The sequence below is a fragment of the Eleutherodactylus coqui genome, unplaced genomic scaffold (assembly GCF_035609145.1).
Source record: "Eleutherodactylus coqui strain aEleCoq1 unplaced genomic scaffold, aEleCoq1.hap1 HAP1_SCAFFOLD_206, whole genome shotgun sequence".
Taxonomy (NCBI): Eukaryota; Metazoa; Chordata; class Amphibia; order Anura; family Eleutherodactylidae; genus Eleutherodactylus; species Eleutherodactylus coqui.
The window spans coordinates 9,311-81,399 of record NW_027101779.1 but is presented as its reverse complement, the minus strand read 5'-3'; the positions used below and the strand labels follow the sequence as shown (position 1 = coordinate 81,399).

The 72,089-nt window shown below is 46.1% G+C and overlaps 1 long non-coding RNA gene across 2 annotated transcripts; it reads right to left on the bottom strand.

Annotated features, from left to right (window-relative positions):
- Positions 1-50,013: 50,013 nt before the first annotated feature.
- On the bottom strand, positions 50,014-64,440 carry LOC136591273 (uncharacterized). 2 transcript variants are annotated; one of them, XR_010787952.1, is made up of 5 exons: positions 64,191-64,440; positions 51,653-51,742; positions 51,512-51,577; positions 50,504-50,865; positions 50,014-50,284 (listed from the first exon to the last, which is right to left on the bottom strand). It is a non-coding gene; the product is annotated as an uncharacterized lncRNA (long non-coding RNA). The 2 variants fall into 2 exon arrangements; XR_010787951.1 differs by lacking the exon at positions 64,191-64,440 and having other exon boundaries at positions 51,653-52,122.
- Positions 64,441-72,089: the final 7,649 nt, after the last annotated feature.

Here is a 72,089-nt window from a genome sequence, read left to right as displayed (position 1 = left end):
CTTTTTGCCACACACAGCCAATCGCACTGCGGGCATATTTATTTTTTGCCACACACAGCCAATCGCACTGCAGGCATCTTTTTTTTTTTTTGCTTTTTGCCACACACAGTCAATCGCATCACAGACACCATTTCTTTTCCACACACTGCCAATCGCAATGCGGGCATCTTTTTTTTTTCCTTTTTGCCACACACAGCCAATCGCACTGCGGGCATCTTTTTTGTTTTTTCTGTTTGCCACACACAGCCAATCGCACTGCGGGCATGTTTTTTTTTCTTTTTGCCACACACAGCCAATCACACCACAGACATCCTTTTTTTCCACACACAGCCAATCGCACTGCGGGCATATTTATTTTTTGCCACACACAGCCAATCGCACTGCGGGCATATTTATTTTTTGCCACACACAGCCAATCGCACTGCGGGCATCTTTTTTTTTTTTTGCTTTTTGCCACACACAGTCAATCGCATCACAGACACCATTTCTTTTCCACACACTGCCAATCGCACTGCGGGCATCTTTTTTTCTTTTTTTCCTTTTTGCCACACACAGCCAATCGCACTGCGGGCATATTCTTTTTTTTCTTTTTGCCACACACAGCAAATCGCACTGCGGGCATCTTTTTTTTCATTTTGCCACACACACACAATCGCACTGCGTGCATGTTTTTTTTTTCCTTTTTGCCACACACAGCCAATCGCACTGCGGGCATCTTTTATTTTTTTGCTTTTTGCCACACACACACACAGTCAATCGCATCACAGACAGCATTTCTTTTCCACACAACGCCAGTCGCACTGCGGGCATCTTTTTTTTTTTTCTTTTTGCCACACACAGCCAATCGCACCATAGACACCCTTTCTTTTGCCACACACAACCAATCGCACTGCGGGCGTCTTTCTTTTTTCTTTTTGCCACACACAGCCAATCGCACTGTGGGCATGTATTTTTTTTCTTTTTGCCACACACAGCCAATCGCACTGCGGGCATCTTTTTTGTTTTTTCTTTTTGCCACACACAGCCAATCGCACTGCGGGCATGTTTTTTTTCTTTTTGCCACACACAGCCAATCGCACCACAGACATCCTTTTTTTTCCACACACAGCCAATCGCACTGCGGGCATATTTATTTTTTGCCACACACAGGCAATTGCACTGCAGGCATCTTTTTTTTTTTTGCTTTTTGCCACACACAGTCAATCGCATCACAGACACCATTTCTTTTCCACACACTGCCAATCGCAATGCGGGCATCTTTTTTTTTTCCTTTTTGCCACACACAGCCAATCGCACTGCGGGCATCTTTTTTGTTTTTTCTTTTTGCCACACACAGCCAATCGCACTGCGGGCATGTTTTTTTTCTTTTTGCCACACACAGCCAATCACACCACAGACATCCTTTTTTTTCCACACACAGCCAATCGCACTGCGGGCATCTTTTTTTTTCTTTTTGCCACACACAGCCAATCGCACTGCGGGCATATTTATTTTTTGCCACACACAGCCAATCGCACTGCAGGCATCTTTTTTTTTTTTTGCTTTTTGCCACACACAGTCAATCGCATCACAGACACCATTTCTTTTCCACACACTGCCAATCGCAATGCGGGCATCTTTTTTTTTTCCTTTTTGCCACACACAGCCAATCGCACTGCGGGCATCTTTTTTGTTTTTTCTGTTTGCCACACACAGCCAATCGCACTGCGGGCATGTTTTTTTTTCTTTTTGCCACACACAGCCAATCACACCACAGACATCCTTTTTTTCCACACACAGCCAATCGCACTGCGGGCATATTTATTTTTTGCCACACACAGCCAATCGCACTGCGGGCATATTTATTTTTTGCCACACACAGCCAATCGCACTGCGGGCATCTTTTTTTTTTTTTGCTTTTTGCCACACACAGTCAATCGCATCACAGACACCATTTCTTTTCCACACACTGCCAATCGCACTGCGGGCATCTTTTTTTCTTTTTTTCCTTTTTGCCACACACAGCCAATCGCACTGCGGGCATATTCTTTTTTTTCTTTTTGCCACACACAGCAAATCGCACTGCGGGCATCTTTTTTTTCATTTTGCCACACACACACAATCGCACTGCGTGCATGTTTTTTTTTTCCTTTTTGCCACACACAGCCAATCGCACTGCGGGCATCTTTTATTTTTTTGCTTTTTGCCACACACACACACAGTCAATCGCATCACAGACAGCATTTCTTTTCCACACAACGCCAGTCGCACTGCGGGCATCTTTTTTTCTTTTTTTCCTTTTTGCCACACACAGCCAATCACACTGCGGGCATGGTTTTTTTTTCTTTTTGCTACACACAGCCAATCGCACTGCGGGCATCTTTTTTTTTTTTGCTTTTTGCCACACACAGTCAATCCCATCACAGACACCATTTCTTTTCCACACACTGCCAATCGCACTGCGGGCATCTGTTTTTCTTTTTTTCCTTTTTGCCACACACAGCCAATCGCACTGCTGGCATCTTTTTTTTCTTTTTGCCACACAGCCAATCGCACTGTGGGCATCTTTTTTTCTTTTTTTCCTTTTTGCCACACACAGCCAATCACACTGCGGGCATGTTTTTTTTTTCTTTTTGCCACACACAGCCAATCGCACTGCGGGCATCTTATTTTTTTTTGCTTTTTGCCACACACAGTCAATCCCATCACAGACACCATTTCTTTTCCACACACTGCCAATCGCACTGCGGGCATCTTTTTTTCTTTTTTTCCTTTTTGCCACACACAGCCAATCGCACTGCGGGCATATTCTTTGTTTTCTTTTTGCCACACACAGCAAATCGCACTGCGGGCATCTTTTTTTTCTTTTTGCCACACACACAGAATCGCACTGCGTGCATGTTTTTTTTTTCCTTTTTGCCACACACAGCCAATCGCACTGCGGGCATCTTTTTTTTTTTTGCTTTTTGCCACACACACACACACACAGTCAATCGCATCACAGACAGCATTTCTTTTCCACACAACGCCAATCGCACTGCGGGCATCTTTTTTTCCTTTTTGCCACACACAGCCAATCACACTGCGGGCATGTTTTTTTTTTCTTTTTGCCACACACAGCCAATCGCACTGCGGGCATCTTTTTTTTTTTTGCTTTTTGCCACACACAGTCAATCCCATCACAGACACCATTTCCTTTCCACACACTGCCAATCGCACTGCGGGCATCTGTTTTTCTTTTTTTCCTTTTTGCCACACACAGCCAATCGCACTGCGGGCATCTTTTTTGTTTTTTCTGTTTGCCACACACAGCCAATCGCACTGCGGGCATGTTTTTTTTTCTTTTTGCCACACACAGCCAATCACACCACAGACATCCTTTTTTTCCACACACAGCCAATCGCACTGCGGGCATATTTATTTTTTGCCACACACAGCCAATCGCACTGCGGGCATATTTATTTTTTGCAACACACAGCCAATCGCACTGCGGGCATCTTTTTTTTTTTTTGCTTTTTGCCACACACAGTCAATCGCATCACAGACACCATTTCTTTTCCACACACTGCCAATCGCACTGCGGGCATCTTTTTTTCTTTTTTTCCTTTTTGCCACACACAGCCAATCGCACTGCGGGCATGTTCTTTTTTTTCTTTTTGCCACACACAGCAAATCGCACTGCGGGCATCTTTTTTTTCATTTTGCCACACACACACAATCGCACTGCGTGCATGTATTTTTTTTCCTTTTTGCCACACACAGCCAATCGCACTGCGGGCATCTTTTATTTTTTTGCTTTTTGCCACACACACACACAGTCAATCGCATCACAGACAGCATTTCTTTTCCACACAACGCCAGTCGCACTGCGGGCATCTTTTTTTCTTTTTTTCCTTTTTGCCACACACAGCCAATCACACTGCGGGCATGGTTTTTTTTTCTTTTTGCCACACACAGCCAATCGCACTGCGGGCATCTTTTTTTTTTTTGCTTTTTGCCACACACAGTCAATCCCATCACAGACACCATTTCTTTTCCACACACTGCCAATCGCACTGCGGGCATCTGTTTTTCTTTTTTTCCTTTTTGCCACACACAGCCAATCGCACTGCTGGCATCTTTTTTTTCTTTTTGCCACACAGCCAATCGCACTGTGGGCATCTTTTTTTCTTTTTTTCCTTTTTGCCACACACAGCCAATCACACTGCGGGCATGTTTTTTTTTTCTTTTTGCCACACACAGCCAATCGCACTGCGGGCATCTTATTTTTTTTTGCTTTTTGCCACACACAGTCAATCCCATCACAGACACCATTTCTTTTCCACACACTGCCAATCGCACTGCGGGCATCTTTTTTTCTTTTTTTCCTTTTTGCCACACACAGCCAATCGCACTGCGGGCATATTCTTTTTTTTCTTTTTGCCACACACAGCAAATCGCACTGCGGGCATCTTTTTTTTCTTTTTGCCACACACACAGAATCGCACTGCGTGCATGTTTTTTTTTTCCTTTTTGCCACACACAGCCAATCGCACTGCGGGCATCTTTTTTTTTTTTGCTTTTTGCCACACACAGTCAATCCCATCACAGACACCATTTCCTTTCCACACACTGCCAATCGCACTGCGGGCATCTGTTTTTCTTTTTTTCCTTTTTGCCACACACAGCCAATCGCACTGCTGGCATCTTTTTTTTCTTTTTGCCACACAGCCAATCGCACTTTGGGCATCTTTTTTTCTTTTTTTCCTTTTTGCCACACACAGCCAATCACACTGCGGGCATGTTTTTTTTTTCTTTTTGCCACACACAGCCAATCGCACTGCGGGCATCTTTTTTTTTTTTGCTTTTTGCCACACACAGTCAATCCCATCACAGACACCATTTCTTTTCCACACACTGCCAATCGCACTGCGGGCATCTGTTTTTCTTTTTTTCCTTTTTGCCACACACAGCCAATCGCACTGCTGGCATCTTTTTTTTCTTTTTGCCACACAGCCAATCGCACTGTGGGCATCTTTTTTTCTTTTTTTCCTTTTTGCCACACACAGCCAATCACACTGCGGGCATGTTTTTTTTTTCTTTTTGCCACACACAGCCAATCGCACTGCGGGCATCTTTTTTTTTTTTGCTTTTTGCCACACACAGTCAATCCCATCACAGACACCATTTCTTTTCCACACACTGCCAATCGCACTGCGGGCATCTGTTTTTCTTTTTTTCCTTTTTGCCACACACAGCCAATCGCACTGCTGGCATCTTTTTTTTCTTTTTGCCACACAGCCAATCGCACTGTGGGCATCTTTTTTTTGTTTCCTTTTTGCCACACACAGCCAATCGCATCACAGACACCCTTTCTTTTCCACACACTGCCAATCGCACTGCGGGCATCTTTTTTTTTTCCTTTTTGCCACACACAGCCAATCGCACTGCGGGCAGGTTTTTTGTTCTTTTTGCCACACACAGCCAATCGCACCACAGTCATCCTTTTTTTCCCCACAAACAGCCAATCGCACTGCGGGCATCTTTTTTTTCTTTTTGCCACACACAGCGAATCGCACCATAGACCCTTTTTTTTTCACACACAGCCAATCGCACTGCGGGCATTTTTTTTTTCTTTTTGCCACACACAGCCAATCGCACTGCGGGTATCTTTTTTTTTTGCTTTTTGCCACACACAGTCAAACGCATCACAGACACCGTTTCTTTTCCACACACTGCCAATCGCACTGCGGGCATCTTTTATTTTTCTTTTCTTTTTGCCACACACAGCCAATTGCATAACATACACCCTTTCTTTTCCACACACTGCCAATCGCACTGCGGGCATCTTTTGAATTTTTTTTTTCTTTTGCTTTTTGCAACACACAGCCAATTGCACCATAGACACACTTTTTTTTTGCCACACACAAGCAATCGCACTGCGGGCATGGTTTTTTTCTTGCCACACACAGCCAATCGCACCATAGACACTTTTTTTCCACGCATAGCCAATCGCACTGCGGGCATCTTTATTTTTTCTTTTTGCCATACACAGCTATTTGCACCATAGGCACCCTTTTTTTGCCACACACAGCCAATCGCACTGCGGGTATGTTTTTCTTTTCTTTTTGCCACAAACAGCCAATCGCACTGCGGGCATCTTTTTTTTGCCACACACAGCCAATTGTTCTGCGGGCATGTTATTTTATTTTTCTTTTTGCTACACAGCCAATCGCACCACAGACACGCTTTTTTGCCACACACAGCCAATCGCACTGCGGGAATCTTTTTTTTTTTCTTTTTGCTACACACAGCCAATCGCACCACAGGCACCCTTTTTTTTTTCACACACAGCCAATCGCAGTGCGGGCATCTTTTTTTTTAATTCCTTTTTGCCACACACAGCCCATCGCACTGCGGGCATCTTTTTTTTTTCTTTTTCCCCACACACAGCCAATCGTACTGCGGGCATCTTTTTTTTTTCTTTTTGCCACACACAGCCAATTGCAGTGCGGGCATGTTTTTTTTTTTTTTGCCACACACAGCCAATCGCACTGCGGGCATCTTTTAATTTTTTTATTTTTGCCACACACAGCCAATCGCACTGCGGGCATCTTTTATTTTTTCTTTTTGCCACACACAGCCAATCGCACTGCGGGCATCTTTATTTTCTTTTTGCCACACACAGCCAATCTCACCATAGACAGACTTTTTTCGCCACACACAGCCAATCGCACTGCGGGCATGTTTTTTTTTTCTTTTTGCCACACACAGCCAATCGCACTGCGGGCATGTTTTTTTTTTTCTTTTTGCCACCCACAGCCAATCGCACTGCGGGCATGTTTTTTTTTTTTTCTTTTTGCCACACACAGCCAATCGCACTGCGGGCATCTTTTTTTTTTCCTTTTTGCCACACACAGCCAATCGCACTGCGGGCATCTTTTTTTTTTTTCTTTTTGCCACACACAGCCAATCGCACCATAGACACCCTTTCTTTTGCCACACACAACCAATCGCACTGCGGGCGTCTTTCTTTTTTCTTTTTGCCACACACAGCCAATCGCACTGTGGGCATGTATTTTTTTTCTTTTTGCCAGACACAGCCAATTGCACTGCGGGCGTCCTTTTTTTCTTTGCTTTTTGCCACACACAGCCAATCGCACTGCGGGCATCTTTTTTTTTTCCTTTTTGCCACACACAGCCAATCGCACTGCGGGCATCTTTTTTTTTTTTCTTTTTGCCACACACAGCCAATCGCACCATAGACACCCTTTCTTTTGCCACACACAACCAATCGCACTGCGGGCGTCTTTCTTTTTTCTTTTTGCCACACACAGCCAATCGCACTGTGGGCATGTATTTTTTTTCTTTTTGCCACACACAGCCAATCACACTGCGGGCATGTTTTTTTTTTCTTTTTGCCACACACAGCCAATCGCACTGCGGGCATCTTTTTTTTTTTTGCTTTTTGCCACACACAGTCAATCCCATCACAGACACCATTTCTTTTCCACACACTGCCAATCGCACTGCGGGCATCTGTTTTTCTTTTTTTCCTTTTTGCCACACACAGCCAATCGCACTGCTGGCATCTTTTTTTTCTTTTTGCCACACAGCCAATCGCACTGTGGGCATCTTTTTTTTTTTTCCTTTTTGCCACACACAGCCAATCGCATCACAGACACCCTTTCTTTTCCACACACTGCCAATCGCACTGCGGGCATCTTTTTTTTTTCCTTTTTGCCACACACAGCCAATCGCACTGCGGGCAGGTTTTTTGTTCTTTTTGCCACACACAGCCAATCGCACCACAGTCATCCTTTTTTTCCCCACAAACAGCCAATCGCACTGCGGGCATCTTTTTTTTCTTTTTGCCACACACAGCGAATCGCACCATAGACCCTTTTTTTTTCACACACAGCCAATCGCACTGCGGGCATTTTTTTTTTCTTTTTGCCACACACAGCCAATCGCACTGCGGGTATCTTTTTTTTTTGCTTTTTGCCACACACAGTCAAACGCATCACAGACACCGTTTCTTTTCCACACACTGCCAATCGCACTGCGGGCATCTTTTTTTCTTTTTTTTTCTCCTTTGTGCCACACACGGCTAATCGCACTGCGGGCATCTTTTTTTTTTCTTTTCTTTTTGCCACACACAGCCAATTGCATAACATACACCCTTTCTTTTCCACACACTGCCAATCGCACTGCGGGCATCTTTTGAATTTTTTTTTTCTTTTGCTTTTTGCCACACATAGCCAATTGCACCATAGACACACTTTTTTTTGGCCACACACAAGCAATTGCACTGCGGGCATGTTTTTTTTCTTGCCACACACAGCCAATCGCACCATAGACACACTTTTTTTCCACGCATAGCCAATCGCACTGCGGGCATCTTTATTTTTTCTTTTTGCCATACACAGCTATTTGCACCATAGGCACACTTTTTTTGCTACACACAGCCAATCGCACTGCGGGTATGTTTTTCTTTTCTTTTTGCCACAAACAGCCAATCGCACTGCGGGCATCTTTTTTTTGCCACACACAGCCAATTGTTCTGCGGGCATGTTATTTTATTTTTCTTTTTGCTACACAGCCAATCGCACCACAGACACGCTTTTTTGCCACACACAGCCAATCGCACTGCGGGAATCTTTTTTTTTTTCTTTTTGCTACACACAGCCAATCGCACCACAGGCACCCTTTTTTTTTTTCACACACAGCCAATCGCAGTGCGGGCATCTTTTTTGTTTTTTTCCTTTTTGCCACACACAGCCAATCGCACTGCGGGCATCTTTTTTTTTTCTTTTTCCCCACACACAGCCAATCGCACTGCGGGCATCTTTTTTTTTTCTTTTTCCCCACACACAGCCAATCGCACTGTGGGCCTTGATTTTATTTTATTTTCGTCACACACAGCAAATTGCACTGCGGGCATCTTTTAAGATCTATTTCATGGAAAAACGTCTTCCAAATTATATATATTTTTAGGGTTCCGGCAGAGGAGCGTTTTTTTCCCGCATCCATAGATGCAAAAAAAAAAACGGGTCTATTAGAACAAATGCTTTCCAATGAATGTGGTCACATGTCTGTTTTTTACTAGTGAACAATTCGCCCCTGCAAAAAAAATAGGACAGCGTTTTTTTGATTCGCACAAAAATGACGTTTTCATGCAAATGGATGCAACTTTGACAATATGAAATCTTAGTCAAAGCCCTTAAATGAACCTTAGATGCAGAAAAAAAATTAAAAATATATATATTATAGCTGTGATTGGTCAAAGCGCTCAACCAATCAGGAAGAGCTGTGGCAGAGGAATTCTTCAGCCTATATATGTATATATTATTTTTTTTTCCTTAAAGAGAAACCATGGCTGATTTTAAGGGGAGGGCTTATATTTAAAACCCTTCTCTGAAAATCACTGCAGGGGTTGCCGGCATCCTATCGTGTTCCATTGAAAGCAATGCTGCACGGACCTGCATTCACGCGTGTTTGTGCATGTACGTGGGTGCGTGGTTTTGTGAGCACCTATGTATGGCACACGCACACACTCGTCTGAATGCGCCCTTATAAAGCAAAAAATACGGTATATACAGTTAGTTATATAGTCTTTTAAATGTACATTTTCTTTTGCCCTATAGCTGCCATACAGGGACTAACATTATGCCAAGACTCATTTTATTTGATAGTCTCTATTGCCATTATCGCTACTATTGGTTTTATTACTATGAGGGTTCTTTCACACGGCCGTTGGTGTTTTGACGTGTGCCCACCGGCGCCATAAAAACGTGTGAACGGGCACAGAAATCTAACGTTTGTGCGCCCGTTCAGACGGCCTGAGCCCAGTGCATATACGCCGAAGCCGCAATGCCGTTGGGCAGGGGAAGACAGTTTAGCTCTGCTAAGCTGTTCTCCCCCTTCCCCTCACCGACTCTCTGCAAAGGGAGGAGGCGGGACGGGGCAGGAGCTAGTGTGCCAAGCTCCCGCCCCCTCTCCGTCCCTTGTTGGCCGCCAGCAATAGGAGGGGTGGTGCTTAGCTCCGTCCCCGCCCCGCTCCCTCCCATTGCAAACAACTGGCGAGGGGCAAAGAGGAGGAGAGAAGGGGGAGAGAGTTCAGCAGTCACGCTGCTAAACTCCCTCCCACCCCCCCTCTCCGGCAGCTGTCATTGGCTCCCATAGGAATCTATGGCAGTGGCTATATTCTGGCCGGGAAAGATAGTTCCAGGACTATCTTTCCTGCGTGGCGTAAAAGCGCCTGGTATATCACACTACCAACTACTGTCCACGTCACCTTTTACTCCACTGTGACTCTACACCATATATGAATGTGTTGTATCGTGTAACCCCAGCAAGTACTGAGGAAGACGTTCCCAAACCCCCAGACGCGGATACAAGCTGGTTTTAAATGAACCTTAATGACAAAACACCCGAGATCAAGCAGTCCCACTTCCATTTTTATCCCATTTCCTCTTCCCCGGGGGCGCTCCATCCATTTTTCTTCCCCTCCTCCACACTATTGTCACTATAGGGGGATGTCTCCCCTTTAAGGGCTCATGTCCACGGGTATATATATAAAATACTCCGGGTCTCCCGCAGTGTTGTACACATATATAGCCAATACACTCCTCCGGCAGAGACCGTTTATGGGCTGTGCATGGCACTGCGCATGCCTGGGAATCTGTCGTCACGCACATGCGCAGTCTGATTTTCTCTTTTTAATTCCCCGCTCTGAACAGCGCAGGGATGCGTATGGAAACACTGCCTGTATCAATGTATTGTGTATGGACAGCGTATTGATACACAGCCCAAACAAGGGCTGCATATGACACACAGAGAGATAGTGCATGCTGCAATTTATTTCTCTTGCGTATCGATAGGCAGTGCCCACACACAGGTGGGTATGGAGCAATGGAAGCCCATATACTTTCATTGCCTCCATTCTCTGCATATCACTCATGCGTGCAATGCATGCGGAATTCGTGGTGGGAAAACGCCCGTGGACATGAGCCCGAACTGGGGCTCATATGGACGCTTCAGCTATAGTGGGAAAGTGTGAAATAGAAAAGAGGCAATATAAATGACCCCCTAGGAGGTGTTTGATGTAAAAATAAATAAATACAGAATTAAATATATATTAAATAAAACGACTCAACACCGACGCCAGCCAAAATCAGCGCTATTTGCGCCCTGTAATCTAAAACTATACAAATTATATATCTATACAGCGAAACCGAAATGAGGAACCCATTCCCTACTTTATTTTAGTGTAAATATTCTAATTTTACAAATAAACAACTATTATTAAAAAAAAACATTTTTTAGCTTATTACTAGATATTTAAAATAAATAAATAAATAAAAAATGGCCCTATATGTCATAGAAAGAAAAATGCTGCAAAAATCATTTTGGGAGCAAAAGAAAACAAAAAAAAAAATAGGGGAGTAAAATCACCATACGGGTAAAATCCCCCAAAAGTGGTCCTTTAGGGGTTTTAAAAAAATGATTTTTGCTGCAGTTTACCAGCAAAGCGCATCAAAAAGACACACAAAAAAATGTGACTGCAGTATAAAGGAAGGACTTGTCTATTAGATGTTCTCTAGCGAGCGGCTGAGAATACAATCCCCTCATATAAAAGGGTTCCCCATGATATCTAACAATCACCAGCTCAGTATATAAACATGGAAACCCAGAGAGATGTGACACTTATCTGTGAGCGGCCAGAAGCTCCTCCGGACAGGGATGATGAAGGCTGCTAACAGCGAGCAGCAGCGGTTAAATCCACGTAACGTCCACCTGCAGCGTCCAGAAGCTCTTCCCAGACAGGGATGATGTAGGCTGCTAACAGCAAGCAGCAGCGGTTATATCCATGTAACGTCCACCTAGAGCGTCCAGAAGCTCCTCTCGGACAGAGATGATGTAGGCTGCTAACAGCAAGCAGCAGCAGTTATATCCACGTGACGTCTATCTAGAGCATCCAGAAACTCCTCTCAGTCAGAAATGATGTAGGCTGATAACAGCGAACAGCAGCGGTTATATCCATGTAACGTCCACCTAAAGCGTCCAGAAGCTCCTCTCAGACAGGGATGATGAAGGCTGCCAACAGTGAACAGCAGCGGTTACATCCACGTAACGTCCATCTGGAGCGCCCAGAAGCTCCTCCCGGACAGGGATGATGTAGGCTGATAACAGCGAACAGCAGCGGTTATATCCATGTAACGTCCACCTGGAGCGCCCAGAAGCTCCTCCCGTACAGAGATGATGTAGGCTGCTAACAGCGAGCAGCAGTGGGTATATCCACGTAACGTCCACCTGCAGCGTCCAGAAGCTCCTCTCGGACAGTGATGATGTAGGCTGCTAACAGCAAGCAGCAGCGGTTACATCCACGTAACGTCCACCTGGAGCGCCCAGAAGCTCCTCTCGGACAGGGATGATGTACGCAGCCAACGGTTGAGGAGAAGTTATGGGGTGTAGCAGAGGCAGCAGAGCTCCGGTGACTGTTGTAGTGCCGCTGCTGCAGGAACTGCCTGTGCGGACGGGTTCTATCTGCTTCTAGAACTGCAGACCGCTCTGACCTCACAAGATTCCATTGAAACCCCTGTGACCTCACTCGACCGCACATACACACACCCTCACAGGTGGGCAGGACCGGCCACAGGCCTCTCTAACCAGGGATCTTCTAGACACATTTTAGGCTCATTTCTCACATATTGCGTAAATCCACACTGGAATTCAGCAGAATAATCCACAACAAATTCTGAGGATTTTGGCGCAGATTTCACTCATATTAAAATGAATAAAATCCGCCTTGAAATATCCACAACCTGCAGAGCATGCTGGGAAGGTGAAAATCCGCAGCGAGACTCCAATCCACGGCAGATTGTTTTCTGCTGTGAGTGAAATCCCCATTCACCGGTATTTGACTCTAATTGGAATTTCGGTGCTAAATCAGCAAGCAAACCGGACTATGACTCTTTCACCAATATTTGGCTATATGTTCTGATGAAGCGCCCCATATTTAGACCAGCGTTACGCAGCTTATGCCGCCATACTGCAATGTGTGAGCCGCGTTTGTTGCTACTTGGGGAGGGCTCTGTAATACGATTTCTGTCAAAAACCTAAAAAATACGACAATGCGGGATTTTCACCATCACAAGATCAGATCTGCATGACATTGCAGGTACAGATTCAGTGTAATGCGTTCCTGTAGGCGAATGGTGCACGGAATATCGCAGTGCAATCTAGCATAAACCTGTGATAATCACTCACATTAACACCCTGCAGAGACCTGAACTTAATAAAAACGGCTAGTGCAATAGAATCGCGAGGGTTAAACATCATATATCTTGTAAGATAAGAGGAGAAGCCGTCACATTACTGTTCCCCTGCCCCCAGATACCGGCGCTACCAGGGTCCTCCACTGCTCTCCTGCCCCTAGATACCGGCACTACCAGGGTCCTCCACCGCTCTCCTGCCCCCAGATACCGGCACTACCAGGGTCCTCCACCGCTCTCCTGCTCGCTGATGCCAGCACTACCAGGGTCCTCCACCGCTCTCCTGCCCCCAGATACCGTCACTACCAGGGTCCTTCACCGCTCTCCTGCCCCCAGATACCGGCACTACCAGGGTCCTCCACCGCTCTCCTGACCCCAGATACTGGCGCTACCAAGGTCCTCCACCGCTCTCCTGCCCCTTGATGCCAGCACTACCAGGGTCCTCCACCGCTCTCCTGCCCCCTGATGCCAGCACTACCAGGGTCCTCCACCGCTCTCCTGCCCCCTGATGCCAGCACTACCAGGGTCCTCCACCGCTCTCCTGCCCCCTGATACCGGCACTACCAGGGTCCTCCACTGCTCTCCTGCCCCCTGATGCCGGCACTACCAAGACCCTTCACCACTCTCCTGCCCCCTGATGCTGGCGATACCACCCTTCTCTCGCCTTCATTTATCAAAGCTGTCTGAAAAAAAAATTTGGCCTTGTTGCCCGTAGCAACCAATCACAGCACAGCTCTGATTTCTGAAACGGCTCTAGTTACATGACAGCTGCGCTCTGATTGGTTGCTATGGGCAACAAGGCAGGTTTGTCTTCTAGATAGATTAGATTAATGAGCCCGTCTGTTCTTCCTGTCCCAGCGCTGACATGTCCGCACCACATACAATGCGGTGACCTGCAGTAACGCCAAACCTGCAGGATGCTGCGATTACAAAAATAGCCACCGACCCAAGAAACGCACGACTAAAGGAGAAAACCCCCACAAAGGATCCCTGTAGTGTTTATGGAGCTCCACACTTCACTATTGATCTGCTAAAATCCGGCCGTAGGGTTTATGGAAAAAAATAATCCAGAAAAACGTCCCTAAAAATACGTCACTATAAATGCGCGGGAGTAAAAGCATCCGTAAAGTGTATTCACGTGTCGCAGTCAAGGTGCGGCTGAGAACCACATCAAAGACCGCGTGTACTTTTACCTGTAAAAACCATGTGACCAAAAAACACATCTCACATCTGCGGCAAAACTGGCGGGGTTCTCAGATTTGGTGTGAATATACCCTTACGCACCACGCTCTGCACCGCGTGCTTTACACTGTATTTACACAGGCCAGTGCGATATAGGTGAGAGAAAATCGTATATATATATATATATATATCACAGTTGTAAACCTGCGTTTTTCAGGTTTCTGCGAAACGTTCCCATGTTCAAAATGCGCTATTCGCATCACTGTAGGTGCGTTTTTAAATGTGAAAAATAATAAAAAAGAAAGAATGAGCAGTTCTTGCAGTGGAATTGCCTCAAAACAGGACATGCTGCGTTATTTTGCACTTGCACTTGTGTGCGCCGTGAGGTCACAACCGCTGCATGAACAACGAGTAACGTGAATATTCCCACAAAGAGACAGTTCATCTGTGCATGCGCCAGCTGAAGACCTCGCGGCGCACATGTGAGACTTGGCAGCGCTACATGGATGATGCCTACTGCGTCATCCACGGCTAAGGAGTTGGGAGGGGTGGACTTTGGAGCCGAATAAGCTGCTAGTAGATGGTCCAGCTTGCTCAGCTGATCGCTCTGCCTATTTTGGCCATAAAGGCGTGAAGATTTTTGGGGTATTTTCATCTCCAATTTTCAAAAGACATAACTTTTTTATTTTTCTGTTGACTTGGCGTTATTTTGGTAGGCAAAATGAACAAAATGAGCATTTTGCCTCTGCATCTTTTAGGGTTTATATTTACATTTTTTGCAAGATGAATAGTGCGTTCGATTCACTGTAGAGATCGTTACGGATACCAGAAATGTGGGTTTATATATATATATATATATATATATATATATATTTTTTTTTTTTTTTTTTTATTTATTTATTTATTTTTTTTAATAGAAAGGGGAAAGTGCGTAAAAGAGTTTTTTTGGTAATTTAATTTTACCTCTTTTTTTACCATTTTTTTTTCTTTCATTTTTTATGTCACTGTGGGGGACTTGAACCATAAAAGCACTGTTTGCTATGACGTTGCACTGCAGTACTTTTGTAGTGCAGTGCATTACTGCTTACCATAGGCCAGTCTCTATGTACAGGTCATGTGCCGCACAGTGTAATGGGAGACACGATACTGGCCAAAGTCACAACTAAGTTGGCCTAACTTCACACAGGTATGCGTGATACGAGGCCGTGAATCCCGCCACCATATCGCGCCCTCACCATGTGAATTCAATCCTCTGCCGCGGCTGTTCTCTCCCCCATTGCTGCCACCGGCCCCATTAAAAACAATGGACGCTGCAATGCGAGATCACGCAGCCAGATAGAACATGCCGCGGTTTGTTTCCCGCATCGCATCGTTCATGTGTATGACTCCATTCACAAGGTGGTGGTTCAGATTTATGCATCTCAAAATGCACAAATCTCACGTGATTGTATCACCCATATGAAGCCGGTCTTATGGTGCCCATAGTTCAGGTCGGAGGAGTCCGGGGATGTGAGTGGGACTTTTCAGTCAGCGCAGGCGCATACCCTTAGAGAACAGGATGTGCGCACACTGACTGGCGAATCATACACACCGCGTACCGACTTCCAGGGGCTACGGTGCAGGAACCGTGAGCTGGGGAGGTAAGCAGAACACACCCCGGACTCCTCCGGACCCGTCCTATGTGCTCCAAAACTTCATAGTGCTTATAGGGGATGACTGGTTGCTTTTAAAGGGGTTGTCCAACTACCAGACAGAATCTTTTTAAAGCTGTGTTCACACATGGCGTTTTTCAACGGCAATTAAAAACTGAATAAAAAAAAAACTCTACAAAAAACGCCATGTGTGAACGCGGCCTAATAGGGCTGTCTGTACTAAATTAATAAATCGCTACACTTACCACTCTGATAGGATCCAGCGCTGCAGTACTGGTGTTTGTTGTGACAGCGGCCACCACAAGTAGTCAGTTGATTGCAGCCAATCAGAGGCTGCTGTGTCACGTTCATTTCCTGTAACTACAAGAGACTGGATATGGCACTGACAGGTCAGCAATAATTATCTTTCTATATATCAGCACAGGTTATGTAGAGCCATGACCCGAGATGAGTACTCCCCTCTGCCGTCCGTTGGTAGGCACTACAACAGTATACTAGAGCCTCCATGCCCACCCGTATCACATCTTATATACAAGCTAGAAGGGGTACAACAGGATACTAGAGCCTCCATGCCCACCCGTATCACATCTTATATACAAGCTAGAAGGGGTACAACAGGATACTAGAGCCTCCATGCCCACCCGTATCACATCTTATATACAAGCTAGAAGGGGTACAACAGGATACTAGAGCCTCCATGCCCACCCGTATTATATCTTATATACAAGCTTGAGGTGGTCCAACAGGGTACTACAGCCTCCTCACATCTTGTATCTAAGCTAGAGGCGGTACAACAGGATACTAGAGCCTCCATGCCCGCCTGTATCACATCTTTTATCCAAGCTTGAGGTGGCCCATAAGGGTACTAGAGCCTCCATGCTCACCTGTATCACATCTTGTGTCTAAGCTAGAGGCGGTACAACAGGATACTAGAGCTTTCATGCCTGCCCGTATCACATCATGTATCTAAGCTAAAGGCGTTACAACAGGGTACTAGAGCCTCCATGTCTACCCGTATGACATCTTGTATCCAAGCTTGAGGTGGTACAACAGGGTACTAGAGCCTCCATGCCTGTCCCTATCACATATTGTATGCAAACTAGAGGCGGTACAACAGGGTACTAGAGCCTCCATGCCCACCCGTATCATATCTTATATACAAGTTAGAAGCAGTACAACAGGATACTAGAGCATCTTTGCCCACCTGTATCATATCTTATATACAAGCTAGAGGCGGTACAACAGGATACTAGAGCCTCTATGTCCACCTGTATCACATCTTATATACAAGCGTAATGTGGCCCGTATCACATCTTGTATCTAAGCTAGAGGTGGTACAACACGATACTAAATTATCCATGCCCGCCCGTATCACATCTTATATACAAGCTTGAGGTGGTCCATCGGGGTACTAGAGCCCTTATGCCAACCCATATCACACCTTGTATCCAAGATAGGGGTGGTCCAACAGGGTACTACAGCCTCCATGCCTGTCTGTATCACATCTTGTATCTAAGCTAGAGGCGGTACAACAGGATACTAGAGCCTCCATGCCCGTCTGTATCACATCTTTTATCCAAGCTTGAGGTGGCCCATAAGGGTACTAGAGCCTCCATGCTCACCTGTATCACATCTTGTGTCTAAGCTAGAAGCGGTACAACAGGATACTAGAGCTTTCATGCCTGCCCGTATCACATCATGTATCTAAGCTAAAGGCGTTACAACAGGGTACTAGAGCCTCCATGTCTACCTGTATGACATCTTGTATCCAAGCTTGAGGTGGTACAACAGGGTACTAGAGCCTCCATGCCTGTCCCTATCACATATTGTATGCAAACTAGAGGCGGTACAACAGGGTACTAGAGCCTCCATGCCCACCCGTATCATATCTTATATACAAGTTAGAAGCAGTACAACAGGATACTAGAGCATCTTTGCCCACCTGTATCATATCTTATATACAAGCTAGAGGCGGTACAACAGGATACTAGAGCCTCTATGTCTACCTGTATCACATCTTATATACAAGCGTAATGTGGCCCGTATCACATCTTGTATCTAAGCTAGAGGCGGTACAACAGGGTACTAGAGCCAGTATCACATCATGTATTCAAGCTAAAGGGGGTACAACAAGATACTGGAGCCTCCATGCCTGCCCTTATCACATACTGTATCAAGCTAGAGGTGGTACAACAGGGTACTGGAGCCTGCATGCCCACCCATATCACTCCTTGTATCCAAGCTAGAGGCGGTACAAAAGGCTCCAAGAGTCTCCATGCCCTCCTGCATCACATCTTGTATCCAAGGTAGACGTTGTACAACAAGATACTAGAGCATCCATGCCCACCCATATCGCACCTTGTATTCAAGCTGGAGGTGGTACAACACGTTACTTGAGCTTCCATGCCCACCTGTATCACATCTTGTATCCAAGCTAGAGGTGGTACAACAAGATACTAGAGCCTCCATGCCTGCCCCTATTACATATTGAATCCAAGCTAGAGGCGGTACAACAGGGTACTAGAGCCTCCATGCCTGACCATATCACATCTTCTATCCATGCTAGAGGCAGTACAACAGGATACTGGAGCCTCCATGCTCCATCTCATCTTGTATCTAAGCTAGAGGCGGTACAACAGGGTACTAGAGCCTCCATGCCTGACCATATCACATCTTCTATCCATGTGAAAAACAGAAAATTAACCAGCGCTCCGGTGCTTTGGAAAATGGCAGATGATGCAAGGTAGTGCAAACGAGGTGTATATGATGTGGATGTTACTTACTTCGCAGGGGTGCTAGTGGTTAAGAGGCAGTACAACAGGATACTAGAGCCTCCATGCTCCATCTCATCTTGTATCTAAGCTAGAGGCGGTACAACAGGGTACTAGAGCCTCCATGCCCCCCTATTACATCTTGTATCCAAGCTAGCGGTGGTACAACTGGGTACTAGGGCTTCCATACCAACCCATATCACACCTTGTATCCAAGCTAGAGGTGGGAGAACAGGGTACTAGAGCCTCCATCTGTAGCACAGATTACATCTAAGCTAGAGGCTTAGCAACCAATCACAGCACAGCTGTGTTTGGTTGCTATGGGTAACAGAGACAGTTTTTATAACAGTGTGGTGCCATGATCTGCTCTGTATTTACACACACAGCTCTTCTATATGCACAGCACAATATAGGGTGTCAGATAGGGTCACCGCGGAGATCTGTCTGCTGGCTCTTGCTCCCGCGGTGAATCTCAGCAACGCCTGTGGACAGGCAGCCTAACCCTTCACTCCCCGTGTGAGATCAGCCGCCCCGGCTGGGGGGCGACTGATAGCACTGATTTTAAATCCCCGCCTGCTGAAAGCTCCTCAGAGCAGTGCAGGAGAAGAGGCGGCTGGACACGGCTGAGCCCTGGCAGCTGCAGAGAGGTGAGTATACATTGGTTTTTTTTTATTTTTACACATTTTTAGGATGGTTTTCAGGGAAGGGCTTATATTTTAAGACTTTCCCTGAAAATCACTGCAGCGCTTGCCAGCAGCCCATTGCTTTCAATGCAGTCGGCTGTATTGCCGACTCTATTGAATTCAATGGGAGAACATCTTTCTCCTCTTCCACAGCTGTGACAGCTATGGCAGAGGATCACTATCTTCATATATGTTCTCAGTGGGGTCGGCACTGCTGCCACCGGCCACATGAAGCACAAGGTGAAACCCCCGGATGCGACAGCATACACAGAACACTGGTTTGTTCTATAATTTTCACCGCAGGCGTTTTTCTGCATGTAAAATTTGCCCATGTGATCACTCACATTGAAAAGCATTGGTTCTAACTGGTGCGAATTTTTGGACGTGCGGAAAAACGCCGGTTACAAACGCCCGTGTGACTGCGCCCTAAAGTGTGCCTGCACACGAACTGAATTTCCAGCGCGTTATTTTAGGCACATTATCTGCCCCAGACCGCAGCCAATATACTCCTATGAGGATCCGCAGTTGTCCCCAGACGGACAGATTTGTATCGCGTTTTTTCACGCGCGTGAAAAAATCTGCAACCTGTTCTAATTTGGGTCGGATTCTGCGCGTGAAGCCTCCAATACAAGTGAATGGGTGCGTTTTTTCACGCAGTACATCTGCAGTGCAGCTGCGGATGGAGTCACTGGTTACTATGACTACAGGAAGTAGGCATGGTAGGAGGCGTCCCAACACACAGCACAGAGCTTCACAGGCAAATTTCAGCAGCAGCACTGCCCTTCCAGTCACCTCATCCACCAGACAGCAGCCAGCAGCCACCAGCCTGCAGCCACAAGCCACCAGCCTGCCACAAGCCACCAGTCATCAGCCACCAGCCACCAGGCGTAACGAATAATGATCGACATGGGCAAACTTGTCGCAATGATGCAGGACTTCCCTAGCATATGGGACAGTAACTCCCCAGAGTACCTAGACAAGAATAGAAAGGAACAATCCTGGCTTCAACTCTCCGCTCAGGTTTATGGGGATGCCTGGACAAACGCAATAGAAGCGGAAAAGAACTTGCGTGAGTATTATTCGCTATTGCGTCAAATGTACTTTTTTTCTTCATTTTAATCCCTTAGTGGCCAAGCAGTTTTACTTTTGTTTTTATTGTGCTTTTTTCCATCCCCACTTTTAACCCCTTAGTGACGGAGCTTTTTTGCTTTTTTTCCTTTTTTTTCCCCCTACTCCCTAAAAAATCGTAGTTCCTTTATTTATCCATCGACGTCGCTGTATAAGGGCTTGATTTTTTGCGGGACGAGTTGTATTTTGCAATGGCACTATTTATTGTACCATATAATTTACTGAAAAACCTTTAAAAAATTGTAATCAGAGAGAAAAAAAAAGACTTTCCACCATCTTTCGGACGTCCTGTTTCTGCAGCGCGCAAAGTGCAACAAAAACGACCTGATATTTTTATTCTATGGGTCAGTACGATTACTACGATACCAAACTTATATAGTATTTTTTTTGCTGTAGTACTTGTATATTTTTTTTTAAGATATTTAATTTTTTTAAATTATTTTCTGTGTCCATTTTCTGCGTGCAATAACTTTTTTATTTCTTTGGCAACATAGTTGTGTGAGGGCTCATTTTGTGCGGTATGTCCTGACGTTTTTGTTGGTACCATTTTCGCATACAGTTGACTTTTTGATCGCCTTTTATTACATTTTTTCTTGGAAATAGGGTGACCGAAAAAGTGCATTTCGGGCGTATATTCTTTATTTTTTTTTACCACGTTCACCATGCAGGGTAAATCATACATTACTTTGATAGATCAGGCATGCAGCGATACCAAAACGATCACACTGCAGGACAGACGACTCTCCGCAACGCTGGCAGAAAAGAGCACATGACCGGCTCCATTGCCGGACTTGTGTTCTTTCCTCCAGCTCTGTGGAAAGACGTCCATCCTGCATTGCGGCCGTCTTGTGCAGGAAGACGGGTGCATCAGCCGCCAGGATGCGCCCAGGTTACTAAGCCCTCCCTGTTTGTTTTTTGCGGGAACAGTTGTATTTTCCACTGGTGCCACTGAAGCAGCATTTATTGGGTTAATAGCCTTGTTCAGCAGACACCCGCAATGTGTAGAGGGAGATAGGTAGTATTTCTTGCCAATGCAGGATGTAAGAACGCAAAATCTGTAGTAATGAATTCCTCTTGTGAATTTTTTTGCAGTGACTGAAATAAAGTCACGCTGGAGAAGCGCCTGAAAAAAGTTACATGGATCAACCATGCCCACAAAGACATCTGCTCACCGGGTGAAAGCATGTTGCCAGAATAATTTTACGGTGCTCGCACAAGCAAGAGGGACAAAACGGAGTCTGGGTGTTGGTTTTTAAGCTGTTTTCCAAGGAATGGGCAGTTCTCTAGGGGTTGGGTTTACAATAAGGGGTGTCTGCTGTTTTTTCTGTGCGTTTTTTTCCGCAACACATCCGCGTATATCCGTGCGTGATTTTTCACGCATCCGCACCTATCCGCAAGCACATTTAGGTACCATACGCGCGTGAAAATCCGCTAGCGGAATCCGGAACGCTCGTGTGCAGGCGGCCTAAGCTGGAACTTTGCAAAACTTCATACAGGTGGTGTATGAACAATGAACATTTTGTAAAAATTTCAGAAAAATTGAAAATATTCGAGCAGGGACCCTCTCCCAAATTAGATCATTTGACGTGGAATGACGCACTCCCTACATTACCACAGAGATGATGTCCCCCTGCGCAACAGATGAACGCTGTGACCAATAACATTAAAGGGCTTTTCTGTGCTCAGGATAGGTCATCAATAGTTGATCAGTGAGGGTCCACTATTTGGGATCCCTACCAATCAGCTGACTGAAGAGACAGCAACACTCAGATAAGAACCTCTGTCACTTCAGTCCATGCCAGGCACAGCACCATACACTGTATAGTGCCTGTGGCTGGTACTGCAGTTCAAGTGAAATGGACTGAGCTGCTCTCTAGCCATGACCGATGAGCGTGATGTCACATGCCTGAGAAGAGGACGTGGCACTCATCAAAGCACAGCATTTCAATTGGAGGGGATCCCAAGCCCTGGATCCTCCATGATCAACTATTGTTGACCTACTTTTAAGGATAGGTCATCAGTAGTGTTGTTCTGGAAAACCTTCTAAGTAGTAACATACCTCTTGGCTCCTTGAAGGTTGTGACACAGCAACTTCATCGTCCTGATTAGTTTGTTCAGCATCTTGAAGCTCTGGATGCTTGGGTTGTTTTTTTGCTGCGACCTAGGGCCATAAATAAAAAAGTAGAGATTTGTGAAACGTTGTATGGATAAGATACAATATAGCCGGCTTCACACGGGCGGGCCAGATTCCGCATGCGGAAGGGCCTGCAGCCGATTCGGGCTATGAAGCCGGTGACCCCACTTACCTGAATTTTCTGTCCGTCGGTCATGTGCAGTAGTTTTTTTTCCTTTTTTAATGCTTGTATTTCCGGTGCAGTCGCTTAGCAATGGCGTGGATACCCGCGGGCCATACACAATGTTAGCTGCGTATGGGCTGCAGGTTAGACTGACTCCACTGACTTCAATGGAGGCCGTCTGTGTGGAGTCCGCAGCAAAATATGGCATGCGGCAATTTTTCCCCTGGTCACGGAATAGATAATTCATATCTGCGAGTGTGAGCAAAAATGTGATTTAACATGGTTTACAATGTGGAGAGCGGGACTCGGGAGCCACACTTCATCTGCCGCAAACCTGGAAGGACCGCTGCAGGCCCCCACAGAGAGAGTAGCAGCAGGCCACACACGGCACTCCTCATACCGCTGGTAGTGGGAGCTCCGGCAGCTAGACGCAGCTCAGAGAACCACGTGTGAGGGACCAGCGGCTCCCCATCAGGGACAGAGCGGGAGACGCTCACAGCACTCCTCTGCAGCTTGAGGTACTCCCGGGTGCCAGAGAAGACCCCCTGACCCCGGGAGAAAGAAGCTGCACAGCCAGGGTTGCCACCTTTGTCACGAAAAAATACCGGCCATGGTTAAATGGGGGCGTGGCTTGGGTGTGGCTTATCACGGCATTCTGCTGGTGATAGTGCCCCCTCAGTAGCTCCAGTGGTAATAGTTCCCCCCTTGGTGCCCTTCCCCACAATTGAAAATTCGGACCGCACATCACTATATACAGGAGATGCCCAGAGCTCTGCTACATCTCTGTGTGACTGCTCTGCCCCCTGCCCCTCCTGCAACAGTTGTGATCCAACCTGGAAAGTTGGTGTCACTCACTGACTACTGTAGAAACCCCCCCAGACCACCAGGAGTGACAGCAGTCTGTGCCTGACCTCTGGATGCCATATAAGTATGCCATATACTGCCATCCAGGAGCACTATATGGAGCTACAGGAGCACTGTATGGAGCCACAGTAGCACTGTATGGATCTACAGGAGTACTGTATGGAGCTACAGGAACACTGTATGGAGCTACAGGAGCACTGTATGGAGCTGCAGGAGCACTATATGGAGCTGCAGGAGCACTATATGGAGCTGCAGGAGCACTATATGGAGCTACAGGAGCACTATATGGACCTATAGGAGCATTGTATGGAGCTACAGGAGCACTATATGGAGCTACAGGAGCACTATATGGAGCTGCAGGAGCAGTATATGGAGCTGCAGGAGCACTATATGGAGCTACAGGAGCACTATATGGAGCTACAGGGGCACTATATGGAGCTACAGGAGCACTATATGGAGCTGCAGGAGCACTATATGGAGCTACAGGAACACTATATGGAGCTACAGGAGCACTATATGGAGCTACAGGGGCACTATATGGAGCTACAGGAGCACTATATGGAGCTACAGGGGCACTATATGGAGCTATAGGAGCACTATATGGAGCTATAGGAGCACTATATGGAGCTATAGGAGCACTGTATGGAGCCACAGTAGCACTGTATGGAGATATAGGAGTCCATACAGTGCTCCTATAGCTCCATCCAGTGCTCCTGTAGCTCCATACAATAACAGTGCTCCTATAGTAGCCCCATCCAGTGCTCCTACAGCCCCACCCACCCAGTGCTCCTATATTGACTGTCTGCAGTCAGGCACCGTTCAGGCTCTTTTGTGTGTCCCACACTCCCTGGGACCCAGACTCCAGAGTCCCCACTCCCCAGGCAGCGAGCAGCCTCCTCCCTCGTCACCATATCGACTAGTCTTCTGTGCTGCTCTGCAGCCTTTTTACCTCTCTCAGTCACGGTCTCACCACTAGACTCACCCCTGCCTCTATAGCCACCGACGTTCAAGGTCCGAGCAAGTCCCGAGTCAGTACTCCCACTCCTGAGTCCCGACTCCCGCCACACACGCGGGCTGTGTCTCTGCTGCCCGCGCACGCTAGTAGTCCAGGAGGCTAAAGCGCATGTGCGAGACTTCCTGTGCTCTGGCGGACACTCAACAGGGGCGCGTCATCACCATAGTCTGCTGGCTGCTGACTGACGCTGCCCTGCATCATGGGTTGCCTCCTGCAGAGTATACAGGCCAGTATTTTTGTCGCAGCCTGCTGCAGTCCCCGGGGCCCGACAAAAATACCGGCCTTTAATAGGGCCGGTAAAAAAAATACCGGCACCACCCTGGGCGGTAAAAATACTGGCCAGGCTGGTGGTTTACAGGTCGGGTGGCAACCCTATTCACAGCGGAGGCACGGCAGCTGGACCTGCAGAGTGCTGGTGAAATGACTGCAGCATCTACCAGGGTGAGTCCCCTGTTGCTCCGCTACACCCCGCACAGCAGAGCCAGCAGCGCATACACCAAGAGGCCACTCAGAACCACAGGGGCACCACATAGGACTGACGGCATCCTGCATATTGTCCCTACTGCCACAATACCTGCAAGCCCTGTAAGGACACCAACTGCACTAAGGCAGGACTCTCCCACCATTCCTAGTTGGCTCCACCCCACAACCAGTACCAGCTCTGTAAAAGGGCATTCTCCACCTTGTATGGACCCATGCAGAGTTCTATATCCCTCCCAGCACTGTGAACAACACCCCACCTACATTGGTCAGTGCTGGTAGTTCAGGACCCACTGCAAAGCTCTAAGTTTTCTCCAACTGCAGTACACCTTGCCAGATATACACAGTAGGAGGAATCTGTTGCCACCTAGTGGTCGGTATTGCTATAACAAGCAAAAAGCAATCGTGCTTTAGTTACAGCGCAGACGAAAGCTTGGGGTAGCCCCTGCAGTACAACATACATATAACGCACGCATCGCCACACCAGTGCATCTTACTGAAAGTGTATCAAGAAAGAGACTCTGGTGTCTAAATAGAATGTTGTCATACTAATGCAACGTTAACCACATACGGCTACGAATAGTGATCACAACTCCGGAGAGACCCTAAGACCCACCCTACCCAGGAACTAGAACAAAGCATCTTTTAGCCTACTTACTTCTAACACAGCAACCATGCACCCCATTCAATGCAGAGCAGGGAAAAATAGCCTAAGATCGCAGCAGGATGCTAAAAAATCATCAACGCTGCAGGAGGCCCCCTATTTCCTCTGATGGAGGACTTACAGCTTCCCTCAAATGCCAACACTGGGAGCCCTAACCATAATGCTTCAGAAAGTCCAACTCTCCAAAATAGCGACTAAACTTTCCAACGAATTTCGAGAGCTTAGCTAGAGGACAATTACTCTTGAAGACAGGATGTGCAATGCTACCATAGTCCTAGACTCCCATGAAAAAGAAACAGAGCAGCTCCCTGAAGAGATACTTTCTTTATCATAAGTTGGAAGTTGTTGAAAATAGGGTGCGTCGGGAGAAAATACAAATCATGGAGTCCCCATCAAATCCTTCAAAGATCTTCAATCAACAGTGACGGCGTTGTTCCAGGAGCTCTACCCAAGCATCACAATTGACCAATTAGAACTTGACAGAATTCATAGAGCTTTGCGAGCACCAAACCCAAACGCCTCCCCCCCAGGGACATTGTGTTAAAACTCCACTTCAATCGCACTAAAGAGCAATTGTTGCGCGCCACTCGCTCTTCCCGCAAGCTAACATTCCAGGGCTTTAACTATCAGTTGTTTCCCAACTTGGCACCATCAACACTATCCAAGAGGAGGGCCCTCAAGCCGTACTTATTGATCCTGCATCAGGAAAGGATACAATACAGATGGGGCTTTCCATTTAAGCTGATAAGGAATTAAACCTTCAAAAACCTCCTCCTCAGCTGGGCTCTGCAGCTTCATCTCCTACATCCCCTCACCTCCTATACCTACACCGGAGTCAGAGAGAAAAATGCCACAACTCCCAGAAATGATCCATAATCCCATGTTCCCCGAAAATAAGACAGTGTCTTACATAAATTTTTGCTCCAATATGTTTCTTTTTTACATGTATAACTGCCTGGACACTATTTAAACATCTTGCTAGGGTTTATTTTGGGGGTAGGGCTTATTTTCAGGGAAACAGGATCTCTTGGTATCACGGTTATATAAGATTTTCGAGGCAAAGTGACCTGGAACTCTTCTGCTGCCTCTTTCTCCCTCACCTGTTGTGAGCATTTCTTTGCATCCAAATGAGTGGGAAATCACCTCCCAACAATACTCATGAGTTCCCACCCAACAAACAAGGAGAAAAGAGTACAACAGGCATGCTCCTGGTGACAAATCTTTAGGAGAATGGAACAACGCACCTTCTAAACAGATTAATACCTACAAACAAGCTTCCCTCTCTCTCCTTGCTGTCTGCTTCCCCCCCTTCCCCTCCCTACCTCCCATAGGGTCTTTTCCTACCTTTTATCTTTAGCCATCAGCACTATAAACCACCCCATTTCGGAGCTGACTTAGCTCCTAGAGCTAATTGTATTTGTTGGCCACACCCTGTTTCCCCCTGCCTCTTCCCTCTCCCTACTCCCCCCCAACCTACCCTCCCATGGGGTGAAGGATCTAAGACAGTTTCCATTCTTAATAGTCCTTACTTCCACCCATGGACCTAAAAATAATTTCTGAGAATGTACAAGGCTTTAATTTACCTCCAAAGTGTTCAAAGGCGTTCCGATATTACAAGAGCAGACATGCAGATATAGTGTGCCTGCAAGAAACCCACTTCTCCACCAACTCTGCCCCACGTTAGCTTTCTTCTCAATACCCCACATTTTATTCAGCGAAAGCACAAACCAAAACCAAGGGAGTCACCATCTTCTTTAGTAAATCAGTTCCTTTCACACACGCCTCCACTATTGTGGACCTAGAGGGTCGCTACTAGAGATGAGCGAACGTACTCGTTTCGAGTAATTACTCGATCGAACATCGCTATTTTCGAGTACCTGGCTACTCGGGTGAAAAGATTCAGGGGGCGCCGGGGAGCGGGGGATGGCGTGGTGGCAGCGGGGGGTAGCAGTGGGGAACAGGGGGGGAGCTCTCTCTCTCTCTCCCTTTCCCCCCCACTCCCCGCTGCAACCCCCCACTCACCCACGGCCCCCCCGAATCGTTTCACCCGAGTACGGAAGTACTCGAAAATCGCGGTGCTCGGGTGAAAAAGGGGCATGGCCGAGTAGGTTCGCTCATCTCTAGTCGCTACCTATTATTAACAGGCTCCATGCAAGATGTCCATCGTCTCCCACTATACTCTAAATTCAAGGCAAATTCAATATTTCACAAAACTTTTCAAACTGGTTAAGGCCAATAAAAGGGGCACAGTAATTTTCTGCGGTGACTCAAACTGCATTCTTAACCCGAATCTGGATAGAAATTCTATCACTCTCCGTGCCCATCCTCTGTTGCACAACGTTAAGTCCCTCCCTCAGCAATACCACTTAGTAGACTTGGCGGGAACAAAACCCAACCCCTAAAGACTATACACATTTTTCAGCTTCACACTCCCTATACAGGAGAATAGACCACATTCTAGTTCCCGACATTTTCGTACCTCAAATACTGCAGTCTAAAATCCTGTCGGTGCCATGGTCTGACCATAGCCCGCTGTCCATCACCTGTAATTCCTTGATGTCTAAATCCAGAAACACATCTTGGATCCTTAACGACTCTCTTTTATCAATCCCTGAGGTTGTATCCCTATTAACGCCACAACTGGAAGAATATTTTCAAATTAACAACCTCTCCGCCTCCTCCCCCATTTCTCTTTGGGAAGCACACAATATAGTGATTTGAGGTCACTTAATACAAATAACCGCCCGCCGTTAACAGGAACGTATGTCACAACAACTGGAATTAGAACGAGTCTCTAAGTTTGAAGAGGTGTCCAAAAAACATCCATCTAAAAATAATCTCCAAGCATTATCTCGAGCTAGAACTGAACTGGATCTTTGTCTTACTGACTCCATAGAACAGAAAGTACGCTGGTCCCGTCAGCGATACTATGAACTTAGTAATAAACCCTCCTTGCCTCTCCACCGCAGACTCCGCTCACACCCCAACATAAACCCCTTTTACAAACTACGTACAAACAGTACGTTTCTTGCAGGCCAGTCCACTTGAATATAACGGGATTTCTAGAAATGAGCGAGCACGCTCCACTTGTGTTCAGTGCATTTAATTGATTCGAGGGGGCTGTCATGTTTGTATAGGTCTCCTTCATGTGAACTGCATGACCAACAGGAATAGAAGGAAGACGGTTGGCATTGTGAAGTAATACAGCTTCAATCTAAGCTTGGAGGAGTCTATGAATAGCCTTCATTCAGTTGGATCATGGTTCAAATTCAAACATTTCATCAAGCCATTAACGTCACAGCAAACAACCAGATTGTTTTTCTTCTCAAAAAAAGGAAGCAGATCCCTCTGACGTTCTCTGTACTGTAAGACCCTGACATCACGTTGGAGAAGATTCCATTGCTGTAGTCTTGACTCTAGAAGTTCAGCCTTCTCCTTTGACAAGTCATGGTCTTGAATGAGATCACTCAATTCCCCTCAACTCAGTCTGTGCGTTGTATCATCTTTTACCTCAAACTCAGGGTCATGGGATGTGGAAGGCTTGTTGGGTTCTTCTTTTTCCACACTTTCTTCATTTTCTACTTCAAGCTCATAATGTTGTGGTGGAGAATAGAGATGAGCGAGCACCAAAATGCTCGGGTGCTCGTTACTCGAGATGAACTTTTCGCGATGCTCGAGGGTTCGTTTCGAATAACGAACCCCATTGAAGTCAATGGGCGACCCAAACATTTTTGTATATCGCAGATGCTCGCTAAGGTTTTCATTTGTGAAAATCGGGGCAATTCAAGAAAGTGATGGGAACGACACAGCAACGGATAGGGCAGGCGAGGGGCTACATGTTGGGCTGCATCTCAAGTTCACAGGTCCCACTATTAAGCCACAATAGCAGCAAGAGTGGTCCCCCCCCCCCCCCAACAACTTTTACTTCTGAAAAGCCCTCATTAGCAATGCATACCTTAGCTAAGCACCACACTACCTCCAACAAAGCACAATCACTGCCTGCATGACAGTCCGCTGCCACTTCTCCTGGGTTACATGCTGCAAACCCCCCCCCCCGCACGACGCAGTGTCCACAGCGCACACCAAACTGTCCCTGCCCAGCCTTCAGCTGCCCTCATGCCACGCCACCCTCATGTCTATTTATAAGTGCGTCTGCCACAGGAAAAGCAGGCACACACTGCAGAGGGTTGGCACGGCTAGGCAGCGACCCTCTTTAAAAGTGGCGGGGCGATAGCCCACAATGCTGTACAGAAGCAATCAGAAATCCAATCCTGTGCCACCACCATCTGAAGCTGCACACGTGGGCATAGCAATGGGGAACCTATGTGCCACACACTATTCATTCTGTCAAGGTGTCTGCATGCCCCAGTCAGACCGCGTTTTTTTATATATAGTCACAGGCAGGTACAACTCCGCAATGGGAATTCCGTGTGCACCCACAGCATGGGTGGCTCCCTGGAACCCACCGGCGGTACATAAAAATATCCCATTGCATTGCCCATCACAGCTGAGGTAGTATTGTCATGTTTAATGCAGGTGGGCTTCGGCCCACACTGCATGCCCCAGTCAGACTGGGGTTCTTTAGAAGTGGAAACAGATGCATTTACAACCATGCTGTGGACCCACAGCATGGGTGGGTGCCAGGAACCCATCGGCGGTACATACAAATATCCCATTGCATTGCCCAACACAGCTGAGGTAGTAATGTTGTGCTTAATGCAGGTGGGCTTCGGCCCACACTGCATGCCCCAGTCAGACTGGGGTTCTTTAGAAGTGGAAACAGATGCATTTACAACTCCCTGTGGACCCACAGCATGGGTGGGTGCCAGGAAGCCACCGGCGGTACATACAAAAATATCCCATTGCATTGCCCAACACAGCTGAGGTAGTAATGTCGTGCTTAATGCAGGTGGGCTTCGGCCCACACTGCATGCCCCAGTCAGACTGGGGTTCTTTAGAAGTGGACACATGCAGTTACAACTCCGTGTGGACCGACAGCATGGGTGGTTCCCTGGAACCCACTGGCGGTACATAAATATATCCCATTGCAGTGCCCAGCACAGCTGAGGTAATGTCAGCTTTAATGCAGGTGGGCTAAAAATTAATTTGATTACACTGTAGGCGAGGGCCCACAAAAATTGCTGTATCAACAGTACTAATGTACCTCTGAAAAATTGCCCATGCCCAACCAAGAGGGCAGGTGAAACCCATTAATCGCTTTGGTTAATGTGGCTTAATTTGTAACTAGGCCTGGAGGCAGCCCAGTTAAAATAAAAATTGGTTCAGGTGAAAGTTTCAACGCTTTAATGAGCATTGAAACGTATAAAAATTGTTTAGAAAAATTACATGACTGAGCCTTGTGGGCCTAAGAAAAATTTCCCGTTCGGCGTGATTATGTGAGGTTTCAGGAGGAGGAGCAGGAGGAGGAGGATGAATAGAATACACAGATAGATGAAGCGAAAAGGTCCCCGTTTTGGATGGTGATAGAGAACAATGCTTCCATCCGCGGGTGCAGCCTACGTATTGCTTAGGTATCGCTGCTGTCCGCTGGTGGAGAAGAGAAGTCTGGGGAAATCCAGGCTTTGTTCATCTTGATGAGTGTAAGCCTGTCAGCACTGTCGGTTGACAGGTGGGTACGCTTATCCGTGATGATTCCCCCAGCCACACTAAACACACTCTCTGACAAGACGCTAGCCGCAGGACAAGCAAGCACCTCCAGGGCATACAGCGCGAGTTCAGGCCACGTGTCCAGCTTCAACACCCAGTAGTTGTAGGGGGCAGAGGCGTCACCGAGGACGGTCGTGCAATCGGCTACCTACTCCCTCACCATCCTTTTACAGTGCTCCTGCCGACTCAGCCTTGACTGGGGACCGGTGACACAGTCTTGCTGGGGAGCCATAAAGCTGTCAAAGGCCTTAGAGAGTGTTCCCCTGCCTGCGCTGTACATGCTGCCTGATCTCTGCGCCTCCCCTGCTACCTGGGCCGCGAAAATGCGCCTTCGGCCACTAGCGCTGTCGGATGGGAAGTTTACCATCAGTTTGTCCACCAGTGCCCTGTGGTATAGCATCATTCTCGAACCCCTTTCCTCTTCGGGAATGAGAGTGCAAAGGCTCTCCTTATACCGTGGATCGAGCAGTGTGTACACCCAGTAATCCGTAGTGGCCAGAATGCGTGTAATGCGAGGGTCACGAGAAAGGCATCCTAATATGAAGTCAGCCATTTGTGCCAGGGTACCTGTACGCAACACATGGCTGTCCTCACTCAGAAGATCACTTTCAGGATCCTCCTCCTCCTCAGGCCATACACGCTGAAAGGATGACAGGCAAGCTGCATCTGTCCCCTAGATAGCTACAAAGCAGGTAGCGTAGGAGCGAGGGACTGGGGGGCGGGAGATTAGGACAGGAAAGGGTTAAGCAACCAGAGGAGGTGGGAGGAGTTAATGCAGGAAGAAGAGAGAAGGAGAAGGAGTAGTGTGCCATTCCACGTGGAGTAAGAGAAGAAGGAAGACGTGTGAAGGAAGGCAGAAGATTAAAAGAGAGAAAACATGGACCAGCTTGTTCTGCAGATCAAGGAAGCTGTTGCCAGCCAGGGACCTGAGTGGCTGATGAGGATGGCCGCGGAGTTCGGAGCCACGCCGTCGGGAGAAGCCGGGGCAGGAGAAGAACAGCCGGCGCAGATGGCTTCCAGTGCGCCCCGCGGAAGACCCCAGAGAAGGAGGATTCCCCCTACCAGGCTGAGCCCGAGCCCAGCCGTGAAGAAGGGGGGCCAGAACGCAAGCCCGAGACCTGCGCGTTCAAGTATCGGTGGCGGAGCACGGCCGCAGCGAGCCGCGGCGGGAAACAACATGGGCGCGACCGGAAGAAGCGCCGGAAGAATAGAAGAAACCCCCGAGGGACTTACCGGGACTTCAGCAGCGGCATCAGGAGCGGGTAAGTCCAGAGTGGGAAGGGGTTGCCCCGCGGCTGTCCAGCGTCAGGCGGAGAGAGAAGGGGGACGGCCTGCGCGCCGTGCCGGCGGCGGGCGGATGGATCCGCGGGCCGGAAGAAGTACCGGCGCCGGGACTCCCGAGCAGAGGGAGATGAGCGCCAGCGGCGGCAGCGAGGCTGGAAACAGCGCAAGCGGCCACAGCAGCGCGAGCGCAGTACAAGGGGGAGGGGGGGGGGATGAGAAGGAAGAGGCGCAGGGCGGGAAAACAGAGGGGGGGAAGGGGGGGGAGTACTATTAGGCAGTATGGCCCCCTTGTCGCCCCAGGGCTCATGCCCTAATATGAGGGGCAGCGGGATATATTATAAAGACGCCTCAGGCCGGCAAGGGGCTTACGGGGTACGAAGGAAGGAGGGAGAGGGAGGAGGGGCTGCGAGCAGCGGTCACATGTCGCCCCGGGGTTCTTTCCCTTTTGCGAAGGACAGTCGAGCACAAGCAGTCGAAGGCACTTCAGGCCGGCAAGGGGCTTACGGGGTGGAGCAAAGCGGACAGGTGAGACAGAGGAAGGGTAAAGGGGGGGGGGGGGAAGCTACCTGCCCGGTAGTCAAGGGGTCGGTAGCGGGACGGAGGGGGGGTTAGGCGGCAGGCAGGGGGTTGGCAGCATGGCGCGAGGAAGCTGGCGCAGCGAAGCAAGGATAGATAGCTCGTCATCGGAGTCTGGTGAGCCTTGTACACGTCGGGAGGCGCCCCATTTCGCCAGAGGGTACAGGCGTTCGGAAGCGGTGGACAGGAGCGGTAGGCGCAGCGGCTATGGGACTTCGGTTTGGGCTTCGCAGCAGGCGTTACCATGTTCACCGGCTTCCTCCACAGATGAGAGGCGGGCCTCACGTACCGAAAGGCAGGGCGAACGGGCCGCAGCCTCCAGGGCGTCCTATGGCTATAGCATGCTACCCCGTGGTGTCTCCCGTAATAGGGACAGGGTACGACACGCGGTGGCGAGTCCGGAAAGGAGCCAACCGGGACCGAGTCACCCGTCTTTCCCCTCGGCAGGGCCGGAGGACGAATTGGAGGGTGAGTCCCAATGTGATAGAGTGTGGGGTGATTCGTCGCCCAATAACGTGAATAATTTTATGGTAGCGCTGAGAGCGCTGGTGAATGAGTTTGATAAAGGTAAAGGAACGGTGTCGTGTGTTAACCCGGGGAGACGAGACTCACCCGTGGTTGGTGATGTGGCTCACGCTACCGGGTGTTCGCCAGCGGTGGCGACCGGGAAAAGCGAAGAGTCGGTAAAAGATGGTCTACGTTTTTCAGATTCTCTAATTTGTGGCGTGGCCCCGCTGGGGGTGGGCCTCGCGGAGGACACAATTGAGAAAATCAAAAGTGGAATATACGTGGACATTTGGTCGCTCCTATCGGTGGAGCATGTGTCGGTTGATAAGGAGCGCTTCGCTGAACGGGACAAGAAGCCCAAAATAGCTAAAACATTTAGCAATTGGCTACAAGCCATGTTGACCCTGGCTCACGTTATATGCCAGTACCAGCCGGGAAAAGGCCCGGAGCTACTGGTATATATTAACACTATTCATAGCGCTTACAAGCTGCACGGCGGTGCAGCATGGTGGCGCTATGACGAAGATTTTCGTTGACGGATTTCGGGAATGAGTAACGTGAGTTGGGCGACAAAAGCGACGGATGCTTGGATCCAGTTGATCCCGGCGCAAAAGCCGGCGAAGCCCCTTTTTCAGAGCAATAACGCGGTAACTGGTGGACAGCAGGCACCCGTGGCACATAAGCCCTCGGGTTCCTGCTGGGCATTCAATGAGGGTAACTGTCGGTTTCTTGCAGCATGTAAGTTCCGGCACGAGTGCTCCTTTTGCGGCGGTGCGCATGCAGCGGTACGTTGTTTTCGGAGACAAAAGGAAAACTTGCCCGCGGCCACAGCGTCGCCCGGGGGCAACGCCAGTGAACGCGCTGTTCCTGGAGGAGTGGTTAGGCAAGTACCACAGGATAAGGGAAGCAAACCTTCTTAAAGAAGGTTTTAACACGGGTTTCGTCATTCTGCATCAACCGGGTTCGGCGTTAACGCTTAGTCGCAATTTAAAATCGGCGTAAGACAATAAAGAGATGGTGATGGAGAAGCTGCTAAAGGAGGTAGAACTGGGTCGGATGGCGGGGCCTTTTCAAGAACCGCCATTCGAGAACTTTCGCGTTTCACCTTTGGGCTTGGTACCAAAAAAGGAAACGGGTAAGTTCCGGCTTATCCATCACTTATCCTACCCGACGGGCGAGTCAGTCAACGACGGGATTTCCAAGGAGCAAACAGCCGTATCATATACTTCCTTCGATAGGGCTGTCTGCCTAGTACGACTGGCCGGAAAGGGGGCTCTGTTGGCAAAAGCTGATATCGAGTCCGCTTTTCGACTATTACCGGTGCATCCAGATTGCTTTCACTTGTTGGGCTGCCGCCTGGACGGCTTATATTTTGTGGATATGTGCTTACCGATGGGGTGTTCCATCTCTTGTTATTACTTTGAAGTGTTCAGTTTATTTCTGGACTGGATGCTTCGATACGAGACGGGCATCCGATCGGTGTTACATTATCTGGATGATTTCCTTTTCGTCAGGCCATCAGATTCAGAGGTATGCGGGTTGTTATTGGCATAATTTCAGGATCTGATGGGAATAAGCGGGAGTACCGCTGTCACGCGAGAAAACGGTCGGTCCGGTGACATGTCTTACATTTTTAGGCATTGAAATCGATACCATGGCAATGGTATTTCGTTTACCGGACGAGAAAGTAGCGCGGTTGCGGCAAGAAGTTAAGTTGGCTGGCAGTTCTAAAAAAGTTACACTGCACCAGCTCCAAGTAATTATAGGCTTGTTAAATTTTGCGTGTCGGGTCATTCCGATGGGCCGCCCGTTTGCAAGGCGGCTGTCATTGGCGACAGTCGGGATAAAAGAGAAACACCACTTCGTCAGAGTGACAAAGGGTATGAAGGAGGACTTGCACACATGGCAAGTCTTTCTTCAAACGTTCAATGGTCAGGTGATTTGTCAAACTGCGGAAGTTGCAAACGAGGAGCTGGGACTGATGTCGGATGCATCGGGCTCCTGTGGTTTTGGTGTAATTTTGGAGGGCAGTTGGTGCAGTGCACCATGGCCCAGAGAATGGTTCGAAAGACGGTGGGTGAAGAACATAACACTGCTGGAGATTTTTCCGCTAATGGTGGCGGTGGAGATCTGGGGGCCGGTTTTGGAAAACAGGAATATCTGCTTCTGGTCGGATAACCAGGCTGTAGTGACAGCGGTGAACAAGCAGACATCCAGATCTCCCTTGGTTTTGGCAGTTTTACGCCATTTGGTCTTGAGATGCCTGCAAAATAATATGAAGCTGAAGGCGAGACACGTACCCGGAGTAAACAATAACACGGCTGACGCTCTTTCTCGTTTCCAGATGGAGAGATTCAGGGAACTCCACCCGACAGCGGATGTCAAAGGGATATGTTGCCCAGCGATCTTATGAGAGATAGTAGAAGAGAGCTCACGACTCTGATTCGCAACTCCGTTGCGGAATCGACGTGGAAGCGATATATATATATGCAATATGGAAAACATGGTTGATGGCAGCAGGGGGACAATTCCCTGATGGAGCGCGGGCGAGAGCGGTGACGTTAGACATTATGGCGGAGCTGCGGCGTCGGGACGCATCGGCGAGCTCGGCGCGCAAGCACTTATCGGCCATTGCGTTTTTGTTGCGCCTGCACGGACGGCGCGATGTGACAAAGGATTTTGTCTTCGGACAGATACTTAAAGGTTGGAAAAAAGAAAGGTCGTCAAGAGACGACAGGCGGCCGATAACATTTGAATTGCTAAATGCAATGCTGAACGTTTTGGGAGCAGTGTGCAAAGACGAAAGCGAGGTGCTGCTCTTTCGGGTTGCGTTTTCGTTAGCGTTCTTCGCAGCATTGAGACTGAGCGAAATAGTGGCTCCCAGCTGTAGGAAGCTGGGGGGGTTGCGTTTCGAGGATGTGCTGTGCAGTACAGATGATATAAAGTTATGCATCAAAAAGTCCAAGACTAATGTGTATGGCGCAGGCGAGTGGCTGCGCTTGACGGCGTTGGGGACAGCTGCGTGTCCTGTGGCGTTGCTGAAACAGTTTTTGTCGCAACACAGCGGAAAAGGACAACTGTTGGCGCATGCTTCAGGCGCCCCACTAACCAAGTTCCAATTTGGGGCGGTCATGCGCTCATGCTTGAAGAGATTAGGTTTCGAACCCAGCGAGTTTGGCACGCATTCATTCAGGATTGGCGCAGCAACGTCGGCGTTCGCTTGCGGATTAAGAGGAGACGAGGTGAAGCGGGTTGGACGCTGGAGGTCGGAGGCGTACAGGGCGTACGTCCGACCAAATTTGAGAGTTTTATAGTTAAAGTTACATTGTGGTGTGCCGTTATGTGTTTGTTTTGCAGGTTCGGAGTGGACAGTTTGGGTGGTGGGCCACTCTTTCATTCATTGGGCAGAGAAAAGAGCGGGGACCCGGTCCATTGGCAGGAACCTGGGCCTGAAAGAGGTCCAGGTGAAATGGCATGGGATAAGAGGTTTACAATGGGCCAGGCTGCTGCACGAGGTATTGTGTATCAGCAGATGGTCTTAAGGAAAAGTAATCCTAGTAATTCATGCAGGCGGTAATGATCTGGGGAGGGTGAAGGTAGCGGAGTTTGTCGCCCTCATGAAGGAGGATATGCTGAGGTTTAAAAAATGTTTTGAGGAGACTGTTATAGTATGGTCCGACATAATCGCTAGGAGAGTGTGGAAGGAAGCAAGGGATGTGGAGGCGATTGACAGGGTCAGAAAAAATGTGAATTTTAAAATTTCAAAGTTTGTTAAGGCTATAGGAGGGGTAGCCATTAGGCATTGGGAGTTGGAGAAGAAGGTGCCAGGGATGTGGAGGAAGGATGGTGTCCATTTAAGCGACATAGGCATGGACACATTCTTATCGGGGTTGCAGGACGGGGTTGAGGCGGCGCTGACGCTGGCATGTGGGGGGCGGATGGCAGCGTAGGCAGGCTGCATCCTTCGTGGCGGTTTAGCGGTATTTCCATGCCAGCTGGAAGATTGAGGGTGCGTACAGGCTGTAACGGGCATTCTCACGCCTCGAAAGGTTTAGAGCATTAGAAGTTAAGAATAGGCGATAGGCATGGAAAGAAGGAAATAAGTTGATGTTATATATTAATAATAAATAAGCTGTGGCCTTCCCACATAATTTATGCCAGCATAGAGTGATATATAGATGTCTAATAAAGAAGTTTTGTTAATAAAGAAGTTTTGTTACTAAGAAGTGGTCACGTGTTTTATTGGAAGGGAGCGGGAAGAGTGGGGAGTCCCCCCAGTCCCTCAGCAGTGGGCCAAGCTGTCTCTTCCCCCTCCTCCTCATGCTCCTCCCCCTCCTCCTCAACGCGCTGAGATATAGACATGAGGTTGCTCTGACTATCCAGCGACATACTGTCTTCCCCCGCCTCCGTTTCTGATTCCAAAGCGTCTGCCTTTATGCTTTGCAGGGAACTTCTCAAGAGGCATAGCAGAGAAATGGTGACGATAATGATTGCAGCATCCCCGCTCACCATCTGGGTAGACTCCTCAAATTTTACAAGGACCTGGCAGATGGCTGCCAACCAGGCCCACTCTTCTGTAAATAATTGAGGAGGCTGACTCCCACTGCGCCGCGCAAGTTGGAGTTGGTATTCCACTATAGCTCTACGCTGCTCATAGAGTCTGGCCAACATGTGGAGCGTAGAGTTCCACTGTGTGGGCACGTCGCACAGCAGTCGGTGCACTGGCAGATTAAACCGATGTTGCAGGGTCCGCAGGTGGCAGCGTGCGTGTGGGATTTGCGGAAATGTGCGCAGAGCTGGCCCACCTTTCCGAGCAGGTATGACAAGTGGGGATAGCTTTTCAGAAAGCGCTGAACCACCAAATTAAACACATGGGCCAGGCATGGCACGTGCGTGAGGCTGCCGAGCTGCAGAGCCGCCACCAGGTTACGGCCGTTGTCACACACGACCATGCCCGGTTGGAGGCTCAGCGGCGCAAGCCAGCGGTCGGTCTGCTCTGTCAGACCCTGCAGCAGTTCGTGGGCCGTGTGCCTCTTCTCTCCTAAGCTGAGTAGTTTCAGCACGGCCTGCTGACGCTTGCCCACCGCTGTGCTGCCACGCCGCGTGACACCGACTGCTGGCGACGTGCTGCTGCTGACACATCTTGATTGCGAGACAGAGGTTGCGTAGGAGGAGGAGGAGGAGGGTTTAGTGGAGGAAGCATACACCCCCGCAGATACCACCACCGAGCTGGGGCACGCAATTCGGGGGGTGGGTAGGACGTGAGCTGTCCCAGGATCTGACTTTGTCCCAGCCTCCACTAAATTCACCCAATGTGCCGTCAGGGAGATATAGTGGCCCTGCCCGCCTGTGCTTGTCCACGTGTCTGTTGTTAAGTGGACCTTGGCAGTAACCGCGTTGGTGAGGGTGCGTACAATGTTGCGGGAGACGTGGTCGTGCAGGGCTGGGACGGCACATCGGGAAAAGTAGTGGCGACTGGGAACCGAGTAGCGCGGGGCCGCCGCCGCCATCATGCTTTTGAAAGCCTCCGTTTCCACAAGCCTATACGGCAGCATCTCTAGGCTGATCAATTTTGCAATGTGCACGTTTAACGCTTGAGCGTGCGTGTGCGTGGCGTCGTACTTGCGCTTGCACTCAAACTGCGGCGCTAGCGACGTCTGGACGATACGCTGAGAGACATTGCTGGATGGGGCCGAGGACAGCGGAGGTGAGGGTGTGGGTGCAGGCCAGGAGACGGTACTGCCTGTGTCTTCAGAGGGGGGTTGGATCTCAGTGGCAGGTTGGGGCACAGGGGGAGAGGCAGTAGTGCAAACCAGAGGCGGTGAACGGCCTTCGTCCCACCTTGTGGGGTGCTTGGCCATCATATGCCTGCGCATGCTGGTGGTGGTGCCTCCCCAGCTGATCTTGGCGCGACAAAGGTTGCACACCACTGTTCGTCGGTCGTCAGGCGTCTCTGTGAAAAACTGCCACACCGTAGAGCACCTTGACCTCTGCAGGGTGGCATGGCGCGAGGGGGCACTTTGGGAACCAGTTGGTGGATTATTCGGTCTGGCCCTGCCTCTACCCCTGGCCACCGCAGTGGCTCGGCCTGTGCCCACACCCTGACTTGGGCCTCCGCGTCCTCGCCCGCGTCCACATCCTATAGGCCTACCCCTACCCCTCAGCATGGTGTATTACCAGTGATTTGATTTCCCAGGCAGGAAAGAAATTGGCGCAAGCCTGCTGTTAAACGTAGCTGGCTGCGTATGTTTTTTGTTAACGTTCTGCACCCACCACACACGTACCCAGAACGCTGAGGACTGACAGAGGCAGGGCACATAGAATGTTTCCCTTTTTTTTTTAAAGAAAAGGCCCACTGACTATATTCAATCAGATAAGAAATCTGTTCCACAGAAATGCAGTTATATGAAGTGCAGCAGAGCGGTGATTTTTCCCAGGAAGGCAGGAAATAAATTGGCGCAAGCCTGCTGTTAAACGTAGCTGGCTGCGTATGAATTTTTTACTATCTCCACCCACCACACACGTACACAGAACGCTGAGGACTGACAGAGGCAGGGCACATACAATTTTTCCCTTTTTTTTTAAAAGAAAAGGCCCACTGACTATATTCAATCAGATAATATATGTCTTCTGGCCCTGCCTACACAATTCTCTCACTGTAGTATTACTGCAGGGCGCAATGCTCTGCACAGCCGATTTTGAAAAAAAAAAAAATGCAACACTGCTAACAGCAGCCTGCACAGTACTGCACACGGTTAAATGTGGCCCTAAGAAGGACCGTTGGGGTTCTTGAAGCCTACACTCACTCCTAACACTCTCCCTGCCTAACCACCACTTCTGTCCCTGGACTATTACTGCAGGGCGCAATGCTCTGCAGACAGCCGATTTTGAAAAAAAAAAATTGTGCAACACTGCTAACAGCACCCTCCACAGTACTGCACACGGATAGATGTGGCTAACTCAGTCACAAGGCATCTGAGGCGAGCCGCGGGAGGGGCCGACTTTTATACTCGGGTGACATCTGATCTCCCCAGCCACTCACTGCAGGGGGGTGGTATAGGGCTTGAACGTCACAGGGCCAGAAATTCAATTGGCCAGAAAAGCGCTCTAACGTCTCAGAGAGGAAACTGAAAGTAACCCGAACATCGCGTGGTACTCGTTAAGAGTAACGAGCATCCCGAACACCCTAATATTCGCCCGAGCATCAGACGAGTACTTTCGCTCATCTCTAATTGTAACATATTTTAAATATGATCCTTAATTTATGATTATGATGGCACTGGTTATTAACAGGCTTTTCTAATATGCATATGCATATTTTATAATGTTTGTGTACAATATATTTTTAAATGAGATATAATTGGTTAACAACATTTTATCTATACAGTATTATACTGGTAGATGGTTTTAGGGAAAGGTTTTAAGAATGAATTTATAATAATGATGAAAAGAATTCTATCTCCAGTGTATGACTGAGGGCGGAGCACTTAGATAAATCCTGTTGAGATCACAGGATGGTCAATAAAGTTGATAGAGAAATTGAGACGCACCTTGCGGTCCAAACTAAATCGGGTGATGATTCACGTTAGAAAGAGGGGAATCCCTCCCACATCCATTACGTCATGAATTGGAAGGCGGAAGATGTAACTGTGTAACAATGTATTAAACTTCACAAAGTCACAATAATAGTTCTGAAACACGTAGCGGAATAAAAGATTTTATCAATAGAAGTTTCGTAGTTCATAATGGCGCGGGTAGGTTTTAAATAGTATATAGTGATATTCCTGAACTGGCTTTGCCTGAGAGCAAAAGCCTGTGTTACCCTGGACGCCTCTTCCCCACCAAGGAGAAAGTGGACAGAAAAAGAAACTTCCTAAAGCCGACTTGGACAACAGGTGCCGGAGGGTTCTCCCAGTGAGATGAATTAACCTTTCGAGCACCAGGTGAGTTACATATTCACCTTCCACTTTTATTTATATACATATAATTGCTTGAGGCACATTCTGATGTTATATAATTTCTTTCTGGTGACGGGGCTTTAAATACCCTTCCTCCAGCAAAGCGAGCGCTGTGATTGGATCGTGCGCCAGCCAGTCATAGCCGGCGTTCGATCCTATCACAGTGCTCGCTTTGTTGGAGGCGGGGTATTCAAAGCCCCGTTTACCAGACAGAACTGATACGTCTTTGGCTTTGTGTTCTTTTTTTGTTTCTATGGTAACGAATGTTACATCACATGAAAGCCTTATATGTCTAATATATGTTTTCAAAATTTTTTGTTTGTAGCTTATGGCAACAGTGATCTAGGCAGTCGGGAAAACAAAATGGTGGAGTCTAAGGCGATATTCACAGCAAATGAGAGCAGAGGAGTGATAAAATTCTTGTTTCTGCAAGGAAAGTCCGTAAATGATATTCATGGTGATATGTCACAGACATTTGGGGATCAATGCCGTTCATATTCTACAGTTAAGAACTGGGTTGCCAAATATAAAACGGGCGACTTCAGCACCAATAATGAAGAACGTCCTGGACGACCGAGAGAGGTTGTTGTCCTGGAGATCGTCGATGCTGTGCACAACCTCATACTGGAGAATCAGAGAATTTCAGCTAAAGGAATAGCAGACATCATGGGGATTTCTCGTGAACGTGTTTGTGTCATTATCCATGAACATTTGAACATGAAGAAGCTATCTGCAAAGTGGGTCCCCAAATGTTTGACAAAAGATCAGAAAAGCATGCGAGTGAAAACTTCCCAGTCCATTTGTCAGCGTTTCCAGACTGATAAGAACTTCTTGGATTGACTGGTCACTATGGATGAGACCTGGATTTATTTGTATGACCCTGAAACCAAGGAGCAGTCAATAGAGTAGAGGCACAGTGGTTCTCCTCGCCCAAAGAAGTTCAGGGTGCAAAAATCAGTCACTAAGGTGATGGCTTCTGTGTTCTGAGATAAGGAGGGCGTGCTACTAGTGGACTACCTTCAAAATGGTTCCACCATCAATTCAAGGTATTACATTGAACTTTTGGACCAATTGAAGGCAGCTCTGAAGGCCAAAAGGCGTGGCAAGCTGTCCAAAGGAATCTTGTTCCTGCAAGACAACGCCTCTGCTCACACTGCACAAGCAACCACGGCAAAACTGGTGGAGCTAGGCTTCCAGCTGGTTGACCACCCACCTTATTAACCAGATCTAACTCCCTCCAACTCTCATCTGTTTTCAAACCTGAAGAAACACCTCAAGAGTACCAAAATTCACACCAATTCTGATACCATGGCTGGTACGGATGACTGGTTTGAGGCACAACCGAAATCCTTCTTTTCGCAAGGCTTACAGAACTTGGAATACCGATGTAAGAAGAGTGTTGATATCAGTGGAGAGTATGTGGAATAAATGTAAAGTTTCATCTTCCTATCTTGTTTCTTTCTGGGTAAAGCCAAAGACTTATCAGCATGGCCTCTGTGATAAATTCTTGTAGATCAATCATATAATTGCTGTAATGTCTCAAATGATACTGTTAAGCCAACATAGCCACATCATGTGGGATACAAGTATGAATAGAAACCGCATCACGTCCTATCCAAAAAAAACTGAGAAGACCAACTTTAGGCTCAGAATTCCTGTGGACACCTGTGTAGTCATGAATGTACCCAGGAGCTTGCCGTACCAGAGGCTGCAAGAGTCCCAATCCAATTTGGCAAAAATCTGATCGATCACGGTGAACAGCAGTACTTAGATCAGCATATGAAATGCTAGGCTGAGTGATTATGCTCCATTGCTTCTCGGCAGAAAATATCCTTGATATGGCAGCTTATGGAGGCACCATAAGGCAGCACACAGTGCTTACAGCTCTACCTTGTACACAAGTCCTTCAAAATGCTAAATTCTAAAGAAAGCATAAAACTAAATTATGTACCCATCAAAAGTATTAACATTGATTATGTTTTGTGCAAACATTCTGAAAGACCGTCTGCTGGTGAACCAATTATCTTTTGTGGGTTCATTATTATTTTTTTGGCTGAAGCCTTTGTTTGTTTATCCAAGCTCCTTTTAATGTATATTGCCCCCTCCATACATTACTCATATAACATGATGATTATCTTGCTGGGTACAAGCAGGATGTACATTTTTAAGAGCCCTGCATAAAGCATTTAAAGGGGTTGTCCCGCGAAAGCAAGTGGGGGTAAGCACTTCTGTATGGCCATATTAATGCACTTTGTAATATACATTGTGCATTAAATATGAGCCATACAGAAGTTATTCACTTACTTGTCTCCGTCCTCGCGCTGTCTCTGTGTCCCCGTCGCCATGGTGCCGTCTAATTTCTTCTTCACCAGTCCGTTTTAGACGTGCTTGCGCAGTCTCTTCTCTTCCCTCTGTGAACGAGCCTCTCCAGCGTGCCCACGCGATACAGCTCATCTGCGCATGCGCAGACGAGCTATCACTGCACGGGAGCGCGCAGGGGCGGCTATTCAGTTCCCGGCGTCCCTTTAAACACGGGTGAAGGAGCAGTCTAGCCTTTCACCCCGAATCAGCAGCAGCCAGATGGGACCATCCAGGAGCAGCCAGACGGGACCATCTAGGAGCAGCCAGCCGGGACTATCCAGGAGCAGCCAGCCGGGACAACCGACCAGCAGCCAGCCGGGACAATCGATCAGCAGCCAGGAGCCACACGGGACCAGCAGCCGGGAGCCACACGGGACCAGCAGCCGCCAGCCGGGACGAACACAATCCAAGCCGTGCAGCTGCCTGGGTAAGTGAGGTGTCTGTGGTGCTGTGGGCGCTGGGGGGGGTGAGGTGTCTGGGGTGCTGTGGGCGCTGGGGGGGGGGTGAGGTGTCTGGGGTGCATGAATAAATGCATGGCTGGATATGTGTGCATAAGTGCGTGCGGATGCATGGATGGATGAGGCTGAATGAATGAATGAATGCATGCATGGATGTGTGCAGGCCGCATGAGCGTTGGGATGAAGCCGCAAGGGCGGATGTGTTTGTACGTGATGATGGGTGCTTAAGTCTGTGTGGATGCATGGATGGGGCCGCATGGGCGGATGTGTGTAGGCCGCATGGGCGGATCTGTTTGTACGTGATGATGCGTGCATAAGTCTGTGTGGATGCATGGATGGGGCCGCATGGGCGGATGTGTGTAGGCCGCATGGGCGGATGTGTTTGTACGTGATGATGCGTGCATAAGTCTGTGTGGATGCATGGATGGGGCCGCATGGGCGGATGTGTGTAGGCCGCATGGGCGGATGTGTTTGTACGTGATGATGCGTGCATAAGTCTGTGTGGATGCATGGATGGGGCCGCATGGGCGGATGTGTGTAGGCCGCATGGGCGGATGTGTTTGTACGTGATGATGCGTGCATAAGTCTGAGTGGATGCATGGATGGGGCCGCATGGGCGTTGGGATGAGGCCGCAAGGGCGGATGTGTTTGTACGTGATGATGCGTGCATAAGTCTGTGTGGATGCATGGATGGGGCCGCATGGGTGGATGTGTGTGTGGTTGTGTGTGTGTGTATAGGGATGGATGCATGCATGTATGTGTATGTGCAGATGGATGGATGTGTCTGTTGGTCTGTATCTGTGGGTGGGTGGGTTGGTTGTTGTAGCTTAGCATCTCTGTTGATCTACACCTTCTTGTCTTTAAAATGCAGAGCGTATACGTCGGAGCGCATCGGTGGCCATTGGAGATTCCAGGGTTTGGACTCGTGATATTCTTCCGAAGTTACTGCAGGAGGGTGAGTATTTGCACCACATTTTCTTTCCCACACACAGCAGATCAGTCACTTTAAAACACAAAATCACAATGCCTAGCTGCGTGGTTCCAACTTGCACTACATACTGGAAGAAGGGAGGCGAAAGTGCTTGTCTTCATGTCTTTCCAACGAATATCGAAAAAACAAGACTTTGGCTACAGCAGGCTCCTCACATCTTTGTTGACGTTGAAGAGTGGCTTACTAAGATTTCCCCAAAAAAAGATTCTTACAGTTATCGTTTGTGCAGCAAACATTTCTTGGAGGATTGCTATATAACAGTCGGCGACCGTAAAAAATTGAAGCCCAATGCTGTGCCAAGTATATTCCCAACAGCGTTGGAAATTGAGACCCGGTTAGCGAAGAAAGGTGAACCTTCAAGAAAACGCAGAATTGGGGAGACGCAGCAGCCAGAAAGTTCAGCCACAGAAACTTCGAGGGAAGAAACTTCGAGGGAAGAAACTTCGCGCGAAGACACTTCGCACGAAGAATCTACCCTGGTTGCACCTAGCGCGGTTCAAGAAATGACAGTCGACGTGTATCTACAAGGTGATGAAACACAGCTAGAAATTCCTATGACAGTAATCAGTGAAGGTTGTACAGTAGATGCAAAGGTAATTGTCAATTTCAAAAGACAGTTTGAGCAAAGAGAAACCGACAACGAAGCAAGCAATGCAGGGAGGGGTAAATGCAAGGCCTGTCAAGCAGCGGCAAATAAATCGCAACACAGGACACAACTCCAGTCAAGAAGCATTGGCATCCAATGCAATGAAGTAGAAGCCAGTCCACACCGGAATCCAATTTCATTTAAAATCCCACAGGGCACTCCGTGCTCTTCTACACCATTAAAAACCAATATGGGTAATACTGCCTTCCAAGAGATACCAGAAGAGAGCCCAATATCCAAAACAGCCAATGAGGCCGATAGAATCAATATGCAACCCTCAAGCTGCAATACTGCTTCTACTTTTGAGGAAAGCCTTTCAAGTGTTTTTTCTGATCAAAACGACTCGACATTCAAAGCATCGCAGGCATCGGAGAGTTCCGGTAGTGAGGATTTTGCCATTCCTTCTGATTCCAATAACCCCTTGAGCTACCCCTTTCCAGAATTTGTAACCTTAGCTCCAACAGAGATGGACCCATCCGCTGAAGAAAAGTACATAGTTTTCAAAAGCTCCTTGATGGGTTTATTTTCAATGATCCCTTGCCCTTACCGAAATCAATGCTTTCTTAAACTAACTCATGTCAAGATTTTCCCAAAGGGATCAATGGTAATTGTGAAATCTTTCTGTGAAAGAGGCTACACCTGCAACTTGTGGCGAAGCCAACCACTCATCCACAATTGCCCGGCGGGGAACATTTTACTTGCTTCCAGTGTCCTTCTTAGCGGATCTAATTTTGCAAAAGTTAGTAATATGCTACATATTCTGAAACTTCAAGGAATCTCAAAAACCACTTTCTACCGCCACCAACATCACTTATTATTCTCAGTGATAGATAATCATTGGATGCAACAGAGGGCAAATCTAATAGCAGAAATGAAATCAACACCCTTGTATTTAGCTGGCGATGGGCAATCCGATAGCCTGGGTTTTTCAGCAAAGTACACCGTTTATACTTTTTTGGAGTTGAAGAGCAAAAAAATTGTGGGCTTCACGGTGGAACAACTTGTTCCACCTGCTTCGTCAGTTTCGCTCGAAACCACTGCATTCCGGAAAACACTACTTGAATTGATCGCCGATGAATTAAACATTCAAATAGTCACAACTGATCGGCATGTCTCCATACGTAAGGTAATGCGCCAGGAATTCCCAGAAATTATGCATGAATTTGATGTCTGGCATGTGGCCAAAGCTGTCGGCAAGCAGTTGCTTGTGGCTTCCAAAAGCACACACTGCGCAACCATTTCCCCGTGGATATCGAGCCTCAAAAATCATCTGTGGTGGTGTTCGCATACCAGTCAAAAAAATCCAGAATTACTGGTAGAAAAATGGAAATCGGCAACAAATCACATTATCAACGTTCACGAGTGGGAGAACAATGCCCAATATCACCGCTGCAGTCACGCCCTTCTTGAACCAACCACCGCTTGGTTAGCCCCTAACACTACAGCACATACCAAATTCAAAACCGTGGTTCTGCAAACAAGTTTACTGAAAGACATCCGCCATCTTTCCAATTTTTGTCACACTGGCGATTTGGAGATTTTTCACGCAAGTGTATTGAAATACAGGCCCAAACGAATTCATTTTTTTTATGACGGAATGGTGGCTAGAACGCAACTTGCTGTTCTAGACCACAATTACAACGTAGGTAGGATTCAAAAGCTCAGAAAAACGCAATCAGAAGACGGGATAGAGGACCGGAAGTGTTACCGAGTGGAGTACTCAAAAGCACGGAAGCAGTGGATTTTGAAAGCTCTTTATGAGCCTAAGTCCATTGCATTTGTATTTGACATAATTCGTGAGATTGTGATGTTCGCCAAAGGTGAGATGTCCATCTCCTGGCATTCAAAATCCTCAGAATTCCCTCATAATATTGCACCTGTTGTGAAACCCAGTGAAGAGGAATTGGTTCACAAATTTCAAAGTCGATTTCCAAGGTAATCAAGAAAAAATTTTGGTGGGTATAAAAAACAAAACAAAAAACCAACACACTTTAACGAAAAATTTAGTAATATTTTTGTATCATGTGCAACCATTGTTTCATGTCTGTCTATTGTAAATAAGTGAACTACAATTTTCAACGGTTCGTCTGTCTCTTTTATCTGTGTCTCTTTATTACTTACTTTGTCTTTTGTATAGTTTACATGTGCGTTGCAATCTTATTTCCATGTGTGTATAGTGATATTTATTTAACATTTTGGTCACTTATCCTTATTTATTTCCTATGCCCTCTAGTCCCTTTTGTTAATCGCATTAACATCCCTTTTTACTCTTTGCAATCATCTGCATAAAATGTCTTTTTTGTATAGAATGTATAACTGGTACAATGTGAAATGTTGCCGGTCTTATCCCATAAATCCTATGCATTTTTCCACGGGTGTTTCTAACTAATTTTAAATTTTTTATTAATTTTTTAAATTTTGTAAAAAATTCGGTCCTTTACGGTAGAATTTTTAGTTAGGGAATTTTTAATTTTTTTAGATTGGTCTCGCAAGAGAATGAGGATCCTTGTCGTGGATTGCGGGCGTACGGTAAAATGACCAAATTAATGACACTCGTATTTAAAAGTATAGCCATAATATTTATAAAATGTTTTTGCACAAAAATTCTTAATTTGGTCATTTTATTAACCAATACCTCATTGCAAATTTTTTTTGATGTAAGTTATTGTACTAACATGACTTACAAAGTAGGTGCATGTGTTTGCGAATACATACGCACGCGCACCTTGTCCAAGTGTCCACGTGTCCACTTGTCCAAGTGTCCACTTGTCCAAGTGTACAAGCGTACATGTGTACATGGTTACGTCTGTCTGGGAGATATATATATTTATATATATAATCTCTCTCATACACACCCACGCAGACGTATGCATATATGTATGTATTACACACATACACACACACCTGTGGGTATGTTACATACATGCATACATAGACATACACGCGTATACTATATATATGTGTGTACACGCATATATACCCACACATATTTTGGTGAAGAAAACTATTTGTTCCATCACACCATCGATGTTGGGAGTGCATTGCAGCTATTACAGTACTTTCTGCTGAGACTTCAGCACTCGACAGCTCCTTGCTATAACGAAGCCTTGCCTCGCTGTGCAGGGGAAAGGTTCAGCACTGGACAGCTCCCTCCTCCCTTATAGAGACCTGCAAAGGAATACACAGGCAGGCAGGCAGAAAAACAGATAGAGGCAGACAGACAGAGAGAGAGGCAGACAGATAGATAGAGAGAGGCAGACAGATAGATAGAGAGAGGGAGACAGATAGAGAGAGGCAGATAGATAGAGAGAGGCAGACAGATAGATAGAGAGAGGCAGATAGATAGAGAGAGGCAGACAGATAGAGAGAGGCAGATAGATAGAGAGAGGCAGACAGATAGATAGAGAGAGGCAGACAGATACACAGGCATACAGATATATATGTGTGTCAAAATACATACACACACAACCCACAGTTTGTGTGTGTATATATTATACACACTAACATACGCATATGTAGTCATGTATATACATAATGATAGAACGATTAGTGATTATAGTCGAGACGTTCCAAATAAAAAAACCACACACTATATTTCACAAAAAAATGTATTAACATTTTAAAATCTGTAAAGCCTGAATACAAAATTGCACAAATTAAAACATCCTACAAGTTCAACTGGAAATCCAAATTGCTTTCAGTCGGGTCCATGTAGAACTGGAAACCAGTGTAATTTCCTTGCGGATCAGGGTAAGCTGTCCGTATTGATTTAATCACACACGCTGGTATGGGGATTCTATTGTTTTTCCCCGAGAATCCATGTATCCACGCTGTAAAAGAGCGATATGCGCCCACACGCATAACCCTAAGAAAAAACGAAAGGAAATATATTAATATTTCTAAACTTATTAAAAAAATTTTAATAGTCTACATGAAAACAAAAAAAAAAGACGCATTGATATCTTATGTTTTTCCATGTTGCCTTTTTCACTAACCTTTTTTCCTTTTCAAATAAATTTTTTCCTTTGTTAAAAATTATACTTGCATTGTCTTGTGTGTTGTACAATAAAATTGTAATAAATACCTATTGTTTGTGGTGTCGTACTGTCTCCGGGTGACCAGTGCAGATAGTCTTATCGCGTGTTCTATGTTTTCGCGCACAAGCGCATACTGAGCAAATAACGGATGTTGTGTAACACATACGCAAGCTTCTGGTAACATCTGTAGGACTACTTTGTGTTCTCGACAACAGACACACTCCGCCACTGTGGGCATGCAAATGCACTGCCCACAGTGACACCACTCTTTGTTGGCAAGCCTGCCATGGGGATCTTCAGTGGATCCTGAAGCACCCGCTTCTGGTGCACCCTGCGGATCGTTTTGAAAACACTGGAGACTGCTTATGTCCGCCTGAGCATATAGCGAGTCTGCCAGTTGTTGTTGAACCTAAGAAGGGATTAATATGAAGAATACTGTATTTAATGTTTTAGGAAAAAAGGAAGGGGTACATTTTTAATTGTATGGTGTTGCTGAAAGCGGCATGATCATCCTTATTAGGCAGGGCACAGATTCCTGTATGTATATGTGCATACATACACAGACGTACGTACGAGTTTGTATGTATATACACAGATGTACGTACGTGTTTGTATGTATATACTGACTTACGGGTGTGTATGCATTAACACGTACACGCGTGTGTCTGTGTGTATATATATATATATATATTAAATATAATGTGTGTGTACACACGTAATTAAGTGTGACTGTATATACACATACACTCGTTCCTACGTGTGACTGTATATACACATACACTCGTTCCTACGTGTGACTGTATATACACATACACTCGTTCCTACGTGTGTATGTATATACAGATACACACGTACGTTCGTGTGTATATACATACACACGCGCATGTATGTGTGTATATACACACGAAATAATGTATGTGTGTATATATACACGTGTGTGTATGTATATACACACACGAAATAATGTATTGAAATAATAAATTGTACAGGACTGATGCATAGTTGCGGTTTCAAACAATAAACAAAAAAAATTTTATACATATTTCAACACATACCGCCGAATAATGCCGAGTTTCGGGGAAATCCTCATCATTTTCCTCGCTATCAGATTAAAAGTCCTGCTAAAAAAAAAAAAAATGTATTCTGTTTATTACCATTGGTTTGCTGCAACCTTTCTATTTTCAGCAAAAACTTACCTCTCCAAAAGAATCGGATGAATAATCAAGCTCCTCAAATTCAAGATCTTCCTGGTACATGTTTGTTCTTGAATTGGACTACAAAAAAAACTTTAAAAAAAAACAAAAAAACACCAAGTTAGTGGCACTTCAATAACAGTTATGGAAGCAGCAGCATTTTCTAATAACAATCTTTTAAAGGTCCATGGCAGGCATAATTTAGGCAAATTTTAGATTGATTACTGGGCGATTGTGGACAGATTGTTGATAGCTAGCATTATCCGCAGTCTGTAGGCAGATAGCATGCATATTGTATGTAGAATGCAGGTTAATAGTGTCGATTGAAGGCAGTGTTTGTGTGTAGATTGCATGCAGATGCTATGTCTATTCCATGCAAATTTTCCGAAGATTGCATGATAATTGTATGAATGAATTGTGCGGAATGTATGCTGATTCAAAGCAGTTTGCAGTCACATGCACATTGCAGCACATGGCAGGCACATGGTAGCACACGGCAGGCACACAAAAAAAAAAAAGGCAGGCACATGGAAGCATACGGCAGGCACAAAAAAAAGCAGCAAACGGAAGCACACGGCAGGCACATGGAAGCACACGGCAGGCAAATGGAAGCACACGGCAGGCCCCCCAAAAAAAAGAAGCACACGGCAGGCACCAAAAAAAAAACAGCACACGGCAGGCACAAAAAAGAAAAAAAAAAAAAGGACATGGCAGGCACACGGAAGCACACGGCAGGCACAGAAAAAAAAGCAGCACATGGCAGGCACACAGAAGCACACGGCAGGCACATGTTAGAACCCGGCAGGCACATGGAAGCACACAGCAGGCACAAAAAAAAAAAAGGGAAGCACACGGCAGGCAAAAAACAAAATAAAACAAAAAAACACATGGAAGGCACACAGCAGGTATATGGAAGCACACGGCAGGCACAAAAAAAACGAGAACACGCCAGGCACATAGAAGCACACGGCAGGCACCAAAAAAAAAAAAAAATACCCCTGGCAGGCACACGGCAGGCACATAAAAGCACACGGCAAGCACAAAAAAATAAAATTAAATACACTGCAGGCACATGAAAGCACACGGCAGGCACAAAAATAAAGAAAAGAAAAAAAAAGCCGGCACAAAAAAAAAGAAAAAAAAAATACACGGCAGGCACATGAAAGCACACGGTAGGCACAAAAAAAAATAAAATAAGCACATGGCAGGCGAATGGAAGCAGGCGGCATGCACAATAAACACTGCAGTCGCGATAGCAGCACACAGCAGGAAAAAAAAAACGCAGCACATGGCAGGCACTGTAAAAATGTAAGACACATTACTATACAGGGCATGCACAATACATTTTTCATGCACAGACTCACTGCATAAGGCAATGATCCTGTGCTAATAAAAGCATGAAAGAGTACCGCGGAAAGGTGCACTTACCTGCGCTTCTGTGTGGTCAAGAGATGGGAGAAACAGCTGTTTGCTGTTTTCTCCGGTAGACTCCACCTCCCGCTGTGACGCTTTCTGCCGACCAGCCAATGTGGCGGCTGGAGCGGCGTTTCATTCATTTGCAAGTGCACGCCTCCACCGATGACGTCAGTCACCTGCTCACGTGACCGGCGTCTCGGGAGCGCGCATGAAGGCCTCCAGGAAGAGCGAGCATTGCACCGTGGAACGCACCCAGGGACAACGCAGGCGCCATCTTACATGGAGAAGTTTAAAAGTTATTATTTCTGCTAAACTGTAAGTAGGATGCGGTTTATAACCGCTCAAAAGGGCTGCTTTATGACGGGGGGTGACAGGGGGAATGGGCTAATAATATAAAATTTTGCGTTTTGCCTCGGACAACCCCTTTAAAACAAATTAAATTTCAGAAAAGCTTTGGGAGCTCAAGATGAATGTTTATGCGAAATCCAAGAAGCTGTTGTACAAACAGGTAAACTAAACATAATAATTCAAACTAATTGACTTTGAAGTTAATTTTTGTTTATTTAGCATCTATGAAAATATACCTACTTATCTTAACTCTAAGCTGCTCCATTACTTTACTGGGAATATAAAGTTTTGTGCTTAGCTTAAAGCCATATATAAAAGTTCTTCTAAATGTATATAGTATGATCATTTTCCTTAGGACTCTAAAATGTGGCAAAAAATGCCATTCTCACACCGTTATCCTACCAGCTGCAGGGTGTATTTTTTAGTGCTGTGCCACAGCTGCTGCAGAACATCAAAATATACACTATCAAAATAATTTTCAGACATGAATGTCTCTTTACTTCTAAGGCCGGAATCACACAGGCGAGAAACTTGCGCCAGTTTTCTGCGATGCAAGAGCCCGGAAAATGACACAACTATGAAATGTATTTTTTTCAATGTGTTTATTCCCATGTGCGACTTTTCTCTTTATGTGATCCTGCGAGAATTAAAAACCGCAGCATGTCCTGTCTTGTTTCAGAATGGTATGTCTTCTTGCCCATGTGTTCCTAAGGACCCTCTGTATTCTCGCATTGCCTTGTGTTGTCTTGCAATGTTTCTGTGATGCATTTTCATGCGTATTGCTATGGGAATATATGCAAATTTAAGCGGACGTGCTCATCAGCTTCTTAGCAGTGTGGAGGCCTGTTTGGAGCAGCGTGGAGGCAGGAGTTGTTGGCAACTTTCAAAAACACGACATACATTTATATAGACGAGGAGCACTTGATCTATCTGGTGCAGGGGCACCCCATCCTGTGGTACATCAGGAGAGTGGAGTACCATATCAGGAGCCGGAGGGACTTGGTGTAGGAGGAAGTTGCAGAGCTTCTTTTAGGGAAGCAGTGGGAGTCCCCACACTCCCTCCACAATACTGATGCCAGCCATAAGCCCCGTTCCCTGCAAATGATGCAACAGGATACCCGCCTGTATCACATCTTGTATCCAAGCTAAAGGCAGCCCAATAGGTTACTAGAGCCTCCATGCCCCCCTGTATCACAATTTGCATCCAAGCTAGAGGCAGCCCAACAGAGTACTAGAGCCTCAATGCTCCCGTATCACATCTTGTATTCAAGCTAGAGGTGGTACAACAGGGTACTAGAGCCTCCATGCCCACCCATATCCCATCTTGCATCCAGGCTAGAGGCGGTACAACAGGGTACTAGAGCCTCCATGCCTGCCCATATCACATCTTTTATCTAAGCAGGAGATGGTACAACGGGGTACTAGTGCCTCCATAGCCACCCATATCATATCTTGCATCCAAGCTAGAGGTGGTACAACAGGGTACTAGAGCCTTCATGCATGCTGTACCACATCTTGCATCCAAGCTAGAGGCCGTACAACAGGATACTAGAGCCTCTATGCCCACCGTTATCACATCTTGTATGCAAGCTAGAGGCAGTACAACAGGGTATTAGAGCCTCCATGCTGCCCTTATCACATCTTGTATGTAAGCTAGAGGTAGTACAGCAGACTACTAGAGCCTCCATGAGAAGGAAATATATATATCCTTGTAGGTAGATAAGAGAAAACAATGGAATATATACATTTATATAGATATAGTTATGTGCCTTTCTTTTTATATGTATACTAACTTTATTCTCATATGTACTAACTCTATGAAAAACTTAATACTTCGCCTTACATCAGATATGCCAAGATGCTTTGCAAGGCAAACAGAGAAAGAATGTCCAAAGAAACTGGATGAAGGTTAAAGTGAAGGAGAGAAGAGATATGGAGAATGCATGCTTAGCTGCTTTTTTAGAATTGAGTGGGTGATTCTTTGCACTGGAGTTAATTGAATATGTGATTTTCTGCACATAAGCCAGAGGCGCCATATCAAGATAACGACTGTTCAACTATGCATCTGAACTTTCACTATCTCAGGCCGGAAATCCGGACTTTCCATATATGGTTATACGGTGGAGTTGAGCCAATGAGCTCATCACCCATTTCTAGTTATGAGACCAAAGGGTATAAGATCCCATGTAATCTGTAATAAAGCGCGCGGCGCAGTCATGTCCCCGTGTGAGGAACTATACCAGACTTCCGTGTGTGGTGTTTTCTTCCTTACCGCCGGCAGCGGGGCAAGTGGGGTGGGCCTGATTGGTGCTGTACTTAGAATTTCTCTGACAAATGGTGCCGAAACCCGGGACGACAAAACCGGAGCCGTGCAGCCCTGTCCACCCGGATCCACGCCACGGGGAAGCCGTCCTGCTGCAAACCGAGCCTGATCAACTCACAGAACTCCAGGTAAGACCAGCATATATTTATGTTGTGTTTTACACTGCGAGTCTTGCAGCAGGAGGGACTATCTGTGTTTTGTGACCGGACGGGTTGGGTTAAGAGTTCTACACGGTAACTCGTGTGGGCTTCGGGTTTGCCGTCATGGACCACTGACCGTGATATGTGCACCAATCGCTCACCCAGAAACTAGTCTGTAGTCTATTTGTACTTTGAAGTCCATAGTGTTTTAACAATAGTGGAGATTGTTGTATCTGCAGAATTTTTTTTCCTCTTACTTTTCATTTTGTCTCATAGTAGAAGGGACCCTCGGTTTTAGTTTAGTTAGTTAATGGTTTAGCAGAGGAGGAGATGCACTCTATGAGATAGGTCTCATAGAAGAAGGGACCCTCGATTTTAGTTTAGTTAGTTAATGGTTTAGCTGAGGAGGAGATGCACTCTATGAGATAGGTCTCATAGAAAAAGGGACTCTCGGTTGTTTTGCCTTATATATGGGGCTAACGATTTGATTTCAGAGAGATGCATTCTGTGAGGCTGGTTCCATAGGAGAAAGGACCCTCGGTTGTTTTGCCGGTATATAAGGGGCTGACAATTTGGAATTAAGAGGGATGCACTCTATGGAGCGTGTTATTATTATTGTTGTTGTTCTAATATGCGTAAGATCTTATTAAAGAAGACAGAGCCCTTTATGGGCCGCCGCCGTGCGGATCAATTGGTGGAGGAGAGACAGGAGTTCCAATGTGTAAAATGTAAGAAAACTTATGAAAATGTGTAACAAGGACCCGCACGGTAGATTACAGCATGGTGTCTGGGAGGAGGTCTTTAGGACCAAGAAGCGTGCCTTGAAAGACCAAGGTTTGCTAGAAAGTGCTGGAGTGAGGAGGAGAGAGAGACAGTCAGAGAAAGTTAAGTATGTACACATTATTTGTTTAGTAAAGTATCCGTAAGTGAAATGTTGGAAAGTACAGTAAGTGATCAAGAGGGTGTCGGGAGAGTGTCTATTGAAGGTTACATTGGCAGTTAGGTAGGGAGAGAAATATGGGGAACAAGCAAAGTCGAGAAGAAGGTTACAATGCATGTGATTTGTTGGCAAAGAGAGAGGAAAAGGTGTATAATATGTATAATCCATACTGGATGGATATATATATGTGTATATATGTATATACTGTATGTGCAAATGGTTAACTGAGCTTGCTTTTAGATGAGAAAGATTGTTTACATGAAGCTGCAGAGCTTGTGTTTAGTTTTCAAGGTCAAGCGATAACAAAGTAGAGAGAATGAAATAATGACCCTGGAAAATATCTTTGCTTGCTTAAATGGAATGAAAGCTTATAATGAATTTAATTAATTATACTGTCTTACAAGGCAGGAAATATAGCAATTTCTAAGGTATATTCTTACTTATACAGGGGTTGAAAATGCAAAACAACTCAGTCAGTGAATGCATATTCGGAGAGATAACAGTTGGTTTTACAAAGGTGGGGGCTTTCAGATTTCACTCCAAACTCAGGGTCACAGAAACTAAAATACTTTCGCGTTTAATATAGCATATAATAGCTTCAGTAAATAAGAAAGAGAGAATGTCTCAGTCACTCAGCAAACTTTTTTCACATAATTTGTCAAAGATAGCGCTCATTCACAATCTCATCTCAATAGAATCATGTACTTTATAACATTATAGCACTCACCTCAATGTTTTTCAACTGATGTATGTTTGTTTGTCAAACTTTTTTTTGTCTGTGCGTCTGTGTGTACTGGGACACCTTCAATAGGGGGTGACGGAGCAGACTTGAGCGCATGGATGGATGAAAGTTAATGCCCAGTGCTCAGGCTGTGATGAATGTGGGATGTGTGATGCAGATATTGACTAGGGATGGAGGTCCCCCCCAAGCATGGGACTTTACTTGGTTGTGATGTGGATGCTTGGACGGTTAAGCTGAAATGAAGGTGTGAAAAAAAAAGACGCAAGCGATCAATATCGAAGGGGTGGAGCTAGATGATGTAAAGGACGTAATGTTTCATCCCTCTTGTCCACAAGGGAGGGGGTGAGGATCTTGAGCAGCTAGTAAAAGTTTTTTTGTTTTTTTTTCTCTCTCTCAAATTTGATAAGACATTGCAGGCAGGATCAGATTAATAATGAATTTGCTTAAAGGATATCACATTTCCAATATTAATAGATGTTTGTAGATTATTCTGCCCCGATGTAACTCATGTCTCTGTTATTGGTGCTAACATCTTACAGGCCTTATCTGCATCCATCAAATCTTTTTACAATGTGATACTACCTTGAACTCGGCTACTCTTCTTACAATTGAGTATCCTGGTTCAAAGGGGGGGGGGAGGAGAAGGCATAGGTGATCTAGGTATTGCAAATCAGCCATTTTTAAATTTTTTGCAACAAGATTCTGATCTTTTTGAAATAGAATATCAGCCTGATTGTCTAGCATTGATGCAACAAGAAAATTTAAGTTTTAAAAAGTTACTGAAAGCCCTTGTTAACAATGCATATTTTGAGTTGTTTTTTATAGATGGTACCAGGGTGATTGACGACTCCACACTGGATATGTAGTGGTCACACAACAAGATGTCCTAAAAGCAGAATGCTCCGCATGTCGCAGTACAAGAAGCGGAACTAAAAAGGCCATCACTGAGGCGAGTAGAGTGGCCACAGGTAAGACGGCAACCTTTTACACTGACTCCCGGTATGCATTTGGCATAGCTCATGATTACGGCCCAACAGGGAAGGCCAGACAGTTTTTTACCTCAGCAGGACAGCCAATTAAAAATGATGCAGCGGTCTCACGGAGGCCCTACTTCTACCCGACAAAGTGGAAAGCTCACATCAATTCCTACACCGGAGAAGCAAGAGGCAACACCATCACAGACCACACAGCAAAAGTAGCGGCCCTCAAGCCGTGGAAGAAAAGAAGAAAAGAAGAATTTAACAATAACTTTGACTAAACCTTGGACTTTGATATGATCTTGGACTTTGATATGAATTTGGACTTTGATACAAACTTTGAACTTTGATATGCTAAAGACTTTACAGTTACAAGCCAGCAAGGAAGAAAAGGAAAAATGGAATAAAAAGGGACGGCATATGGTGAACAGTCAACAGCACTTGCCTACCACGGTCCCTGTGCCCCATGATGGCCCAGCTGACGCACGGAAAGACGCACCTCTATGTCAAAGCATGAACGAGGACGGGTGGCTCCTTGGTTTTCTGTAGCTGCTGCATCATTTGTCCAATTTTGCATGATCTTTGCCGTAAGCAACAGGGCAGAAGTAAATTTGCCACATAACACTTGCCTAGACCACTCTACCCATTTCAGGGATTGCAAATTGGCTACACTCAGCTCCCACTTGTTGGGAAGCATGAATATGTGCTTGTTGTTGTTGTTGATGTTTTTCAGGTTGGAGACCTACTCTGTTGCCAAAGTAAATAAGCAGGTAACCGCAATGAAGCTCATGAATGAGGTAATCCGCAGATACGGGGTACCGGAAGTGATTGAGTCAAACAAAGGTACACACTTCACAGGTGAAATAATGCAACACATCATGTCTGTTTTGGGTATATTCCAGGCTTTTCACACACCCTACCATCCACGGAGTAGTGGGAAAGTAGATACAAAAGGCAATGAAGAAAACGGGCAAATCTTGAATTGAGTGTCTCCCATTGGTTTTTCTTTTTCTTAGGAGGGTACATGCCACAGTATCAGAGTTTGGGGAATGATTTTCTTGTTAATTTTGTCATAGGTCTCTCCAAGGAATTGTCAATAATGCATTCTGCAGTCTCTGCTTTTCTCCCAGGTCCTACAGATGAGTGTCACAATCTGAACCCAGGTGACAGGGTCTATGTAAAAAGTTTGAGAGAGAAACCCTGTTTAAAGGTCCTTACCAGATGTTGCTTACCACCCCAACTGCAGTCAAGCTCGAAGGAAAGCCCACTTGGATCCACACTTCGCACTGAAAAAACTCATGATCCTGCATATCCTTTACATGCTATAATGTGGTACAATTCCTCTAACACACACCTTTGACTACTGTACACTAGCCCCCTGTTTCAGAACAAATTAATACAATCAAATGTGCAATATGAAGAGTACACTGAGGGTAAGAATCCAATACCGCATCGTGCTAAGAGAGATGTTGACACTCAAGGTGGTAACTTTGATCCACATGTATACATAGATGTAATAGGAGTGCCAAGGGGGGTGCGGGATGAATTTAATTCTTGAGATCAGATTAAAGCAGGTTTTGAGTCCTTATTTGCTATTGTCACTGTTAATAATAATGTAGATTGGATGAATTATATCTATTACAATCGGCAGAGATTTGTAAACTACACCAGAGATGCTTTACAAGGGTTAGCTGACCAGTTAGGGCCCACTGCATCCATGGCCCTAGAGTGGCCCTGGATATGATTTTAGCAGAAAGAGGTTGGGTATGCAACTTTCTGTATGTGTATTATCCCTTTGATCAAAAAGAGTGTGAGTAAGGGACTGGACAATATGACACCAAAATTTCCCTTGTTTGAAAAAGATGAAGAGCCAGTTCCGATAATGCCAACCACGTAAGTTACCAGAAGAATGGAGAAATGTACTAGTACTTCGCCTGCCCCGATCTCCTAAGATGAACTGTCAGTGGACTTCCCATTTGCCTAGGGATAGTGCAGAAGACCTTAGCTTCCGGCGAGGGGACACCCTGTGGGGTGTTAACTTGTACAGATAGAGGGTATGGATGCCCGGAAATAAGCCCAGGGAATCCATGGCCTCCTTCTGAGGTGAGGTAGGGATCCCCCCTCCTAGGAGTAGGGACTTACGGGCAGTGAAGAAACCCTGACACAAGGGAGAGGCGACCGAGGAAGAGTGCAAGGTCTGGTGCTTGATCTCCGTATTAAGTTTTTAGGGGGGTTTGAGAAGGAAATATATATATCCTTGTAGGTAGAAAAGAAAACACTGGAATATATACATTTATATAGATATAGTTATGTGCCTTTCTTTTTATATGTATACTAACTTTATTCTCATATGTACTAACTCTATGAAAAACAATACTTCGCCTTACATCAGATATGACAAGATGCTTTGCAAGGCAAACAGAGAAAGAATGTCCAAAGAAACTGGATGAAGGTTAAAGTGAAGGAGAGAAGAGATATGGAGAATGCATGCTTAGCTGCTTTCTTAGAATTGAGTGGGTGATTCTTTGCACTGGAGTTAATTGAATACGTGATTTTCTGTACATAAGCCAGAGGCGCCATATCAAGATAACGACTGTTCAATTATGCATCTGAACTTTCACTATCTCAGGCCGGAAATCCGGACTTTCCATATATGGTTATACGGTGGAGTTGAGCCAATGAGCTCATCACCCATTTCTAGTTATGAGACCAAAGGGTATGAGATCCCATGTAATCTGTAATAAAGCGCGCGGCGCAGTCATGTCCCCGTGTGAGGAACTATACCAGACTTCCGTGTGTGGTGTTTTCTTCTTTACCGCCGGCAGCGGGGCAAGTGGGGTGGGCCTGATTGGTGCTGTACTTAGAATTTCTCTGACATCCATAGCCACCTGTATCATATCTTGCATCCAAGCTAGAGGTAGTACAACAGCGTACTTGAACCTTCATGCATCTCTTATCACATCTTGCATTCAAGCTAGAGGCGGCCCAACAGGGTATTAGACGTCTATGCCCACCCTTATGACATCTTGTATGCAAGCAAAAGGCGGTACAACAGGGTACTAGAGCCTCCATGCTCCCCCTTATCAAATCTTGTATGCAAGATAGAGACGATACAGCAGGGTACTAGTGCCTCCTTTCAAGGGGTCAGTTTTTCACAATTAATTATCCTTTTGCACTGATATTGTAATCACTTACTTGTATCAAATATCAGAGAGAAAGTTTCATTCCATTCCAACAACTTCTCTTATGGGAGAGATTGTTTTTTGACAATGAGTGTACATGGCGGATTCTAAATCTGTATGTGGGTTTTGAGAGCAGAATTCAACCTTTAAGACCTAAGGCAAACTGCACCAAAATCCATGGCAAAATTCTTACCATTTTGGTTTTTCATTAAACTAAGCTTTTTATGAAGGGGTAGAAGAAGAACATCTTTTGGGTCCACAAGAGGCTCAGCAACGACATTTTTCTCGGCAGAGTCAAGATTTATTGCAGGCCAGTCCGCTTGAATGTAATTTGATTTCCTATCCCTACTCCAAGTGCTGCAGACCTCTTTTCAAATATTTTCCTATCCCTACTGTCCCACATACATAAAAAGCAACAGTATTTAGTGTACCCCAGTTGCATTCCTAAGAGTACAACCATGACTTTTAGATTTTCCTCTTGTGTTCAGCATATTTAATTGAGTCGAGGAGGGCTGTCATGTTTGCATAAAAGTCTCCTTCACGTGAACTGCATGACCAACAGGAAAAGAAGGAAGACGGTTGCTGTTGTGAAGTAATACAGCTTTCAAACTAAGCTTGGAGGAGTCTATGAATAGCCTCCATTTAGTTGGATCATGGTTCAGATTCAAACATTTTATCCAGCCATTAACGTCGCAGCAAGCAACCAGATTGGTTTTATTCCGAAAAAAAGAAGCAGATCCCCCTGACGTTGGAGAAGACTCCATTGCTGTAGTCTTGACCCTAGAAGTTACGCCTTCTCCTTTGACAAGTCAAGCTTTCGAATGAGATCACTCAATTCCGCGTGACTCAGTCTGTGCCATGTATCATCTTTTACCTCAAAGTCAGGGTCATGGGATGTGGAAGGCTTGTTGAGTTCTTCTTTTTCCACACTTTCTTCAGTTTCTACTTTAAACTCATAATGTTGGGGTGGAATAGGAACTGGTCAACTATCTGAATGTGGAATAGCAGATGGAAGATTTGGGTATTGAACTGTTCCTGTTTTCTTCATTGACAATCCTTCCTTTATAGGCTGAGTCAAGCAGAAATAGCAGTCATCTGTATGGTTTGTAGGCTACTGCCAAACCATAGGCACGGCAAAAGCCATAGATAATTTTTTATTTTTCAGCCAATCTCGTAGTTTAACTGAGCAAGAGTTGAAACATATATGTGGAGCCCATGACTTATCCTGGTCCCCTACATTCATACCAAAATAATGCTGATAGGCAGTCTTTATAAGATTGCGTTTCTGAGACGAAAATGTAATTTCACCACAAATGTAACAAAAATTCTTCACTAAATTTACACATTTTTGTGGCATTTTGATATAGAAAATGTTACACTTCAAAGGCACTCCAAAACCAGAAATTCTGAGAAAAGGTAAAGCAAAAACAATATGAAACTCAGTCATAGCAACACTTATTATGTTTATAACCTACAAACATATGGAGAACGTTGTGTTATGTCAGATGAGAGGTGTGAGAACTACCCCCACCCCAAAAAAACCTCCAACAAAATAAGAATGTAAACTCTAAGAAATGATATGTCACTGTATCTCCAAAGCAAGAGCTAATCGGTCATTTTTATGTTGATTTTTGAATTCAGCAGATGAAAATACATAAGAATACGCTAATTTTGAGCCCGAAACAAAATCATCATTGGGCAGTGTAATCAATGTTAAATTTGTACGGCTTCTAAATGGTTAAAAAAACGAAAGCTTTTCAACTCTGCATCCAAAATAAGGTAAACGGATGGAAATATATATCCTAGCAAAAATGTGTACAGTATGTTTGTACATATTTATTATATTACAATTGAAAATGTGAAAAAATGAGAATTTAAAAAAAAATTGCCCAATTTTGGCGCTTTTAATAAATATACACAAATATTATTGGACTTCTGACCTAGTTGGGATAATTTGCACTCACAATGCCTAGGCCTGTGTTCCTTCCAGATTCCGTGGGGTCTGCTCTGACTCGTACTTTCGCTGCTGCAGGGAGGAAAAAGTCTCTCTGACGGCTGGGTCCACCATCTTTGTATCACTATCTCCCTGGCTTGTGATTGGCTCAGACTGGCTGGTCTGAGACTCAGCTTTCCCTCTTGTGTCCGATCTCTCCTACCACATCTTCTCTTCTCTGTCTCTCTCCCTACATTAAACTCTGCCCCCCAATCAATCCTAACCCAGACAGAAACCGCTCACAACACACAGAGCAGGTTAGGGTGACAGGGGTGCAAGAACATACAAGTTGGTTGGGACAACAATGACACAGACATACACACATACACATTCCACATGAGATAGCCAAACAAGAGCTGTGGGGGCCCCAACCTCAGGCAACTACAGTTGTTTGTCTATAATTGTCCTGTATATAACAACCAGTCCACATTTTTTACTAATTAATGTAGAAAAAGAGTTAATTACAAAGGGTTCACTTACTTTTTCTTGTAGCTATATGATATTAAAATCCCTTTTAATTCAGAATTGATCAGGAACTGTCAATCAACACCAGTGCACTGAAACTGCAAATATTAACCCCTTCAGCATTTGTATTTGTTGATGCACCATGCAGCTACAATGTATATATACATCCTCTACTTTAGCGGCACATCTTATCGTGTAGCTTTCTGCCAGTAGGTTAGCTCTTGCTAATAAACAGTGAGGAATGTAGTGGTCAAAATGAGTCAAATTACCAGCTAGCGACAGGCGAAACCAGAAAATTGAAATGGGGATCTTTGTTCTCAGGTCTTCTATTGATGATAGGCATGGGTGGACTGGCCAGTGAACTCACCAGGAAAATTCCCAGTGGGTCGATTGGGTCCTGGGGCCGGTGCTGGGGGTGACAATTTTTTTTTAATTTGACTGCAGAAGTGACATAAAATAAAAAAAACACATTTACTCACCTGGGTCTGTCTTCTCGGCTCATGGGCTCTGAAGTTCACTCAGCATTGGTTTTGCACTGATTTTCACATTACACGGTCACGTGGTTGCTACAATCAGTCTCCAGCCTCACCAATGCTAGGGACTGGCACTAGACGTAGCGATTACATGACCATGAAACCCAGGTGAGTGTATGTGGCTTTTAATTTTAATGCATACAATAGGGGGCAAAGGGGATATTATTATTATGATCAGGAGGAGTATTCTTATTACCAAAAGAAGGACAAGTGAGGCATTATTTTTATTACTAGAAGGTGGCCATGAGGGGCATTATTATTACTGAACGGGGACAGTAGGGGCATTGTTACTTAAAGGAGCCCGTATAGGATTTTATTACTTAGTGAGAGTATAAAAGAAGGCACTTTTACTTTGTATGGGGCACTAAAAGTGGTACTTACTCTGTGGTGCCTACAGAGAGCACAAAAAGGGAATACTCTTATGCTTTATTACTATCTGGGCCACTCTGGATAGGAAGATTATGTAGAAGTATGCAAAACAAAGGCAGGTGGCTAGAAAATTGAGGAGTCACAGATGTCTATGTGTCAAATTCTGCAGACACAGGTTGTGACTGGGAGAAGTCATGATCGCAGTCTGGGCCATATGGATAAAAGGGAAGGGGTATTGGTATTCTTTAAAACCCTTTACTTTCCTAGCACATAGCCAGGTCGCTTTCTCAATTATAACACATTTAATCAATTGATCTTTTTTTAATCATAAGACCTTATCATTATACCATTATTACAACTATTAACCCTTTCCAATCCAATTTGTATCCTGGTTTTCCTAGGGGACTTACTCTTTTTCTGCTGTTATACAATGGCGCTATCTGTTGGCTAAAGCAAGTACTGCATGAGGTGACACGTTGGATAGGCTCCGACAGCAGAGAGGCTGGCAATATACAGTAAGAGAACCCCGATGGACGTCTTCTAACATCGGAGCTGTACAGCCTTAAATCATAATGTCTTCAGACATCAGACAGTGGATTGGAAAGGGTTAAGACATTGCAAAGGCTGGTCATGTTAGTAGCCTAGCTGTAATAAAACAGCAGAATGCTGCTACTATAATGCATCATTATCACTTATCTATGTAGGAAAAAAACTGCTGAAAATTTGCACCATTTGCAAGAATTTTGACCATGACATGAAACCGCAATTATGTTTCTTTCTGTTTCTCCTAATTCATGTGGATTGTACACTATAACCATAATGGTGGAGTAAATTGTATATTCAGTTGTATCTGTGAGTGGTCAAAACTAATCCTAAAGCCTTATGTCCACTTGCATGCACGGATTACACTGCTGAATCCCTGTGTGCCCGGGGACATGGAGAGGAGAAGAACATTATCTTACCTCACCGAATCCAGCGCGGCTCCCCTCCGTACAGGCTGGATCTTCTTTCTTCAGCACTGCGGATGTGTCTGGGCTTTTTTTTTTTCCTTCAAATCTCCTGCTTTCCTGTGGATTTGTAGCACCTCCACAGTGACAGCTGCAGATGTGCTGTGGTGAGGGTGGATTCCATTGATTTCAATAGAACCCGTCGCTGTTGGACCCGCTGGAAATTGAAGCATGCTGCGATTCCTTCCTATGCGTGCATCTCGCACACTGGAAAAAAAATCATATCCGCATGCTTTTACTTGCCATGCGGATGGTAATACATCCCTATGGGTGGCAAGACGCGCAGATCTCCTGTGCAGGAGACACGCACGGATTTTATAATTAAAATCCGCACCTGGACATCGGGTCTTCACAAAGGAGCTGGCTGGTTAAAACATAGTTATGTTTCATATAAAATAACTACTTTTATAGTAATGGGATTTGTCTGGTTTTTTTAACCATAAACTCTGTGGAACTGTACAGGGAAAGCTCTGTGCCCTATAGCAAGTACAAAATCATAGTAAGGTAAGTTCTGCCACCTAGAGGCAAAACATAGAAATGGCAGGGACAATGATAAATATAAGGTTCTGCACATGGGCAGGGAAATACATGTCACCATTACACACTAAATGGGAAACCACTGGGTAACACTGACATGGAAAAGGACTTGGAGGTTTTAGTTAACTGTAAACTTAACTGAAGTAACGCTGCCAAGGCAAATAGGATCATCAGATGCATTAAAAGAGGTCTAGGGGCACTCAGGAAGGACATATCAGAGCCTGAGCGGGTACAAAGGCGGGCAACTGAAGTAATAAACGTAATGGGCGGACTACAATACCCAGGGAGGTTATCAAAATTGGGATTATTTAGTTTAGAAAAAAGACAGCTGAGGGGCGACCGAATAACTATGTATAAATATATCAGGGGACAATACAGAGATCTCTCCCATCGTCTGTTTATACCCAGGACTGTGACTGTAACAAGGGGCACCCTCTACATCTAGAGTAAAGAAGGTTTCTACACCGATATAGAAGGGGGTTCTTTACTGTAAGAGCAGTGAGACTATGGAACTCTCAGCCTGAGGACGTGGTGATGGCAAAGTTGGTAAAAGAATATAAGAGGGGCCTGGACGCCTTTCTTGAGCGATACAATCTTACATGTTATATCACTGATTACTACAGAAGGTTTGGTGATCCGGGGATTATTCTAATCGCCAGATTGGAGTCATGGAGGATTTTTTTCCCCCTGTGATATCGCTGCGCTTTTTTCAATGGGAACGCAGCGATATTGCAGCATGAAAAAAACGCTAGTGGGTAAAAGCCCTAAGGCCTCCTGTCCACGGGCAATTCTGCATTGCGTTATCCGCGGCGATAATCCACATGCGGGTAACACAATGAACGCTTGCCATAGGACAACTATGGAAAGCGCAGCCCGATGTACACAAATGGAAATCCGCCACAATTTTCCGCTCAAGTATAAAATTTGCGGCATGTCACGATATTTTCCTCGATGAACCTATCATAATGATAGGATAATTGCGGTGACTATAGTGTCCTTCCACGACAGAAATCTGCTTGCCCGCGGGCGTAAAACCGCAACACCCATGAACAGGCAGCCTTAGTGCTCCCCCCTCTGCCATAGGGGAGGAGGGGGAAGCAATAAAAGGTCTTCGCGATCAGCCTATATTAATGATAGGCTCACCACGAAGAGTCGCTGCATGCAGCAATTTTAATCACACGAGCGGAAAATCGCTTTCATTTTCTGCTTGTGTGCAGTAGGCTACGCTTTCCATAGTAATCCTGGCATGCGAGTTCCGTGTGCGATTTATTGCCACGAATCTCGCAATGACACCTCGCCCATGGACATCCAGCCTCATTGAGGAAAATTGGCTTCTACCTCACTGTTTGTTTGTTTATTTGCCTTCCTTTGGATCAACATTTGGGAGTAATAGGCTCACCTGGATGGATGTGTCTTTTTTCAGCATGAGAGTGCATTCACATGAGCTTGTACATACATAGGTGCACACAAAACCGCGCACCCATGTACATGCACAAACATGCATGAATGCAGGTCTGTGTCCATTGCCCTCAATGGGGCCACGGCTGCTGTTGGCGGCCCCATTGCAATCACAGAAAATGGCCGTTAATTACTGACTGAGGAGTGCATATAGATGCATCCTCTCACCATGCAGGTAGCTGACTACCAAATGGAGGAGCCAATAACACCTGTGCAGGACCCCCCTCACTATCAAGAGGCAGTGTGAGTGGTTGTTTTATCGGTCTCCTGCACAGGTGTAATTGGCTCCTCCATTTGCTGGTCAGCTACCTGCATGGTGAGAGGATGCATCTATATGCACTCCTTACTCAGTAAGTAACGGACATTTTCTGTGATTGTTTTTAATTCTTGATTTCCCCTTCTGTGATGCATTTATATTAGTGTAGGGACCCACTACAACGCAAGGAACCGTGAAGTGGCTAGTGGGCTCATGTATCTTGGCCAACATCCAACCAATGCCTTGCATTTATTATCTATCATTCACATACAGTGTGGCATTAAGACTCCAGGTTGGCGGAATCTGCTCATTCACCTACTCCTGGAACCCCTGTAAAAAATCCTCATGACACTTCTACAGTTGTATATAATTCCTCTCATAAGGAACATTCATACATTATCTCTATAGCTGTTTTAGGTACTGGGTTGGAGCATTAGGTGTAGCAGCCGCAGATGTGGAAAGAGTAGTTGGGGATGAGCCAGGAGTCCGCAATAGGAGGTCTTATGGGCAGAACAAATGGAGTAGATGGGTCGTGTTGTCAAGAGGGAAGCCAGGGGTCGGTATCAGAAGGTCTCAGTGTTGAGTTAGAAATGGAGAAAGTGGGTCACGTTGTCGGAAGGGAAGCCAGGGGTCTTATCAGAAGGTCTTCGTTGAATAGCAGAGAAACAGGCAGTAGTAGAGCTTGATCAATGGCTGCTGAGGCACAATATTCACGCAAAGGAGGCGGGAACATGGCCTGGTTTATATAAGAGGCTTTATCAGAAACAGAAGCATGGCCATTTTTATATAGGAGGCCTAATCAGGAACATGGTGGGGACAAGACAGGGAAACAGAGAAGCATGGCTAGGTTTCAGCAGAGGAGCTGTCCAAGACCTGGACAGAGCTGCCGACTGGAGCGCAGCAATATTCTTGAGGTGCAAGCGAACTGTTCAGGCCAGAGATTGGATGTAGGGGTAAAGGAGGGATTGGAGTCGAATGGGCCTGTGGTGCCTCACACTGAGATGGAGATGTCAGGATGAGGTCGGTTAGTAGGGGGCGGAAACAGGAGAAGGTCAGTTTTTGGGAGGTTCAGTTTAAGGTAGAGAGTGGACATAGGGTTAGAGACCACGTACATCCGGTTGCATACTGAAGAAACGGTGCTGTAATGTCATGAGAGGAGGTGTATAACTGGGTGTCGTCGGTGTAGAGATGGTACTGACAGCCAAATCTCCTGATGGTCTGTCCTGATGGTAGTGGCTGTGTTAATGGAAAAAAGGAGGGGGCAGAGGACTGAGCCCTGGGGGACCCCAACAGCAAGGGAGGAGGATCAGTAGGGAATAGTTGCCCCTCGATTTAGCCGTTAGGAGGTTGTTTGACACTTTAGTCAGAGCAGTTTCTGTCGAGTGTAGAGGATAGAAGCTGGACTGTAGGAGGTCAAGAGGAGAGTTTTCTGATAGATAGCTTTTAAGGCGGGAGTAAATTAGGCTTTCTAATAATTTGGAGATGAAGGGGAGATTTGAGAAGAGTCGGTAGTTGGCAGCATCGGTCGAGTCAAGAGTCGATTTCTTTAGCAGTTGGGATATGATAGCCTATTTGAATTAGGAGGGGGAGATGCCAGAGTTTTGGGTGTGAACGGTCTGAAGGTCCTGTACATATGGTAGGCTGGTGGGTCTGATGAGATTCTAGGCAGCTTGACAGGCAAAGAGAGGAGGTTATGGTCCGAGAGCGGGATAGGGGAGTTAGTGAAGTGGCAAGCAGAGCAGAGACGGAGAAAGACTAGATCAAGAGTATTGCCATCTCTATGAGTGGGAGAGGCTGTGAGTTGTGAGAGACCAAGGAAGGAGGTCTACATTTGCTGTAATTGAGCCTCTAGAACATGCAAACTCGTAGACTGTCGAAGTTGGCATCCCAGATGGTCCAATACATGTTCTATTGGCGATAAATCTGGCAACTGGGCAGCCATGGAAGTGTGACAGTGTTGTAGAGACATTCCTAGAAACCCTTGTTGTGGGCGGCCAACTATTATCCTGTTGGAGGCAGCCATGAGAGACAACACATGTGCCTGCAGGATGTGCTGAACATATCACTGAGCTGCCATTGTCCCTCGTACCACCACTAGCGGTAGCCGACTGTCATGCAATGGCCCCCAGATCATCACACCAGCAGTGTGAGCAGTGTACCGCTCCACAGCAAAGGCAGGATTGCAGTGTTCACCCTCAGGTCTCCAAACACGAACACAGCCGCCATCAATGCCCAAACTAAACCTGGATTAATCGCTGAAGACAACTGGAATCCACTTTGTAGCATCCAGTTTAATCGTTCATAACACCACTACAAATGGTGATGGTGCGTGTCAAAGGCAGTACACATCATGTGTGCCATGAGACCAAAGGTCCTTTAGCCAAACACCTGGAAATGGATACAACAGATGCAGGGGTCTAACGATGGTGTCACCTGTTTCTGGATGGCGGACAACGAAACACTTTGAACTGCTCATACTTGTCGAACGATCATATGATGTTGTCTACTGGTGGTCTGTCGAGGGGGTCCTGAGCCCAGTCCCCTTGTGTGCCTTACACATCCACTGGTCCCAACACCTCCTAACAGTCTGGTCAGAACGGTCCAGGTGTCGGCAATTCCTTAATATGACCATCCAGCTTCTTACATCCCAAGAAAAACCTTCTGTGTGTCTTAGAGGCGTCTAGTGGTCAACAAGCTCTACACAAGCAGAAGAAGAGGTCACTGCACACAAGTAATCACTGCTAAAAGGGATGAAGCTGATTTTTAATCTGCATGAATTATTTTAGCTCCTGTTGTTCTAGCATATGAAGCGGGGTTTTAAAAAAAAACAAGAAAAACCCCAACATAGTCTGACTCTTCGAACTTCGCGCCAGTGTGTGTGAGCGTGAAAAGACGGGTCCTGCCGTAACTCTTCTTGCACACAACATGCGAGCGTCCCGGTAGTGGAAACTAAACCAGTGATCAGTGGTTTCGTATCGTCCCATCATGCGGCCACATAACGGCCCGTGTGTTGAGGCCCTTACCAAGGATATTCATCGGGGATCTTACAAGATGCTATATAATACAAACCTGCAGCAAGACAGTGTTACATGAGACTGGATTTATCACCAAATCACAGCAAAATCATGGAGATTCTGATCCTGCCCTTATACTTTGTATTAATAGTCAGCATTATTATAGTATTACTACTGCTGATTCCGGAAGGTCTCAGATGCTCCTCGAATCGCTTCTCTAAGATGTGACAAATGTCTTCTCTAGCAGTATAAGGCTGCTGTCACGCCTGCGTTGGGGTCGCTTCAGGGTTTCCGTCTCTCTGCTCCATTTTTGGAGAAGAGAAACTGAAATAAAACAGAAAACAACGAATCCATTTTTCCCCCATTGATTCCAATGGGGTTTCAATAAAGCAGAAAGGCTTCCGTATGCTTCCATTTCATTAGATTTTCGTTTCTTTGGATGATAAAATAGCGCAGTCTGCAGCGTGATTTTTCTGTTTAAAAAACATAGGCCTGACAGAATGAAGGCAAACAGAAGCCTTTCTGTTATTTTTCAAACCCCATTGAAATCACTTGGGTAATAAATCATTTTTTCTCTCCTCTAAAAATGGAAACCGTGAACTGACCGTCACGCAGGTGTGAGCGCGGCCTTATTCTGTAATCCCTGTGCCTCGTGTTTTGTATGTGGGATATATGTGTTTGTCAGAACTTCCAAGTCATTTCATGTTTTAGAATCTCAAACATTTTGATCTTAATTAGAG